Source organism: Mytilus californianus, unplaced genomic scaffold, assembly GCF_021869535.1.
Source record: "Mytilus californianus isolate M0D057914Y unplaced genomic scaffold, xbMytCali1.0.p SCAF_2, whole genome shotgun sequence".
Classification (NCBI taxonomy): Eukaryota; Metazoa; Mollusca; class Bivalvia; order Mytilida; family Mytilidae; genus Mytilus; species Mytilus californianus.
Genome location: NW_026262668.1, coordinates 130,459,050 through 130,531,138, shown reverse-complemented (window position 1 = coordinate 130,531,138; position 72,089 = coordinate 130,459,050). Strand labels below are relative to the sequence as shown.

The 72,089-nt window shown below is 36.6% G+C and overlaps 1 protein-coding gene and 1 long non-coding RNA gene across 2 annotated transcripts; both read right to left on the bottom strand.

Moving 5' to 3' along the window:
* Nucleotides 1–14,841: 14,841 nt before the first annotated feature.
* Nucleotides 14,842–71,254, bottom strand: LOC127727811 (uncharacterized; the record flags this gene model as incomplete). The annotated part of the gene is made up of 13 exons (XM_052234928.1): nucleotides 14,842–14,849; nucleotides 15,383–15,670; nucleotides 27,249–27,285; nucleotides 41,630–41,824; nucleotides 42,412–42,526; nucleotides 47,419–48,287; nucleotides 54,567–54,587; nucleotides 56,468–56,488; nucleotides 56,965–56,985; nucleotides 62,136–62,211; nucleotides 63,909–64,041; nucleotides 64,755–64,856; nucleotides 71,152–71,254. Coding segments are annotated over 13 exons (1,989 nt in total), but the record flags the coding sequence as incomplete, so codon positions are not given.
* On the bottom strand, nucleotides 62,714–64,524 carry LOC127731034 (uncharacterized). Its single transcript, XR_007995422.1, has 3 exons — nucleotides 64,228–64,524; nucleotides 63,909–64,041; nucleotides 62,714–62,921 (listed from the first exon to the last, which is right to left on the bottom strand). It is a non-coding gene; the product is annotated as an uncharacterized LOC127731034 (long non-coding RNA).
* Nucleotides 71,255–72,089: the final 835 nt, after the last annotated feature.

Sequence of the window (72,089 nt, the reverse complement as noted above, 5' to 3'; positions counted from 1 at the left end):
ATATAGTTAAACTAATATTTTATGAATTTTGATCACAAAGGAACTATATGCAAGTGTACATTTAAATGGGCATTAGCTACAAAAAAGACCAAAAATTCAATAATTCCGTACCGTATTCATGCAAACTTTAATTTAACATTTACTGGAGATTGGTTGCGCATGTGTTCAGCAAGTCAATATATTGAAAAGAAAAGAAATTCAAAATTGCACAGTGAAACAGTTGGACACCAGGAATATTCATTTCGATGACTGATACGACCCGCAAAATATCATTGTTATATAGGTAGAACGATAATATAAATATACTTTTCACCTATAACTTGAAATCAAACAGATATAGAAAAATCGTCGTTGGACGATTGCACGTGCTCGATCGTATATTCATATTTATGTTTATATGTGGGTATACGACTGTCGGCATTCTTCGGGGGTCATCTGACGAGATTATTAGATTGCTTCTAGTCGAAATACGCACGAAATACTGATTCGTGCATCGTTTTCACTTTTTATAATTTGAACATACAACTTAGCATCATAAAATTCCAACGTAAGAATTTGAATTAAATCAGTGAACATGGCTTTTACAGTTAATGTCTCTTTAAAGTCTAGTAGCTGTCCGACATATCTTTTCTTATTATTTTGAAAAGAACACAAGAGTATGATGTTTTTACATGTTGTTCCCATATTGTTTTCCCTTGTATTTATATTTTACTTCATTTGTACTTAATAAAGAAAGTGTATACTATATATGGTATGTTCTAACAACTACTAAGATTACTATCTTTTATAAATCATTTGGTCAATTGTGTTGAATGTCTGTGATGTGTTTTTACACAGTTTTAGCTGTTTGATCCTAGTTATTGTCACATTGACCTATTGTGTCTTTTTGGATTGCTCACCAAATATTGTCAATATAACGGAACTATAAACAACTGTCATACAATTGGGAGATTAAGCTAGCTATAAAACCAGGTTTAACCCACCATTTTTTCTTCCGACAATGAATGTCAGGTATATGACAGTTGTTTTCTACTCGTTCCGTTGGTTGCTAACGTTTAAATTTGTCAGTTTGGTTATGGACTTCCCCTTTTTGAATTTACTTTTGGAGTATGGTATTTTTGTTATATTTTTCAAAATTTAAACGTTGGCAGTAGTTGATAACATAGTTGTATATATTCTTTCTGCAGCTCATTTTAAATAACACATCGTTGGTTTCATTAGGTCTCCTGTATTAGGAACCTGTACAATTTTAACATCAGGAGTTATCACATGGCTGAATCAAACATAAAACGTAAATGTATAAGTTTTAATATTCGAACAATGAACGCAGGGTGCAAATACAGCCCTGTGTGTTTCACAGCCACCATACAAATGACTCCGATATAAACGGATACTACAACATACTGTATATCTAGACCATTAATTCCTCTTTTCGTAATTCTAGCCATTCCAATCATCACGGTCGTTCGATAACCGGGAAAGATTATGAGGGAGGTCAGCAAGTACTGGACGCTATGACCTACATCAGACATCAGAAAACATCCACAATTTGACCTGGTCTTATTCTTAAAATCTGCAAGTTTGTTTTCAATGACTGCAACCAGCAATATTTGATAATACAAAGAACATCGATTGAACGGGACTGGTATTATCCTAAGGCTTGACCAATAATATAAAGTACGGAATGTGGTATGATTGTCAGTGACCAAAGTCTAAATGACATGAATTATAGCAACTACAGGTCACCGTTCTGCTTAAAAGGCGTAGTCAGCTATAAAAGAGAGGCCAAAGATATCAGAGGGACATTCAAACTCATAAGTCGAAAAAAAAACTGACAATGCCATGGATAAGAAAGAAAAAGACCAACAGACAAACAATAGTACACAAAAAAACAACATAGAAAACTAGAGACTGAGCAACACGAAACTGGGAGTGTTCTCAGGTGCTCCGAAAGGGTAATCAAATCCTGCTCCAAATGTGGCACCCGTCGTGTTGCTCATGTTAGTACCAACCCGGTAAAAAGTCTAATTCGGTAGGTCACATTAAAAGGCCTAGACATGACAAAACGTGAAACATTTCAAACGAGAAAAAAACAACTGTCTGATGTATCGCAAAAAATAAACGAAAAGCATTTGGCCTCTGTCACGTTCTCCTTATGAACTCCGGGTTTCTGCTGCCATGAGGACTCTCCCTATGCATCCATGGAGATCATATTCCGGGTAGCTGGATCAGTTTTAAAATGACCAAAAATATTATTTCTTTAATACTTCCCCTTTCAACAAATATTTTATCTGTTGTTATAATCTTATCGATTCCATTTTGAAACAAAACTTTTCTGATCATTTTGTGTAATTGATTGTTAAAGGTGTACATATTTTCAATTAACTAAAATTCGCAGAATTTGCTTCTTCTACAGACTTACAATTTGCACAAAATTTCAAAAAGTGTAAAAGTGCGATTGACGAATTTTGTTAGATTTCTTATAGACAGTTTCGTCGACTTCGTAGAAATTTGTTTCCATCTGTTGTGCTTTTTACCATGATGATGTTTAAAGCATCAGGTCGTACTGACTTTAATATTTAATCAACCGGACACGCTGTCCTTTGGGATCTTTAAAACATAACAGCCAGGTTAAACTATAAGTGCTAACTATAAATGGTCGACCTGACAGGTAATGGCTTAATTGACGAGTAACTTCTACTACAACTAACACTTACTTGTGCGTAGAGCTATAATTATGATGGCAGAGAGTAAGAATAAAACTACCGTATGCTATGACTTTCTCCAGTCCGTCATGTACCTGGAGAAGCTGTTTTCCTGTTGAATAAGCACAAGTCTTTGTGACAAAAAGAAATTGGTCTTTCTGGTATAGTAAGAACGGATGCATTGCAAAATTTTGTTTCATCGTCTTTATTGCGTTTTTCTAATTCAACGGTTTCTCACCATTATTGCAAAGAGAGGCGCTAAAATTTGAACATAATTGTGTATGCAATTTATATGGACATTATCAAATCCCAAGTATTTTTGAACATCATGGGTGCAAGAAGTTCTTGACAACGTTGATACGGGTTCAAGGTGTTGTTCTCCAATCTGAATAGTGTTTTGCTATCAGCACTGATCATTTCTGTTTTGAATGGCGCACACTTTTGTTTTTCAATTAAACTGGCTAAACCTCTCAAAAGCATCTTATACATTTTGTAAATGGTTGACAAAATCAAGTTTTATTACTAGTTTATCATCATTAAATGCTAAAACTTATTTCAAGTTAAGACCTCTCATCACTGTTGACGGGAACATTGCAAAAATACTTCGTTATATGGCTGTTTTTATGAAATAAGCAGATGTGGTATGCTTGCCGGAGAGATAACTATCCACCAGAGACCAAATGATGTATACGTTAGCAACTATAGGTCACCGTACGACCTACAACGATGAACAATACCCATAATGTATAGCAAGATTTAAAGGTCTCGAAACAAAACGTTAAATTTTAAATGAGAAAACGAACGGCCAGATATCTGTACAAAACAACAAAAAAAACGAAAAACAAATATGATATGCAGAAACAAACGAAATATAAAACAATTCAGGCAATGGTTTAAATAGAAATAAAGCTAAAGGTCTATGTTTTTAATATTCAAAATATATGAAACGGTTTAGGTACTGAATGTCCAGCTTCTCACCCTACAACAAAAGGTTAGAAATGCCCCCTTTAATAAACATGTTTCAAACAACATTTAAACAAATGAACACTCTTTTACATCTACTTTTATAGACATTTGGCTTGCATCACACTTTGTATTAATATGAGCATTTCATTTTTGTGTGAATTTCCTATGCAGTGCATATTTATTTTTCACGGTGGCAATCTATTAGCTTGAAAATACAAAATCTTAAAGTTTATTTCACATTAATGTAGAATAATGCTTACATTGTATTTCTTATTCAAATTCATTATTTGTAACTTTTAGGCTGCTATCATATCATTCATTTCATTTTTATTTCTATAGTTTTAACAGCTTTGGTACAATTTTATTTAATTAAAAAAAATGTAATTTGTATTTAAATCTTTTAAATTTCAATTTGGTCTTGGGAGTCTAGGCATTACAAAATAAAATTTGCAACATATTTGCAGAACTACATCAGTCATGTTAACTTTAACCTTCTTTATTAATGTTTTATGACTTCCTGATGTGTCTGCGGTATAATTATTTCAAATAGTGAAACAGTGTCCACATTCACCAACCAGACAACACAACCGTATTTTATATTTTGGAGTGGCATATGCACCTGCTTGCACCCGCAAGAATCCATCCCTGCACAAATTATTTTCAAAGTTATTAGAATTCGTGATCGAACATCACAAGTCTGTGTCTTCACTTGTTTAGGATGACATGAAGTTTCTTTTCTTCTTCGTTTTCAAGCTTTTCCAAATAACTAATAATTCGAAATTTGCCAAAAATATCCAGTATGTGTCGACCAAGTTCCCCATAGATCATGAATTACTGTATTACTAGCCTCTCAACACTAATGCAATCTGGTTGATATTCAGGTCTAGTTAAATCGCATGCTCGTATAAATGAGGATAACGAAATCTGAAATCTGTATTGTAATTAGATTGACACTTTTATTTTGCATCCCGCACGTGATAGGTGCGGTCGACTCAAGTTGAATTGACTAGGTTTGTTAGTTTTCCTACCGGAGGTCGGTAATTCTCTCTTGGTACTGCACCTTCATCTACCAATAAAAAACTGACCGCACGAAATAGCACAAATAAAGGCAATAGTAGTATACCGCTGTTCGAAACGCATCAAATATAAGAGTAGAACAACGACACAACAAAAACACAACATTAAAATGTAACACACACAGAAACGAACTATAATATAACAATGGCCATTTTCCTGACTTGGTACAGGACATTTTAAGACAAAAATGGTGGGTTGAACCTGGTTTTGTGGCATGCCAAACCTCCCGCTTTTATGGCAACGTCAAACACAACACCAAAACGACAACATCACATGACAGGACAACAATACAAATAAATGCGAGAACATATAGGACAAAGAAACACAAGAATAATAGCTAACAAAAGGTACTAGGCTTAAAATTCAATACGCCAGACGTGCGTCTCGTCCACACAAGACCAACCAGTGACGCTCAGATGAAAAAAGTTTGAAAGCTAAAAAAAAAAGTACAATGCTGAAGAGCACCGAGGACCAAAACTTCCAAAATGTTGCGCCTAACACGGCCAGGGTTTTCTGCCTGGGACAAGAACATCCTTATTATATAGAATAATTTATAATTTTGCAAACAGTAAATTTTATAAAATGACTATATAAAAGCAACAGTAGTATACCGCTGTTCAAAACTCATAAATCGATAGAGATAAAAACAAATCCGGGTTACAAACTAAAACTGAGGGAAACGCATCAAATATAAGAGGAGAACAACGACACAACAAAAACACAACATTAAAATGTAACACACACAGAAACGAACTATAATATAACAATGGCCATTTTCCTGACTTGGTACAGGACATTTTAAGAAAAAAATGTTGGGTTGAACCTGGTTTTGTGCTGAGAGTGGCGTTATACACCAATCATGTACTTAGCAAATATATGTCCAGTTCGTCTTAAGATATTAAACGAAGATGAAAGCCATTTATCAAAACAATCGGATCAAAAACTTGCTTAAGGATTTGTTCCAACATACCCTCTACCCCCTTTTCCACACACACACACACACACACATACACGCGCACTCACAATAGTAAAAATTGAATTACACATATAGAGTCTACCGCTGTATCGAGTGTGATGTGTGATACGATATTTATCCACTCGAGACAGTTTAATTTTCAAATTTAAAACGCGAGGGTCTCCGAGCGTTATAAATATTTAAAATCTAACTGTCGAGAGTGGATAAATATCGTATTGCACAAGATTTGGGTGTGGAATCTGTTTCTCTAGTGATTTTTAAACGAAATGCAGACAAATTCAATCCTTCCTTTTGAATGATCTGCAAAAAGATTTCTTTTTTTCTTTTTGATGTCATCAGGCATGATCGCCTTTTTTCATGACTTCACAATAGGAAATTCAGAGGAAAGCAAGACAATAAGACGTCATAATCGAATTTTGACCAATAAAGAACTGAGACCAAACAAACCACACGTTGATTAAATAAAAATAATCAACAGGTCAGGAAAAGGATAAATCGTGTAAGAATTAGGTAGCATAATTTATCATATACTACGCAAAGAAATGTATAAAACAAATTAATTTATTGATTGGTGATTGCTTTACGCCGCATCAGCATGTTATAAAACAAAGATGACAGACATTTATCAAAACAATCGACCAAAAACACGTGTTTAAGGAATTGTTCGAAAAAAAAACCACACACACACACACAAACAGATACAACATGTAAAAATTAAAGTGACTGTATACAAAAAGAAAAAAGAAACCACAAAAATTAAATAAAATCAAACTAAAGCTCTCAAAAAGAAGTTTTATAAAATTGAAAGGGAATTACTTTTTCCACACAGAAAAGGTTGCAGTTCATAGTAATTTTCTGTTTCTGTAAAATAAGATATTTTTCTGATTTTCCTGCACATGCAGCTTTTCGTTGTTTTGACATTAAGTATTTTTTTACAACATCATGTTGTTCAGTTAAGTTGTCATGATGTTCATAACTATTAAAAAACTAGTATAAACTGTAACAAGTGGAGTTATATTCGTTTTCAATCAATAAAACGTAGTTTTAAGGTATCATTTTAGGAAACGTTCTTTTGTTGATGATACGATAATGTTATGTTATGGAAGTGTTGTGTTTAAGGGTGGCAAGGCATTAGCACGCCCAGTTGGAAGATCAATTCCGAACAGTTTGTTTTCCGTTTCTGGTATACTTTCACCAATTTTTGGAAGCTTGTGTTGATGTTGAATGTTTGTTGAGTGCATTCTAATCGAATCATTCAAAGCATTGTTTTTGACCGACGTCGTTTCATTCCTTGGTGCTTCCTGCACTGATCTTGAGACCGTTGACAGATTATCATGTGTTTCATTAGACTTGGCCAGCGAATTGCATTTAAGTTAACCTTGTTTAAAACATACAACGAGAGCTACGAATGAGACTATAATTATAGTGATAGTCAAAATAACTGACAGAATGACGATCAGCACAACATTCTTGTCTTTGTCTCCATTAACTGCAAGGAAAAAGAAAAAGAAAGGTAACATTAACGTGTAGGAGTTGTGTGTTGTTTGTTTATGAAATATGTTACCCTGTCCAAAGTTATCGGTAATTCTTGTTATCCTTTCTTTGGTTTTAAACTAATCTCATTTCTGTTTCACAAAAGCAATGCATAAAATAGGGGATAAATAAAGGCAACAGAAGTATACCGCTGTTCAAAAGTCATAAATCGATTGCGAGAAAACAAATCCGGGTTACAAACTTAAACCAAGGGAAAAACATCAACTATAAGAGGGAAAAAAAGGAACAATAGGAACACTGAAGTGCAACAAAAACAAACGCCAACATACATAGAAACGAACTGTTTGATAACAACTGCCATATTCCTGCCTTGGTACAGGACATTTTAAGATAAAATGGTTGGTTGAACCATGATATGATACGCTTTTATCATATCAAATGTATATTGTCATACATTTTGAATCCTTAATGCAATGATTATAGAGGTACGACCCATTCCCCCTGAACCTTTTTTGCATTGTAATTTGCAAAACTTTACACCTTTACAGAGGTTCTCATTATTACAGCTTCTGTTTGCATCTTTATTTAACTTTATACTTTTAATATTTGATCAACCATCAAACGATATATGGTAATACTTGGAATAAAACTGCAGTTTGATATATTAAACACACTTACATATTTATGTAAAAAAAGATAAAGAATTATCCGTCCTATATAACAATTCTTTTTATAGAGTTACATACATGTAGATGTTCACTACTTTTTTTTTCTTGATCTCTTGTAGATAGTTGTTCAATTGCTATGGTACCACTTATTTGTATTTTCATATACATATATATGTTTTGACTTAATTTTCATAACAGACAAAGTTATAGACTTCTACATCAATTAATAATTTTCGAATATAGTTAAAGAAAGGCAGAAAATGTATAACACCTTTAACAATTGCATGATACGAATGCTAAAAAGTAACTTCACCCAGACAGAAAACCAACAGACTTGTTCATGCCGATAATATAAAAAATATTGAACGAGGTCAACGGCAATCACATTGTTCATGTGCATCGTCGCAATACAATTATAGTCCAGCTGGTCATGTTATTACTGGCGACCTTGCCATCGTTACCAATGAACAACTAAGAGAGTTGTTAGCCAAGGGACCAAAATAAAGAATTTCCCAACCCATCAACTGGAAAAAGAACTTCAGGTTACTGATGGATGCAGTTGAGGACTATGCAAGAAAATGGGTAAAGCGCGAACCAGACGAACCAGAACTGGACACTTTGTCTGAATGGATCAAAGATATTCGATCATGCATTCAGAAGCGCATTCAGAAACTACGATATACTATGAGCACATGAGTTACTAACTAACCCTTTCAAGAATCCGGAGGTTGTGGATGCTTTATCCTCTTTGCATGACAAATATGTCATTGTTCCAGCAGATAAAGCCTCCAATAATATTGTCTTCATATATAAAAACCATTATTTGCAATGTCTCACAACAGAGCTTGGAATAAATAGAACAACTGGTAATCCTACATATTCTTTAACATCATTTACCAAGGATGAAATTTTACAAAATCACAAATCTGTCCTTCTTTCTTTTGGTATCAACATCAAAGAAAACGAAGAAAAAATTTAACGTTAGTATACTGGATACCAAAACTTCATAAAACTCTATACAAAGAACGATACATAGCTGGGTCATCAAAATGTTCGACTAAACATTTTTCTTAAGTACTGACTAGTATTCTTCCTACAGTTAAAGATGGGTTTCAAAAATATTGTGATGAGATATATTCTACCAGAGGTGTTAACCAGATGTGGATTCTCAAAAATTCGAAAGATCTACTGCTTAATCTTCGATCACAATCTTTGAAATTTTGCAGCAACATAAAGGCTTTTGATTTTTTTACGCTTTACACTACTATTCCCCAAGCTCAGTTGAAAGATCGACTTCACCATCTCATTAAACAGAGCTTTTTCTATAAAAATGGGAATCGTAGATACAAATTTCTTGTTTTGAGTTAAAATAATTATAATTTGTGAAGAACCACACTGAATCTACCAGAAAATATACTGAAGATAATATTATCAAAATGCTGGACTTTTTGATCGACAATATATTTGTTGAGTTTGGATGATTGATATTTCAACAGACAGTCGGTATTCCAATGGGTACTAATTGTGCACCCCTATTGGCCGATTTGTTTTTGTACTCGTATGAAGCAGAATTCATTCAGAATCTTCTAAAAGACAAAAAGAAAAAAATCTTGCGAAATTCTTTAATTTTACTTTCAGATGTATTGATGATGTCCTATCATTGAATAACCCATATTTCAGCCAATACTTACATCTCATATATCCCAGTGAACTTGAAATTAAGGATACTACTGATACTAGAAGGACTGCTTCATACCTTGATCTTTTCCTCAATATTGACACAGATGGACGACTTCACACGAAAATCTATGATAAACGGGACGATTTCAACTTCCCAATTATCAATTTCCTATTTCTCAGCAGTAACATACCCGCTGCCCCTTCGTATGGTGTTTACATATCTCAGTTGATACGTTATGCTCGTGCATGTTCACACTATACGGACTTCATATACAGAAGTGTGCCCTCAACGCAGAAACTGCTCCAACAAAGTTATGAGGAGGACAGATTGAAAATGACACTCCGTAAATTTTATGGACACCATCACGAATTGGTTGATTCATACGATGTGTCTTTGTCCAAACTAACTAAGGACATTTTTACCACGTGTTAGATTGTGGTTTGCCATTACGTCGTTTGGTCTTTTAAGTACCGAACGTGACTTATTCCCGTTTGTGACTGTTTTGCTGAGTGTGAATTCGCATAGCTTTAAGACGTGTCACGGTATTTTTCTATCCAAAATCCATGTTTTTAGTTTTGATGTTATATTTTTTATTCTCATCGGATTTTGTTAAATGTCTTATCGTTTGTAGTTGTAAATCTTATTTTTTTCTGTTCTATTCGTGTGTTACGGAAAGATAATTAATCACCCAGTTCATTTATAGGATTTTAGTTTGGGTCAACTAAATTTATACGATGTATTTGGTTTACAGTTTGATTTAGAAGAAATACCGACATATCTTGATAATACAATTAATTATCTAATTACTACCACAACTTTATTAATAAGTATTGTAATTTTCATTGTTATTGATACATGTCATGTCAGTATAACAACCTAATCTTGAACTCTATCCTAATTTTTGGAAATTTATAGAAATTTAAATGTGACGTCACATTGTGCGTTGATTTCTTCGGCTAACATATAATACGTTGTTCGGCTGTGCCTTTTTTATGTGCTGATTTAGTCTGTATTATGTATTCGTTTTTATTCTGTAGTTAGTCACCACATCGGTGTTAACATGTATATCTATTATATAGTCATTTTTATAAATTTACTGTTTGTAAAAGTATGAATTATTCTAAATACTATATCACAGGCATATAACCTTAGCCATATTTGGCACAACTTTTTTGGAACTTTTGGTCCTCAATGCTCTTCTACTTTGTATTTGTTTTGGCTTTCGAATTTTTTTTTATCTGAGCGTCACTGATGGGTCTTATGTAGACGAAACGCGCGTCTGGCGTATTAAATTATAAGCCTGGTACCTTTTGATAGCTATTATTTGTGTATTTTCTATGTCCTGTATGTTCTCCCATTTATTTGTATTGTAGTCCTGTCATGTAATCTTGTCATTTTAATATTATATTTAACATTGCCATAAAAGCGGGAGGTTTGGATAACCACAAAACCAGGTTCAATCCACCATTTTTTCTTAAAATGTCCTGTACCAAGTCAGAAAAATGGCCATTGTTATATCAAAGTTCGTTTCTGTGTGTGTTGCTTTTTTGTGTTGAGTTTCTGTTGTGTCGTTGTTCTCCTCTTATATTTGATGTGTTTCCCTCAGTTTTAGTTTGTAACTCGGATTTGTTTTTTTCTCAATCGATTTATGAATTTCGAATAGCGGTATACTACTGTTGCCTTTATTTACATAGCCATGAAACAGCAAATGAATTTTGCCTACAATTTCATTGAAGATCACTATATGAACCACAATCAATGTTCGTATTTCCATAAGATGATAATACTATCTTGACCATGTTTTATCTACATTACGGAAGGGGCCAATGTATGAAATAAATTTGTTCAAGAGCGCATGTGAAATTTAAATAGAAACGAAGAGTACGGCCGTCAACAATCGATAAAAAACTCTAGCACCACACATGATAAAATTACTACCAATACAAACAAACAAATTCAAAACAAGACAACTGATTAATGCTCATACTATAAACAAAAATCATATATTGCATGCAGCAATCAACGCCCATTACTGTTTTAAAGGCACCTGACCGGGGACAGCCATATAAATAACGTGCCTGTTCTAAAATTTCTAAACACACATACTTCTTTTTGACCTGGGACAGTGGTTTAACAACTATACACACTGTAAAAATCAGTTGGTAAAGGTTTGACTTGTCAGAATAACACGAAGCACAAAATAAAAAATAAAAAAGATAAAATGCACAATATCAGTTTCTATCAGACATAAATATCAATCTTACCAGACAAAAATATCAGTCAGGACACACACAAAGGAATAAGTGAAAAGACGTCATAAACAGTCTGCAAAATTTTGACATTGTGCAATGCCAAAATTTAAGTATCGACAGGATATATTATAGGTCAATAAGTGTTCATAACGGTGAAGCAATACACATTAATTAGATATAAGAAGATGTGGTATGAGTGCCAATGATACAACTCTCCATCCAATTCACAATTTGTAAAAGTAAACCATTATAGGTAAAAGTACGGCCTCCAACACGGAGCCTTGGCTCACACCGAACAGCAAACTATATAGGCACCAAAAATGACTAGTTTTAAACTATTCAAACAGGAAAGCCAACGGTCTAATCTATATAAAAAAGGAGAAACGAGAAACACTTAAGTTATGTTTTAATTTATGAAAAAAAAAATCTATGTTAATAAGTACAATTCTTGCTACTTCTATAACTGAAACTACTTAATATTTTTTACCAAAAATAAATTCCATCGCACCTCAATGAAACAAAGTTCACTTTTTCTCACATTTTTTTATACAGCTGGAGTGTCCTGACTTTTGTTTTGTTTTGCATATAATAACATAGAGAGTATGTGCATGACAAATTTGAGCAAACAAATGATAATCAAAATAGAGGACGAACTTCTGTTTTTATAATTCTGATTAATCTACACAATATTTTCTATATCCATATATATTGGGAAAGGAATAAGTTGCCGAAGTATATATAATATTTTCTCGGTTTAGATATCACAGTTCTCGAAAAGCTCATTTGCTATCTGAAGACTAGCATTTCACATATTCTACGTCGCAGTCTTGTGCTGGTTAGTCATGACGGCATAATTTTGTAGAAAGGACAAATATAGTTTGTGAACAGATAAAAAGGGAGGCGAAAAAAAACAAGGTGATACTCAAAGTTCTTATGTCGACAAAAAACTGACAACGCCATGGCAATAATCGAAAGACGACGAAAAGACAAACAATTTCTCAAAACACTACATACAATTCTCAAGACTAATAACAAGAATCCCACCAACAACTGATGGTGATATCAGGTGCTCTGGAAGAGTAAGCAGTCCCTGTTCGGTATCAAGTCTCATTCGGTGATGTAACAATCTAACAATAGTGGACGTGATTGTGGTTACGAGAATTGGACATATTCATGGCCATTTGTGACACAAATTTGTCATAACGGTCCCCTTAGTTCTATAGATTTCATGTAAGCAGCAACACTTTACAGAAATCATTATAGAAAATAGATCCCTGAAATATCTTTCAAATGGAAGATATATACTACAATCCCTTTTGTCGTAAAGTTTTCTTCTCAACCGACCCTCATTGTCAAATTCAAGATGTAAGTCAAAATATGAGGCAATCTTTACTGTATCTGTTGTATACTTCATTTTAAGTTTAATATGATAGATTCATTCAATATAGTCAACAAACTATGAATTATCTATTGAGAGAACATCATATATACATAGCGGAACGTGTAGTTAAAGGATACAGTTAGCTTCTCTACATTTTTCCTGAGATGCTCCTGTATAAAGACTGCCTCATAAGAATAAATGAACAAGTCGGGAAGAAAAGTACAAGTGGTTCAGGAAATTTGTACTGAATAAGATAATCTAGACTCAAAAGTACCCTTACCTTCTCTTTGACTATAGTTTGAAAAATGCCAGCACTTACTAAGATATTGATTACTGAGTTAAAGGATTGAATGTATATATCTAACAGTACATATATATAGTTTTGCTTCATGGGTTTTTATATCTTTCTAGTTGTTTGATTTATGATATACTGCTTCATTAATAAGCAAAAGCAATTTTTCGAGTGGAACAAAAATACCGAACTCAAAGGAAAATGCAAAACGGAAATTACCTTATCAAATGGCAAAATCAAAAGCTCAAACACATCAAGCAAATGGAAAACAACTGTCATATTCCTGACATGGCACATGCATTTCACTATATAGAAAAGGTGGATTAAATGGTTTAATAGCTAGCTAAACCTCTCATTTGTATGACAGTCGCAGATAATTCCATTATATTGACAGCAATGTGTGACCAAAACAAATACACATAATAGGTAAAAATGTCACAGATTGGGTTTGTGTTATAATCTTATCATCTTAATCACAATAAATACAAACAACTATGTCAACAAAGAAATGGCATATAGACACTCTAAAGAATGTATAAATACCGAGCCACACCAAAAGGATATTACCAAAAATGGACTAAACAATCAAAATATAAATTCTCTGACTAACAATTTAATTTATATATCCTTGTGGCCAAAATGAAAATTATATAATTTAAAGATTTTGAATGCTATCATAGCGAGGAACCATTTTTATTTTAAACACATTTAAATGACGTCATTTGATTGCTTGAGACAATCGGGCAATTATGATGTCTTTTAAAACCATAGTAATTGATTGATAAGATCTTATTTGCCTAACATTCAATGGCAAATATTTCTTGCATATCCAGGGAAAAAAAACCTCGTTCAAAATATGGATAAAGGGTAAAGATAACTGCTGCCACTTTAAAATTTCTAGATGTGTTGTCAGTTGAAAGGATCAGAGCACAAATGTTGAAAAAGAACACTGCTCAATCATTAGTTTTCTATTTAGTTTTTTTGTGAACTGTTGCCTTTTTATCTTTTTTGTCTGCTGTATCAGTCTCAATATTTAGAACTCTTCATAAACAGGAGGAACATGAGAGAGTTGAAAAAACATTCTTAGTAGCAGTCCAAGTCCTTTCAGGTTGTTTTTATCAATCGCGAATGGTCTTTCATTCGATGTTATTTGTTGTTTATTTCGTGTTTTTTGTTTGTTTTTGTAATCCGTTATTTAAGATTAATAGTCAGTAGTTCTCGTATGCCATGTTTCACTGTTTTTCTTTTTCGCAAAATGGGGTGATAATGGTAGATCTGGCGTCTTTTTGTTCGAATTATTCATTAGTTTCATAGACTCTGTGCGATTTACAGCTTGACATCTTGTACAATCACCTGTCTATAATTGAAGAATGTTAAAAACTGTGTTACCATGTAGAAGTGTTTTATTATTTGGGTCACATAAAAAAAAATGGAAACTTCACGAGCATAAACTTTATCAACTTGCAATCAACCTTTTTTACAACACAAATGCAGATGTTTAGATAGCATGAAGCGATATTCGTATACTATAAGTACATAGTCTCATGTTATCTTGCTTCTGTTTCGAGCTTATGTTTTTATTCAAATTACTGTTCACATCACAGCTGCATTCCGGGTCCTCATCGCGGTCTGCGTTTAAATCATGTTGATTTTATTGCAAAAACAAATTCAACGTTAATGCTAAATTGCAGGATAAAAAAGGGACTCGAACATTCTAGGAATATATAAAATTTGTTTGTTCTGGCTACGAAACAAGCCTCGGTTTTCTATCTGTTTCTAAAGCTCTTTTAATTTCATTTCATATTCCCCTACGCTGTACGAATATTGTACAAATAACATTTAACTCCATGAAATACAAGATGCGTAGATAAATATAAATAGTATACTTGCCTGAAAGTACCAGATTTATAGTTGCGTTTACTGGTTCACTCATTACAAAATACTCGTCTGTACCATACTTTGTAAACATATTTATTATGTAAGTAGAAGGTGCTTTTAAATTTCGAACGGTGTATGATGTTGCATTCTTGTACACGTCATGTTCTTTGGAAAGACCATCCTCATTCGTTACCATTAGTTTCATTCCAAGTCTCTCATAGCAAGACTTTGACTGTTCCCATGTCACTTCAAAACTGGTATCTGATAAGACTTCAATTTGTAAATTTGAAACTCCATAATCTGAGAGATAAAGGAGTATTATGCAGATTAATTTGTTAGGCAAACTTTGATTTATCATAACTGACATTATCAAAATGGTCTTTTAAATTGACTTATTGGTAATGTTTTGTGTTTTTTTAATGGACAGTCAGCATTCATATTGGAGCAAGCTATATTTTGTTTTGTTGTCGATTTTTTCTTCTTTGTTTTAGGCAGACTTCATAGAAGGGCCTGTCAGAGATATATACACGATCTATTTCAAAGATCACGTGTTTCTATTTAGATACTGTCGTATCACTGACTAGTTCTAAGCGCAAAGCATATATCTATTCGATTGATCTTGTAATAGAAGAAACCATTGATAAATCAACATCTTTTGAAATATCTTCAAATATTTGAACCTGAAAATTCACAGTAATAGTTGGTTTAGAACTTATTGAAATGTTTCATGTATTTGTTGCATTATTCCAGTAGAACATCAATAGCTGATTTTCCCACACATTATTCAAAGGTTTGGCGTAATGAATTCGTTCACGCTGAGGGGATAACTACAGATGTGTACTAATGGTGGTAATAGCAATCTTGTTAACTCTTCATTTTGCATATTTTGATTTTCATAAAAAATTGCTACGATAGGAACTGGAACTTTTTACTTTCCATGTGCATCTAAGTTCGTCAAAAGTTTAGCCGAATATAGTTTAAAATCTTGATTTCTGCAGCATACTTTCGGTCTATTAACATTTTAGATAGTTTTGTGTGTTCTTCTTTGACAATTGATTGTGATACTCTGAACGGTAAATTTAAAAATTTCATGTAGTAATACAAATCAATGACATACATAATAAACAAGCATTATTTAAAAGTAAGGAATGTAATCTCCTTCATGCAAATATCTGATTCATTGTCCGGATTCGGCTATACCGTAGGTCCTTTTTGATTTGATCAACTCTTCAACATTTCTATTAGATTTCGGATATTCAAATATTCAAATATTTTGGCATCGAGCACAGCTGAAGAGACATTAATTGTCGAATTGTGCATCTGGTGCCTTAAAATTGGTACCGTTTATGTTATAATCAATAATTTGGTATTCTAACAAAATACCTCTTTTGACTTATTTACTAAAGCGACGAACCAGCAAATTCATTCACATTTACAGAGACAACGCGATTTCAGAAATTCGGACAAATGTTTTATTATGAGATGAGTTACATTTTCGTAATTTTATTCGCCCTAGTCGTTTGATGTTTCATTTAATTTTTTATAGAAGAACCTTTCATTGTGGGAAAGTAGTGAGGGTAGTATTTATATAATGTGTTTTTCTTATAAAACAAAGTAAAATAACAAAAATACTGATCTCCAAGGAAAATTCAAAACGGTAAGTCCCTTCTCAAATGGCAAAATCAATAAATCAAACACATCAAAAGGAATAGAAAACAACTGTCATATTCCTGACTTGGTACAGGTATTTTCTCATGAAGAAAATGGTGGATAAATAATTGTTTTATAGCTAGTTAAACCTCTTACTCGTATGACACAACTAGACACTTAATACCTTTTGTCACTTTTATTAGTCCTTACGTGGTGAGTGTTAAATAAAACAGAAAGAAGAAAAAATTACAAGTACTGGTGACTGTAACAGAGGACGTATTCGTTAAGTAGACATGATAAGTAACACCACTGTCCATTTGGAAAATTTAATTTTACTTTTAGATCATGAGTGTTCCAGTTAAGAATAAAAATTGTTTTCAGTTATTCCCAATACAGCTGCTTATTTGTTTAGTTCACACTTGACTTACGAAGACTATAATGTATGTTATGCTGATATTTACAACAAAGTTCAGGAAACGGCACAAATGCTCATATTGGAATTTTTTCTTCTTTCTTCTCGGCATTAAGATAAAAACAGAGTAGGCAAAAAATAAAAGAACGTTTCAATGGATATAAAATCTTGATGAGTGAAAATTCCAAATATAATCACAACAAGAATGTTTCTTTATAAGACACCATGCTCCGTTCACACTGTCATATTTCCCGAATTTGGTATATGTTTTTAAAATGTTAACATCTTGCTATATGAGATGTACTAAAATTAAAGTTGATGTAACCAGAATGTCAGGGAAAACTACCTTAATCCTAGACTATAACATAAATAGAAAGGATCTAAACGAACAGATAAATGCATATACAGAAAAAAAAACTTATCGTAGGCATACAAATGAGCCAAAATCAAAAATGGAACACTTGTGATTCTAGAGGATAAAGGTATTTTATTCTTCTGATCATTTGTACAAGTAAAAAATAAAGTCTCTTATTATCTACTTTTATGTTGGGCACATGATCATGGTACAATTACTGGTACGTCACAGTATATTTTGTTTAAGCCATGGTGATTTCTATAAAATTTCGAAGACAAACATGTTGTCTTCGACTTTAAAAAAAATCAACATGGCTTAAACGAGGGGTAAAGCGTCAAGGTTAAATCGCTGGACAAAAGCAATATATACATGTCGTATAAATGATATAGAAAAAAAATATTTGTACTCGTTACGAAACAGGAAAAAACCTTGGCGAGTCTCGCTTTCCTTCTTGTTTCTAATGATCGTACAAATATATTTTACATATTCTGACAAAGTACATATGTAAATCCATTTGCACTCTTATTATTAATATTTACTTATTCATTTTGTTACTATATCATTGCAGAAAATTAATTGAATGATTCAGTTCTGGGGCTCTTTTCACAAATGTTTTTTTTTAATTCTTACTGAGACTAGTACGAAATGCACGTCCCTTCTTAGTGAACAGTTAAAATCAATTTTTGGTCGTAGGTCTAAGGCATGTAAAGTAAAAAATAATATCATCTTAGTCTAATTTTAAATCTTTTGCAAAATTATCAAGTTGGAACAGCCGGAAAGGTATACAAGCACGATCATAAAAGGAAGGTGCTTGACTCCAGCTTATAACCAAACTTGTGTCTGATGTCTTCGATATAGTAATGTTTGAGGGACTGTAATCCGGAAATGGATTTTGTTTACACTCAAAGAAGTCAAATAAATTTCAATACAAACGGCTTTTTCAATGTCTGATATAACACAAGTATTTTCAAATTTCAAAACAATCTTCAGGAAGATACAAATAAAAGTACAGCACTAAAAGATATTTGACAAATAATCTGGTAATAACAATTACTATATACAGATGGGTGCAGTCCTAACCTGTACAAAAGTTAACTACGAGCAGTGCTAATGACTGCTCTCTTAGTTGACTTTAAGCAGTCCTGCAAGTTATCTTTATCCTTGTCAGACCAGACCTATGTCTGCTTTTTTAGGACTGCTGCAAACCAAACCCCAGGACAGGCCTAATAAAGCAGTCCAGTCCCCAGGACAGCTCAGTGTGTCCAAACTATACATCAGGACAGGTCAGCTTGACCAGACCAGACCAGTGACAGGTCAGCTTGACCAGACCAGACCTGATGACAGGTCAGCCTTACTACACCATATCTGTGCGCAAGCCAGCTTGACTGCTGTTAACCTGTCAAAACGTCTGATACTTAACAGACCAGTAATGTCAATCATGGGAATAGGCCTGCTTTTAAATCGGTCCTATGTTTTCACTGATAGGAAGTCGATACTCAAATGGTAGTCATCAATCAAAACGATCCTGTTTACTAGTTAACTTTTGATAATGTTTACTTCATCTTGGAGCAGACAAGATCACAGATAACTTTTATTAGGACAGGTCAGATTCGAATAGAGCAGTCCAGATCTTTAACTGCTTTTAACAGCAGACCTAGTCACAAATAAACTTGTGTGAAGAACCGGTGTTGACAAAGTTAACTTCGTGTTCAGATATAACATCAATATTGGACCTGTCATACAGTTAACTTTTCTGACAGTCATAAAAAGTCCTAGGACCAAGTCTGTTTTTAAAGTTATCGTGAATTCTGTCCTAGGACCGGTCGTAGCAGTCATAAATCTTGTCCCAAGCTAATGTTCACCAGTCTGGTTATCAAGTGAACTAGCTGTACAGGTTAGGACTGCACCCATTTGTAGATATATTTATATAAACTAATACAGATATACGGCAAAAAAATATCACCGATGAAAACAATCAAACACAGTAAGTTCTATCTGTGTATATCATCTGGGTAACGGACATTGAAATCCTAAATCTAGAAACTTTTCTAATCCTCCTGCATGCTAATGTTCCAGAGAATACAAATAAACGAAAGTTGATCTGACTGGCAAAAAAATGGCTATCCACTGGCGTCAAAATGACATAGATTTTAGCAACTATAGGTCACCGTACGGGCTTCAACAAATAGTCAGCTACAAAGGACCCGACGTGAAAAATTATGAAACAGTTCAAACAGAAAAACCAACGGCCTGATTTGTGACAAAACAATAAACAAGAAACAAATATGATGTAAAGCAACCACTGAAATACAGACTCCTGACATGGTATAGGCATATACAAAATGTGGCGGGGTTAAACATGCTGAAGCTTCCCCTAACCTTGGCAGTGATGTAACAGCTCAAGATAAAATAATTGTTGGAAAGGGCTGAATTCATTTGACCGACACGAACCACAAACAAAAACAACTAGAATCAGACAAAAGACGTATATATATTTCCGATCTAAGAATACTTGCAGTAACTTAATGCTAGTTCGAAGCCAATTGCAACTAACAATTAAATCATGATTTCCAGGACTTAAATATTGATCAGTAACAAATGAAAGAATTTAGACATTAGCGTACAAAAATCAAAATCAGTATGAGTAAAGCATGACATTGTGCAATTCTAAATTATAAGTTTTGAAGGGATGTTCAACGATAAGTGTTCATAACTGCATAGCAACACATTTTAGCTATTTTTTAATTTACTAAAAACTAAATCAATACTAGAACAAAATAAAGACAATATTCAAAGATCTAACTACAGTGTTAACATTGATAGCTTTTAAGAAATTATTCAAATGATTTATTGGTTAACATAGATCACATCTTATTTTACGGGTTCTTTAATTCGCTGTCAAAATTATGACGTGATGTCCCATATCAAATAAAGTTTCTTCAGAAAAGCTTCTAAACCAAGATTTTGAATCTATGAAAGAATTTAACGCCCCATTCAGCACTTTTTGCTATATCGTGACGGTCAGTTTTGTATTGGCGGCGGAAGTCTGAGTGGCCGTAGAGAACTACCGATCTGCATCAGGAAAACTCACACGCCTAGTTTATACCGTTTGAGTCGAACGCAACTCCTACGTGCATACTGTAATACTGATAAAGTAGATAAGATACTTAGACAACTCGGCCACGAAAAATAAAGTATGTAAATAATTTTCAATGTTTTCTCCATGAATAAACGCATGATCAAGTTTGAAGTGTGGTTAAATACAACACATTTAAAAGATCATTTCTTAAACTTTCGTTGCCAACACAGGTCTTGATACCCTCAACTTCGGCAATACCATTCATCATGAATCAGTTAAATAAAAAATACCTCCCTATTCTAAAGATCAGTCTGTACCTATCATTTCCTATACCTATATCAAACCAATTGCAACTAAAATTTTAAATTACAAACAAGTTACAGGATCTCAATATTGACGACTTTAAGTCTAAACCTCCTGATTGTACCTTTGCTAGTTCCCCATTCATATATAATTCGACTGACCACGTCATTGCTGTGACCTAAACATTGTCAATAACACTTCTCTGTAAAATAGGTAATCAAAAGGCCCTAAACATCGTGAGCCTAAATCCATCAATTTGTAAAACTTCAAAATACTTATGGCTTCAGTCGAGGACTATGCAAGGCAATAAGTTAAACGCCAGAAAGAAGATGTTTATACTCTTTCCGAATTGATTAAGGCTGTGAAGTCGTTGATACAAATCAGAATTCAAAAACGGACTGGGTCTATGAATACTCATGTTACATCAATTTTTAAAGACCCAAATGTTGCAAAATACCTTTCCTACCTCCATGACAAATATGTAACTGTCCCCGGAAATATACCACAAACAACATTGTTTTTGAGTGAACATCACATTCCCGAAGCTGCTTAATAAATGGTATTGACAATTCACTTGGAAACTCAACATATACCCCAACAACACTTACCAAGGAGGAAATCCTGGATAATCATAGGTTTGTTCTATATTCCTTTGGAATAACTGGATATTCTTTCATCGAATGGTATACCTAAACTACATAAGTGTCCTTTCAAACGACGTTAGATTGCTGAGTCTTCAAGGTTCTCCACGAAACCAAGGCTATCCACGAAACCTCTTTCTAAATTAATAAAATCAACTTTATCAGCAATCGAAGCCGGGTTTCAGTTATTGTAAAACTACCTATCCTAGAGGTGGCGTGAACCAGATGTGGATACTAAAAAATTCCAAAGATATTTAAGAGTCCAAACAATCTAAGACTCTTAAAAATCGTGCAATAGTGTTAAAACATTTGACTTTTCTACACTTTGCTTAGAGACTTTCCGTTTAGAATTTTCCTCGGAGTTCGGTATTTTTGTTATTTTATTTTTTACACAAGTACTCGAATTCGAAACTAAACAAGTTGTGTCCATAGTACACGGATGCTCCACTCGCACTATCATTTTCTATGTTCAGTGGACCATGAATCTGCGGTCAAAACTCTAATTTGGCATTAAAATTAAAAAGATCATATCATAGGGAACATGTGTACTAAGTTTTAAATTGATTGGACTTCAACTTCATCAAAAACTACCTTGACCAAAAACTTTACCATGAAGCGGGACAGACGGACGGACGGACGAACAAACGGACGCACAGACCGAAAAACATAATACCCCTCTACTATCGTAGGTGGGGCATTAAAACAAATTGAAAGAGTTGGTCCTGTTTGTTTCATAAAAAAGAACGGCCTAGTATCCTGTCTTAAGGAGGGGTAAATCGTAACTTTTAAAAATCACTCTGATTCAAACAAAAAGTTCTCTGAAACTGACATTATTAAGATGCTTGATTTATTGATTTACAACATATGTGTTACGTTTGGAGGACGTGTTTTTCAACAAACAATCGTCATTCCCAGGGGAACCAAGTATGCACCTCTTGCCGACTTGTTCCTTTATTCATATGAGGCTGAATTCATACAAGAAATTCTTAGGACGAGATAATAGAAGGTATCAGCATCCTTCAACTTAACATTCCGCTGTATAGATGATGTTCTCTCACTAAATAATTCAAATTTGGTGACTATGTTGAACGCATCTATCCCATTGAACTTGAGATGAAGGAAACAGCAGATACAGTTAAGTCTGCCTCATATCTTGATTGCATCTATAAATTGACAATGAGGGTCGGTTGAAAACAAAACTTCACGTTAAAAGAGATGATTTCAACTTCCCGATTGTGAACTTCCCATTTCTATGTAGAAACATTCCAGCAGCGCCTGCATACGAAGTATATATTTCCCAGTTGAAACGATATTCCAGGGCTGGTTTTTCTATCATGATTTCCTTGATAGAGGTTGCTGTTTACAAGTAAGCTATTCAACCAAGAGTTCCAACTGGTGAAGTTGAAATCATCCGTTCGTTAATTTTATGGACGCCATCACGAGTTGGTTGAACGTTATGGAATATCTGTTTCACAGATGACAACGGATATGTTCCAATTGTCGTTACTACAATCTCGTTTTTCCCCGAATGTGACCTACTGAATAAGACTTATCACCTGGTTTGTACTTACACGACCAATAAGACAGGTGTAACATGTTGAACAGGATCTGGTTACCCTTCTGGAGCACCTAAGATCACCCCAAGTTTTTGGTTGGGTTCGTGTTGCTCAGTGTTTAGTTTTCTATATTGTGTTTTGTGTACTGTTGTTTGTCTTTGTCTTCTTCTCTTTTAGCCATGGCGTTGTCAGACTGTTTTCAACTTATGAGCTTGAATGACCTTTTGGCATCTTTCGCCTGTCTTTTAATATTTAATTGCTTTCTTATTTCTGTAAAAAAAGTCACTAGTCAAAGGACTCGAAAATTATTTTGTGGTACATGCAGTTCAAATCTCATTATTTATCTATTTATGGGGGGAACTTCTCAGGATGTAAGAATCTTTTTTCATTGGTTAATGTAAAATTCAGCAGCAGTTTCAGTCTGAATTATAAATTTATCTTAATCTGAAAGAGTAACTTGAAAAATCAATAGTTTTGTGCATACATCTATTTAGTTTTGAATTCAAAGCACTTGCATTTGTCACCTTTTCCTAATATAACATAGTTGATTCTTTATTTCGTTGACATTTGACATTATCATATCGTCAGCTCCAACAGCAGACATACAACCAGCATAATAACTACATTAATTTGGGGATCTCAATTTTGAAGCATCCAAAATGCTTTAATGCTGCATTTTCAAAAAGTACAAAAGCAGTTTATAAAAATGTGGAAAACAGTGGAGTGAAAAATCAAGAAAAAGCCGCTTTTGTTGTCTTGCATTAGCATTTGCTGGTGTAAGGGAGTGATGATTGTAGACACCAGCTTACTCAGCAGACTGTTTTAAAAGATAGCTACGATGAGGATGCTTATTGTAAAATTACTCTCAATGCCCAATATTTAATGTTATTGCTGCTAGAGGCCTCCGAATTGACGTGGTTAAAAAGTTTTCTCTCTCTCTCTCTCTCTCTCTCTCTCTCTCTCTCTCTCTCTCAGAAAAAGCGAAAACATGCCAGTGATCTTCAATATTGACGTGGTTGATAGACTTTCAAACCAACTGTAGACTCTATGCAACTACCTTTTCAAATGGATGTGCACATTTATGTCAAGTGTAACTTTAACTATACATAGTCAGCTTCATTTGTATCGTAGTCTCTGTGAATCGAGTTTGTTGGTACTTAAAATATATATATTGTGATTTCAAATCGGTTCAAGTCAAAAACTATATATTCCATGCATTGTTTGTGTTGTTTGGGAAACAAATTTTCATGATACCACTGCGCTTATACTGACTGGTCTGTTTACATAAAAACTTCATATTATATCGAATTCAAGATGAAATTTAGGCATCAAGATTTATTTTTTTTCATATTTCCAACATCCGTTTAGGTTTAAATAGCCAATAATGAATTTCAACATTTTTTGATTGAATCATGGACTATATGTTAACTTTACAGTACCTATTTCTCCTATGTCCTTTATGGCATGTAAACTAAGCTTAATCGAAAATATCTGTATATGTTATAAAATTTTGCAATCGCAAATATTAGATGTAGATATTTTTTGTTGAAAATTCCCGTAAATAAAGATAAATTTTTCTTACATGTTTGAAGCGGGGGTATATATCACTCACCTCTTAGGCGTAAATATGACAGCTTAATTTGTACAACATTGACAGAGAATGATGCCGTGTGATTTTTGATCCCCCCTTTCTGACCTTAATCACACCTTTTACAAATATGCACCACTCTGGCACTCTACGACAAACCTTAATCAAAGGGTCTTATATTTATCTTTAAAATAAGACCAAAATTAGCCGTGAGTCTTTCGATCCATTTTTTTTTAAATATCCTACTTATCACCGTACTATATGAATGAGATCAGATGAATATAGAGTTTACTTTTGACCGGAAATTGACATAATGATAGATTTTGATATGAAGTTTATGTATGTCACGATTTCTTCTTGAAAATATATATACAAAAGAGGTTTCGCTGCATTGGTTTTTTTATCAATTATTTACTTCAGGCGCAGCAACACATGCAATTTTAGTTAGGAAAAATGAAAAGACTAAAATAAGACATGGGTCTACATAAAGTGAAAGTCTATTGATTTTGTATGTGGATTCATTGATACGTGAGTTATTTCGTAACATATTTGTTGCATTAGTTGGTACGAAATGGTTGAATGATTAATGATGGAGAATATTTCATTTCAATTTGTCATTACACTGTATATTAATTTATGTTGAAAAGTTAATGTACACTAAGAGTTGAAAAATTGGATTGGTTGTTGACTTAATGAGTATTTTGTGGTGATGTTAACCACCAAATTTTGTTAACTTTGGCGGCATCAATGTACTTTGGATACTCAAAGCCCAATTGCAATCTCTTATCAGTGGTGATTGCTGTTCACTGAATCAATATTGTTGTAAGTCATGTTGCCACTGAAAAAATTATTCTTTGGCCTGTTGAAATAAAGCCATGATTAATTCGCAAATTCATTTCATTTCAAAATTTATTAGACAATTACAGAACGTTCATGAGATATGTCAACAAAGGCACATGTGGAGCAAGATCTGCTTACCCTTCCGGAGCACCTGCGAGCACCCCATATTTTTGGTGATGTTCGTGTTGCTCAATCTTTAGTGTTACTAGAACACACCCCCGTCATCGCGGGACCATAACTGAAATGAAGAACTGCCTATAGTTTTAGCCTGGATCTTTTAATTAGTATTTGTATTATCATCTGATAAAGTCGAGCTGATTATAAGGTGCTCATTTTTCTATGCTTTCAAAATCTGTCTTTTTGAACCCGTCCTGGTTATCTTACTACAACCTTATTCCTAATTTTGTATATAATTGTTTTTATATTTTACATTGTTTATATTTTAAGGATGAACGAATCAGGTTAGTGTAGGTTTGTATGTTTTATTGCATTGTAGTTATTGTTTTTGGGGAAGACTAACTTTCTGGTAGTAAGACCCGTCACTACCAGGCTGGGAAACTGGGTAGGCAAATGCTCACATTTAATATGTACCGATACAGTGTGTTAAATGTCATCATTTACAACATACCCCATGGTGGTTTTCCTATTAAAGAAGGAAGATACATAACATACATACAAACGGAAACTACATGTGACATATACTATTGGTATCGGCATCGGATTCGACCAGGAACTCGTTAATTATTGGCAATATTAATTATATGGAAAACAAAAGGGCCTTGAATGGTGTAATTTTTAATCAACAACATTGTCCTATATTAGTTATATATAAAGTTTAATTCTTTGATTCGTGGTTTTTACGTCATGCCGGCTAACAAATTGGACCTCGTTATTTTAGTATTGTAGATATGTTGTGTTTTATCTACTGTTGTTTTTCTTATCGCCGTTTTATGTATTTTGCTATCTTATTGTCAGTTTGTTTTCGATTTAGTGAGTTTGAATATCCCTTTTGTATCTTTCGCCTTTATTTTATAACTATTTCAATGAATTAAATATGAACATCTACTTCCCATTAGGTAAGTGCAGTCTTTACTAGGTCACACATTCACATTCACCAATTATATAAAATCGAATGTTTAATATCAACATACTAGTAGTTGAGAAGTTTGATCGATATGTCTAACAACAGTCATCCATGAGGGTAAATTGAAATTTTTGAAAAATATATCAGTTATCTAGCTTATTCAAATTTATAAAAACAGAGTAAACACAAAAACTTCCTTGAATATGTGTGTTGTTTTTTTGTTAAGAAGAGATTTATATAAATAGGTTTATAAAGTTTCTCAAAGTTACAAAAACAGAAATTGGCAGTTATTTGTTTCTTTTCAGATCCATTAATCGATCACTTTTAATTTGTGTATGTATTTTAAATTTACCAAAATAAGATTACTTACAAACTTTTATACCACTAAAGCTAGTAGCGTTTCCAAGCTGTAATGAGAACAGTATTCAGTCTTGTAAAAGATTTAATGCGAAACAAAAGTTATAGCTATGAATACCACATTTCTTTATTTTTTTATAGGTTTTTTTTAATGCATTTGATATTACCGAATTAAATTGTTTTGACTTGACAAATTTGTAAACCTCCATGAATTGTTATAAAACTTGTATAGGAGTTATTCTTCAAGATCAAGATAAAAGCATCTACAGAAAAACATGTTTTCCTCCGTTAAGTGTACCGGTTAATGTACAGTCTATCAACATTAAATTTACGCTTTTACACTGACAGCAGAATTATCCGGCGAGACACAGGGTTAATAAGCATGTATTATTGTCATTTTGTTTATTTTCTTTTGTTTCCTATTCTGACATCGGACTCGGACTTTTCTTATGCTGAGTTTTACTGTACGTACTGTTATGCGTTTGTTTTTTCTACATTGGCTAGAGGTAAAGGGGGAGGGTTGAGATCTGAAAAAACATGTTTAACCCCGCCGCATTTTTGCGCCTGTCCCAAGTCAGGAGCCTCTGGCCTTTGTTAGTCTTGTATCATTTTTAATTTTAGTTTCCTGTGTATAATTTGGAGTTTAGTATGACGTCCATTATCACTGAACTAGTATACATATTTGTTTACGGGCCAGCTGAAGGACGCCTTCGGGTGCGGGAGTTTCTCGCTGCATTGAAGACCCATTGGTGGCCTTCGGCTGTTGTCTGCTCTGTGGTCGGGTTGTTGTCTCTTTGACACATTCCCCATTTCCATTCTCAATTTTATCTTTACTTTATTTATTAATTTACAGCTTCCATTTGAGACTAAGATAAAACGGCAGGACCAAATGGTTTGGGATATGTCCGAATTACTGTTAATTTTTTAGTACTTTTTTCTTATTTTTGTCTGGTGTTCCTTTTTTTCAAACCAAATAACTCTGAACAACAACTTGAACTTTAATTTGAACTTTAACTTAATGGATAGCGGTACTCATCCAAAGCGCATTACACAAACGATATATGGAAATCGGTCAGTAGTATGAAAAGGCCGATTCTGCCGCAATCGCATTTTCAAGGGGAAATCCTGCATAGGACCCCCAGCCCCGACGGCCAAATGCAAACGGACGGCATCCATATTGAGCATAGGGTAAATACAAGAATGGCATATGTATTCGATGGTAGAAAAGTTGCTCCAGAGGATAGTGGGGATAAGGATACCTTAAAGGGAAGGATGTCACAGATTAAAATAAATAAAGATATGACATCCGAAAGAAATATGATGGATTTCTTTCTGGAGAATGAAGAAGATTTGGAGGATAGCACCCCAACCCCCCAAAGGCAGCAGCAGTGCTGCAATGCTCCAAACATAGTGCAGATGGATGAGCATACCGAGCAGTGTCAAAAATGCGGTTCACAACCCACCAAGCCGCGATTTGAGCATCATCAACCATGGGAGCAGAAGACCACTTGCAATGTTCCGCTCAAGAGGAAGAAGGGTCAGTTCTGCAAGAGCAAGCCAGGGAAGGATGGTCTCTGCTGGAGACATAGCAAGCAACCACGCCAGCAGGAGGAGGAGGAGACCATCCAAGTCGAGGGTAAGATGGTGGTAAAAGAGACCATGAAGACCCTCCGTCAAATAGCTAAGGATGAGGGTCTGAGGGGGGTCAGTAGGAAGAACAAGGAGGCCTTGGTGAAGCTCATCGAGGAGAAAACCACCCATAAATTTGCCCGCCAGGAAGTCTTCAGCAAGAAGCAGCTCAAAGCGCTAGCAAAGAATCGTGGCCTCACCAAGTACTCTCAGCTCAAGAGAGACGATCTGATCCAGCTGGTGGAAGAGGACATCAAAAACGCTCCAGTCGAGGATGAGATCAAGGTCATCGATAGGCGGGAAGCTCTGAATGGCGTATTTGGCACGGTCGTCATCGAACCCGCGAAGCAGAGCTGAAGAAGACCAACCTCACGACCGGAGAAAATACCTACATCACCCCTACCTTCAGATTACGCACGACAATGATCACGGAATCTGACGACCTCGAATTGGAGATTGCCTTCATGATGGAGAAGGTCAAGGAAAATATGGCAAAGTACATGCGGGAAGGGAGCGGGTCGACTTTCAGCAGCGTCGAGAAGCTAGAAATCCACCTCAACCAATTCAAGCCACTCAAGGGGGGCTCCTTCATATCAACCCCATCGGCTCTCGTGAAAAAGAAGGCGATCATCAATGTTAAAAATGAGGATGATCGCTGCCTCCAGTGGGCAGTGCTGGCAGCCCTTCACCATGAGGAAGTCGACCAGAAATCCACCAACCGCGTATCGCAGTACAAGAAATGGGAAGAAGAGCTAAAATTCGAAGGCATCGACTTCCCAGTCTCGCTCAGGGCGATCGATAAATTTGAGAGGCAGAATCCCGCAATCAACGTCAACGTCTATGGCTTCAACGGCCAAGCCCAACTTCGATCGCCGCGTCGTCTTCACCGAGAATCTAGCAGCCGTCCACATGAAGAAGACCAAGCTGAAGTTTGATAAGCCGATCTACCTTGGAGCCTGCATCTTAGATATCTCGAAGCTCCTGATGTACGACTTCCACTACGGATTCGTGAGGAAGACCTACGGCAGTAAGGCCCGGCTGCTCTTCACCGACACCGACAGCTTGGCCTATGAGATCCAGACCGACGATTTCTACCAGGATATCACCCCGCACGTTGAGGCTAAATTCGACACTTCCAACTATCCTCCTGAGCATCCCTCTGGCATCCCCACCGGCAAGAATAAGAAAGTCCTCGGGATGTTCAAGGACGAGTGCGGCGGTAAGACCATGACCGATTTCGTGGGGCTCCGGGCGAAGCTATACGCCTTCAGGATGGATGACGGTAAGGCCAACAAGAAGGCGAATGGAGTCACGAAGAGCGTCATCAAGCGCAGCATCGCCTTCGAGGACTACAAGCGATGCCTGGACACCCAGCTAGAGATCCATCGACCGATGAATATCCTCCGGAGCCATCTTCATCAGATCTACGCGCAGGAGATCAACAAAATCGCTCTCTCCGCCAAAGATGATAAGCGTCACATCCTCCCCGACGGCATCAGCACCCTCTCGCACGGTCACTATCGAATCACTCACGGGTGAGGACACTTAGCAGGCTTTGACGGGTGCGGATGCCCATCCCGCACTTAGCAGACTCTGACGGGTGCGGATGCCCATTCCGCACTTGGCCCATACCTAGATAAATGAGCATCATTCGCGTGCACGACATCCTCCTCCCTCACAAGCCTCTCTCGAATCTAGAGCTGGAGGAAGCTACCACAACCCTAAGAATCGCTCGATTCAGAGGCGTATTCATGCGCGATGCCCTACCACCCACCCCACACCCCATCGAATGCGGCATCCTGAATCACGACGATCGCGATGGCCCCGGCACCCACTGGACGTGCTGGCATAAGCGCGGAGGACTCAAAGTCTACTTCGATCCTTACGGCCTGCCTCCACCCGACGAGATGGTCGACTATCTGCAGCCGGAGATTCGATATAATACCGATGAGCTCCAGCGTCGTGGCGACGTGGTCTGCGGACACTTTTGCTTGCACGTATTGAAGCTCCTTTCGGAAGGTCGGACGCTCGAGGAGGTGATCTTCGGACTATAGATAAATGGATAAGTTTGGATCTCACTCGAGGAAGCGCATGCCCACCTGGCGGATGCTTCAGGATCTCGATATGAACGATCATCGCATCACCCGTCTTGGATTGCCGTAGGATAGCTCGGACGCAGTCACGAAGAGATGGGTCAATCTCCAGCTGAAGGATAACGTGAAAGACATCGATGACCTAGAGGCAGAGCTTGGTGCGATCCAGAAAGCACTCGAGGCAGAGAAGAAACGCTTCGACCGCATCGAGAAATATATGGCAAAGTGCTTACCCATGGTAGGTGGTAAGATGGAAGGGGATATCGATATGCAAGGGCATGCGATCCACAATCTTCCAGAAGGGACCCGAGCGGACGAGCCAGTCACCAAGGGATGGTATGCGAAGAACTGGCAGGATCTGGTAGTTTCCATGCAAGGGAAGATTAATGCCCTCGAGGGGAAGGTAAAGTCTTATCACACAGCAAATAGATCCAAGCGCGACCTGGGACTCGAAGATGAAGTAGAATCGGGCCGGGTGAAGCCGCCACCCTCAACTGAAGATGAGATAGTAGTCACAGGCTTCTCACTTCTCCCTTGATCTCTCCCAGTCTTTCTGGTCTCTCTCTCAAGGGACCGGAAAGATTACTGATAGGGGCTTATTGCAGGTCGGATTGCTTGATCCAGGAATTAAAGCTCGCGGGGTATCCTTTCCACTTCACGTGGGCCTCCTTCACGGCTCCCCTAGTCCGCCGTCGCAAGACCTTCTCGATGCGATAGACGTCCTGGTTAGTGCGCTGCAGCTCGGGCTCGTAGAAGGATCCCTGGATCTCCTCGTCGTTGAAGTCCTTGAGGCGATAGGTGGGTGGCTGCGTCGCTAGGGCCTGGAAGATGATGAAGACTTCCTCCGTCCAGCGCGGAGTATATCCCTTCTCGAATGTGCCCTTCTTCTTGGTGATCCGGACTTTATCGCCTACGTCGAATCGATGAGGCTGCATGGGTGGGAGATCCCCGTAAAGATTCCAGAAGACCTTGGCCTCGTGCTCTTTCCGGCTGGCGGCGGTGGGAGTCATCTTGATGGATCGATGCTTGGTGGTATTATACTTGCGGACGAGATCGTCCAAGACGGGGAGGTAGGTGTGCGTAGAATTGGCCGAAAAGTATTTGAACATCTTCTCCTTCATGGTACGATTCCAGCGCTCCACCACGCTCGATTTCTCTTCGTTCTCGGTGGAGTAGAGATCGACGTCGTGCTTCCGTAGCAGATCCTTCATCTCACGATTATAAAATTCAGTGCCCTTATCCGTCCATAGCTTCTGGGGCGTGCGATGCTTGAAGACGGCCCAAAAGGCATCTCGCACCGTCGCACCTTTCTTATCCTTGAGCGGCACCAGCCAGCCGTACTTGGAGAAGACGTCGATGATGCTCAAGAGATACTTGAAGCCTCGATTATCGCGGGAGAAGGCGCTCATATCGACGAGATCAGCAGCCCAGGTCTCGTCCACCCCACCCACCACCACGCGACGCTTCTGGAATTTGCGTCGGACTGGCTTATGCAGCTCTTCGGCTAGCTCATCCGAACATCGTACTTTTTTTTTTCCCCACGCCCAGTCCAAATCGTGCCTTGGTGCCGATGATGGGTTTGACGATGCCACGCTCGAAGCTTTCGCGCGCAGTGGGATTGGGAATGGCATCGAGGGAGGCTAGCATCGTCTTATCGCAGATCGTATTGCGTGCGGCCGTATCCTTATGCTCGGCATAGCATAGATCGTGGCGGTAGGCGGCCTGATCCACTCGATTGATGGGCATCGACCAGGGTTTGGGGGTACCATCAGCCTTCAAGCGCTTTTTGAGGTTGGTCCCGGGGCCGGTGAAATTATGCCCAGGCAGATGCATCTCGACGGGCATCCGATTGATCAGCTTATTCATGAGTCCGGCGCCGCTAGCAGCCACGAACTGTGACTTTTTAGCTCCGCAGACGGCACAGGTCCCAGTCCTCCGCCGCCGTCCATTTCTGGTCACTTCCTCGCCCAATCCTTTCGTCGCCGTCTTACTTCGGCATTTCAAGCAGTACATTGTCATTTTATATATAGATAAATGGACGTTGAAGACCTTACCTACGATGAGTCTACCGCGAGTAGGCATAATCACTTTCTCCTCCCGCAGCGATCCATCCGAGGTCTGATCATCGGGAAATCGGACTGCGGCAAGACGACTCTGCTGAATAACCTCCTCCTGCGCGATGGATGGCTCGACTACGATCGACTCTACGTCTTCGGAAAATCGCTCCACCAGCCCATCTACCAGCTGCTGCGGCGGGCGCTGGGGAAAGGGTTTTCGAAAGACGATATCCGCGACCTTCTCTCCATCAAGGATCGCTATCCCCACTCCTTGATCGACGTGGTGGATGCGATGAAGCCATCTTCCAAGCCAAGCGGTATCGAACCTTTCTTCTTCGAGCAGGTAAGCGACGTGCCCGATCCTCGCGACCTCGATCCCTCTCGAAAGAATCTCATGGTCTTCGACGACTTGATGCTGAGCAAGCAGAGCAAGTGCGAAGACTACTACGTGCGCGGCCGCCATAATAACGTGGACTGCTTCTACCTCTGCCAAAATTACTTCAAGCTCCCGCGGCAATCGATCCGGGAGAATGCCAACTTCATCTTACTCTTCGAGCAGGATGCCAAGAATCGCGATCATATCCGGCGGGACCATTGCAGCGATCTCACCCCGGCCCAGTTCGATACCCTATGCGACCGCTCCTGGGCCAAGCCTCACGGATTCATGACCATCCATCTCACGAGTCCCAAGACGGTAGGAAAGTATCGATGCAATCTAGATGAATTCTATCGAGTCTAAGATAAAGAATGGATCACTTGCAGGAATTTTTCCTCGAGAATCAACGGGACTTGGATCGGGAATCTCAGAAATCTCCCCAGTCCCCACCCCCTGAATGTGAGCACCAGTGGGAGCGAGTGCTTATTTACGGCACGGACCCAGCGTATATATGCGGAAGATGTGGTGCTGAAAGGTACGCTCGCTGCATCGATGACCAGGATTTGAAGGAAGGAACTTTACTTTCCCCTCCCGCAGGAAACCTAGGCGGCCGTCTGGACCACCGTGCTGCATCAAGACCGTCCGCGGCCATCAATGCACGTATCCATCCATATTGGGCAGTGATAAATGCAGGAGGCACTTGAGGTTATTCCCTAAGACATACCACCGGTGCGGAGCTCCGATCGCCCGCGGCAAGGCTTTGCATCGTATCCGCGACGAGACTATAGCCATACCCAAATTTGTCATACTATGGTCGGGCGTAAAAGTCCGGATGGTGGGGGAGTACGATAATAAATCCGTGGAGAGGATGGAACCTTTCTGCTCTTCCAAATGCATGGAGAGCGCGTAGAATCCTGTGGGAAGTAGGGTAAATCGACGGTTTTTACATCCCGCTAAGGCAGGAGGCAAAAATCATGGGAGAACGCTATGGGACGATCGGTCCATCGCTTAGGGGCGTTCGATCCATCGCTTAGGGGCGTTGGCGATGCTATAAATAAAATGACGTTCATCAAAATCACCGATCCCAAGCAGCGTGAGGCGCTTGCTAGAGACATGCAGGAGACCAAGCGCAGCATCCAGGCTAACGATATGCAGCGTCGTCTAGATAAGATCGGACTCAGCCGCGACCTCTCCAAAATATTCAAGCCCGTGGTCGAGACGCAAAAGGAGATCGCTAAAAAGATCGAAGATATCCCGCTTGCTCTTCCCACCCCGTTGCTAACCCTTCCTCCTCCTGCCGCCGACGACGACCCACTACCCATCGAGCAAGCACTGACTACCAACCTCAGTCCTCGGGCAGCCCACTATCTTCAGCTCAGTATGACTCCCAAAGCCGATCATACCTTTGGATTGCGAGTGGAAGACGATGCCATCATGATCGGGAATCTACCCGTCACTTTCGACGGAGACGATATCTTCATCGACGGCGAGCGCTATAAGGGCACCCCCGGATTGTGGGAGCTCATGGTCATGAAGCAGCCCGAAGATTTCGAGGTGGATGACCTGCATACCTATGGTGATATCCTACAAGCATCGGGCGCCATGTACCAAGGCAATTCTGCAGTCTCGCAGACCCCCAAGGCTAGCAAAAGCAAGAAATGGAAGGAAATCGTCTCGTACCTCTATAAGCAAGATAAGTATGGGAGTGGGGTGCAGACCGTCTTCCTCCCCAAATGCTTCGACCAGTTGCTGAATCGCCTCGATCTTTGCGCCGCCGCCTATCAGGCTGGGAATAATGGGGTGCGCAATGAAATCGTGGCCATCCTCGACGCCATGAGGAAATCCAACCATATCAGCAGGGGGGAGTACGAGAAGCTGCATCGAAAGCTCCTATAAATAAATTTACGATGCCTTTAGTAGTGAATCACGGTTATCGCCGGAGATATGCAGTCGGTGGACGAGGACTATTCGATACCATCGCCAGTCTGGCCGGACGAGTATTTACCTCTTCCGCCGCGAAGACGTTGGGTAGCAAGGCAATGAGAGCCGCTTCCAATGCAGCCCTGAAAGGCTTGGAGAAAGGAGCGACGAAGGCCGTGGACCACGTCGTTCATCGAGCGACCCGCAAGAGGAAGCCCCCAGCCCCACCCGCCAAGACCAAGAGGACCTCACAGCAGCAAGTCCGCCTCAATAATCTCATCTCGGGTGGGGGTATCGCCACCATCCACGACTTCGTTCAGCGCTATAAATAAATATATGATGTCCGATATGCTTACTATCACCGAAGGATTGACTTTCGACGAAAGTCTCCAGGAGTATCAGGTTCACGAGTACGAACCTCAAGCCGGGGCTCAGCTGAATAATGCCGGTGTGGAGATACGCATCAATATCGAGACCCAGGATCTCTTCCTCCACCCTGCCGAGAGCTATCTCTTGATCGAGGGCCGACTCTTGAAGAACGATGATACTGCCTACGCTGATGCAGACCTGGTATCGCTCACCCATAACGGAGTCATGCATCTCTTTCGTAGCATCAGCTACCGACTCTCCGGCCAGCAGATTGAGCAGCTCAACGACCCCGGCATCGCCACCACCATGCTGGGAATGCTGACGTACCCCGACGACTTTTCCAAATCGCAAGGCCTCAACCAGCTATGGTTCAAGGATTCCACGGCCGAGGCTGCAGCAGATAATATTGGATTCGCAGCACGCCACGGGTATATCATCGCTAAGCCACTCAGTAAGGGATCATTCTCCTTCTCCATTCCGCTCAAGCACGTCTTCGGCTTTGCTGAGGATTACGATAAGATCGTCTACGGATTCAAGCACGAGCTCTCCCTGGTGCGCGATTCGGATGCCAATGCAGTGCTGAGAGCCGCCGCCGTCAACGACGTGGCCAAAGTAGTCTTAAGCAAGGTCTCCTGGTTCGTTCCCCACGTCACCCCTTCCGACGAAAAGAAGCTGCGGCTCTATAAGACCATCCAGAGTAAGACCAAGATCGATTGCGGATTTCGCATGAGGCAGTGGGATTCCATTGCCGTGCCCCAGACCTCACAATTTCACTGGCGTCTATCCGCTAAAAGCGGGCGTGAGAAACCTCGATGGATCATCGTCGCCTTCCAGACGGATAGGAGTAATGATCAGACGCATAATGCCGCCGTCTTCGACCACTGCCGATTGCAAAATATCCACGTGACCCTCAATGCTGATCGCTACCCCGCCGTGGACTTCAATGCCGACTTCCTCCAATGCAAGGTTGCTAGGGTCTATAAGGAGGTTGCTGAATTCCGCAAGAAATTCTACCGCATGGAAAGTCTGCTGAGCAATGGCGGCGTCAACCCCTCCGACTTCATCGATCTCTACCCCCTATTCGTCATCGACGTGAGTCATCAGTCCGAGCGTCTGAAAGAGTCGACCGTGGATATCCAGATCCGAGCCGACTTCAAGCGCAACGTCCCTGCCAATACCCAAGCCTTCGCCCTAGTCATCTCCGATCGAATCCTCCAGTTCGAATCTGATGGCCAGAAGATGAACGTCGTCTTCTGAGGAGGATTAAATAAATGGACGCTTCACTTTTGCGGAAAATCGCCACCAATACCGAACCCAAGCAGGGGTTCTCCTTCATCGCCTCTGGGGATGATAGCCAGATTTTGACCCGCTTCAACCCACCCCTTCAACTGCGTGAGGAGAAATCTTACGAGATGGCCCTCGTGAATCTGGAGACGTACTACTCCATCCCCAATATAAATGCCGGAAATAATTCCTTCCGCTACTCCCCAGACGATGGCGCCAACTGGTTTCCCGTCACACTAAGCACTGGCTCCTACGGCATCGAAAATATTAATGATGAGATCCATCAGCAGCTGCGACTCAATAATCATAAGCCCAAGATCATCCTCGATGCCAATCGTGCGACCCTGAGAGCGACGCTTACCCTCGCCACGCACTATCAGGTGGATTTCAACGTCCCAAATAGCATCAGTAGCGTGCTGGGCTTCGAGCGTCAGATCTATACTTTCGACCAGACCACGAACGGCTACTCAGAAGGGGAGAATATCGTCAATATCATCAGCATCAATAGCATCTTGGTGAATAGTGATATCATCAGTGGAAGCTAAGTGGATGGAACCCAGCAGTCCACCATCTATAGCTTCTTCCCCGCCGTGGACCCAGGCATGAAGATCCTTCAGACCCCCAGAAATCTAGTATATTTGCCCGTGACCCTGCGAACCATCAATCGTATGGAGACTTATCTGACCGATCAGCACGGTACCCCCATCGATCTCAGAGGCGAGCATCTCACCATCCGCTTTCATCTTCGCGAAGTATAAATAAAGAATGTATCACGAGTACGGTTTGAGCTTGACGAAAAATCAAGCAGATAAGCTCCAACGGGCGGCAAAGAAAAGCTGTCCAGTCACCATTCGCTTGTCCCACGCGAATTTGAGGGGTGATCATAAGATGTTGCTCACTGCCCGGCAGGTGCAAAAGATCACCAAGCTCCTGCAGCAAGGCACCGGTGGTATGAATCTGGAGATGAGCGCCACCCAATTGAAGGAGAATATGCAGAAGGTAGGGGGCTTCCTACCCATGCTGGCCGGGCTGGCTATGAGAGCTCTTCCCATGTTGGCAAAGACCGTTCTGCCGGCCCTGGGAGTGGGTGCTTTGAGTGGTCTGGGTAGCACTGCCATTTCCAAAGCCATCGGCTCTGGGTTATACTTGAAGCGTGGTGGGTGCGTCTGCTCCGTGAAACCTAGCGGAAGCAGTCTCTCCCTCAAACCTTCCACCGCCCACATTGTCCAGGGCGATGGGCTCTACTTGAAGAGCGGTCAGAAATTTTACGATTGATCCGGTCTGATCTTGGGAGCCAACAGTCCATTCAAGAATATCCCTCTCCTAGGTATGTTCCTATAAATAAATGACCGATCAAGTGGATGCTAGTTGTGTGGAATCCTTGGAAGAAGAGCTCACAGCAGAAATCCTGAAATATGAGCATACCTTGAAGATCTACAACCGTGTTGATAAGGTCATCTCCATTGCCCTGAGTGGGTGCTCCGTCGGCAGTCTCCTGCTGACTAGTGATACCATAGGGTCTGCCCTGACTGGTGTGGGTGCTGTGGCATCCATCTCCATCGGATCCCTAGCCTGCCTCTGTACCACAGGTACCTTGGTCCTGTCCTTGATCTCGCGCCGAGTCGTCAAAAAGAAAAAGAAGCATCGAGATACTGTGCGATTAGCCAAAACCTACAAATCCCTGCTGGCGGGTGAAGACGGTGCTCCTGCGATCTGCCTGAAGAACTACTACGACGAGAAGGATCATCTACGTCAGACTTCTACCCCATTTAGTGAAGAACTGAATGCGCATGCGCCGTAGGGAGGATTCTTCCAATCGCGCATCGCTCGGCTACGCCTCGCTCCCCGCTCATTCCCGAACCCTCCAGATCAAAGTGCTAAGTGACCAAAAAAAAAATTTCCCAATCCTCTTTGGATTGAGAAATTTTACGTCCCCAAGATTTTTTTTTTTTTTTTTTTTTCACTTCCTCACCAGATCGTATGAGAGGTACTGCTGATTAGATTTCTTGCTCAGCTTGAATCCGGTGCTCCGAACGAAAGCTCCTTGCAAAGGACCCTTCTCTTTGTTAAGCGTGGGGCAAGCCCATACTCTGGCGGTTTCTCCTTGTCTGTCTTTCAGAGTGAGAATCCTGCTTTTGCCATACTTACCTTCCACTTCAATCGCCTCCAAGATCTTATAGATCATCCCAATAGGTAAATCCTTCCATTTGATGGCTTCCTGATTCTGGTCCTGCACCTTTTCCTGGAAGGCATCTTCGCCGATGAAGTCGTCATCTCCATCTTTGGGAATGTCGACGAATCCATTGTGTACGAAAGTCATATTCTTGTATTTACCCTATGCTCAATAGGGATGCCGTCCGTTTGCATTTGGCCGTCGGGGCTGGGGGTCCTATGCAGGATTTCCCCTTGAAAATGCGATTGCGGCAGAATCGGCCTTTTCATACTACTTCGGTCTAAAAATAGAATATATTTTTTCCAAAATGGTCACGTTGTTTTACCTCGTAGTAGTAATGGGATAACCACATCAAAGAATGACATGACCACATCAAATACTGAAACAAACACATCATTTAATGTAAAATCGTCAAATTTTGAAACATCATTACGTAATGTTAAAGCCTTATAAAGAATTGGCAAATCATCATTACGAAATAACAAAACCACATCATGTAATGAAACAACTACATTACGTCAAGTCACATACACATCAAATAATGTTAAAACCACATTGCCTAATGACACAACCACATTAAATAATAGTGAAACCACATAGAGTAATGACAAAACCATATTAAGTAATGACAAAATTATATCAAGTCAATACGAAACCATATCATGTAATATCGGAATATTATTAAGTAATGACTTTTCCATATTGAGTTATATCAAAACATCATTACGTAATGTCAAAATCATATTATGTAAAGACAAACTATCATCAAGTAATAACAGAACAACATAACGTAATATCAGAGTTCAACATAAGACAGCTGTGGCGTTCCATAAAAATATGGTGTTAGCCCTGATTAACCACAGGTTATCTGATGGTGAACATTTATCGTAAAGTTGTCACATATTTAGACGTATGTTTATATATATATATACAAGTCTAAATTGAAAACAACGTCCAAACCTATGATTGCGTTGGATAAAAACCGCAATTTTTATACGTGTGCATGCAAAACAAATTTCTTGGTAGAGGGGTCTAAACACAGCACAAACAACATTTTCCAAAAGACAAAAAAAGTGAAAAAGTATATTTTAACAAACCGCATTTGACTAGCAGGTTGAACAACGAATGTTCTTAAACCCTGCTGACTGCCATTGGCGATTGCCAAATAAACGGATCACCAAATGTAACAAAATAGATATTAACTATTAATTTAATACCAAACGGAAAACAATAAACTTGCGAAAAAGATGGTATACCGCAAACAAAAGGTGCAAAAATTAGTACACCATATCCGGATTTCGACAATTAATGTCTCTTCAGAGATGTTAGGATTCGAAACGGTATTTGGAAGGCCATATAATTTTCCTCAATTTAGGATAGACTCTTAAATTTTGAAGAGTCGTAATAGAATGAACGGATTCTATTACCCCGACGGCAAATATAAGTCAAGCCCAAACGAAAAAATATAAACAAGTCTAAATTGAAAACAACGTCCAAACCTATGATTGCGTTGGATAAAAACCACAATTTTTATACGTGTGCATGCAAAACTAATTTCTTGGTAGAGGGGTCTAAATACAGCACAAACAACATTTTCCAAAAGACCAAAAAGTGAAAAAGTATATTTTAACAAACCGCATTTGACTAGCAGGTCGAACAACGGATGTTCTTAAACCCTGATGACTTCGATTTGCGATTGCCAAATAAACGGATCACCAGATGTAACAAAATAGATCTTAACTATTAATATATATATATATATATATATATATATATATATATATATATATATATTACATATAGTGTAGCATTCTCCGGTTTTCATTGGATATTACGATATCGTGTTTCAAATAATATTTCATATATCTGAAGCCTTGTTTCTATTTTTAAGTATATTGACGCTATGTTTCTAATTATACGTATATTGACGGTCAATATTAAAAATCTGTGACGTCACACAAAACAATCATGGCAGAGGCGCCGCAGAGTACGAAAAGAAAATTTGCAAGTAGACTGAAATGAGTTCCATTTGAATTCTTATTTGTTCTAAATAGAAACAAAATGTTGTGTTTTTGTTTACAATTAAAAAGGTTAATCTTATTTATTAATATTTTCAATAGTATGTTAAATTTAAAAAATACCCAGAATAACACTGATTAAATTCCAATATTCTAATACATTATTTACATATGTAATATATAAATTAAGGACTTTCACTCAGTCAGTACGTTATATATGGACCTGTTAAGATTATATTGACACTCGGACTTCGTCCTCGGTCAATATAATCTGAACAAGTTCATATGTAACGTATCGACCTCGTCAAAAGTCCATAATTGATAAATACTGGCTGCTGAGAATGTAGTTTTTCGTTTTCTTTGCAAGGTAATGAACGGTATACATACACATCTTCCGTGTAGACAATATTATATTTTGATCAATGATTAAAAATTGTCATGTTCATAACTTTTTATCACAAGAGGTTAAACTTACATTGTATGTAGTCATACTAGATAACATAGCTAGGTTGTACACAGCAATCTGAAGTGTATAAACTTCATCTTCAATTTCATCAATTGGAAATCTAAGCCAACAGTTATTAATATCCTGGACTATATCAATCAAAAAACATTCACCCGTTGGAATACAGTAACATTCTTTAAGGAGTTGATCACAGAGCTGCTGTGGCTAAAACGTATAGGAAATATGTTTCGAAAATTTAACACAATTTCGTTTCCAATTTATTTAAAACAAATATTTAAAAGGAATTTGCGAGTTTATTATGAATATTTTTAAAACACGTATTTAAAATGAATTTGAGAGTGAACTCAGACAGGTAAACTTCAAATTGTTTTGATATAAATTAGGCCGTTATTTTTCTCGATTAAATTATTTCATATTTCGGCATTGTATAGCCGACTAGTCGGTATGGGTTTTTCTCATTGTTGAAGGACGTGCGGTTGCCTATAATTGCTTATATCCGCTTCATTTGAACTTCGGTGGATAGTTGTCTCATTGGCAATATCCTTATTTATATATGGTATTCTACATGTCCTAGTTTTAAATGTAAGTTGACTACAAATCGTTAGCAATGTAAATTTAATTTGAGAGAATGCTTTAGTGTTTGCATTAATATTTAGAAACATGTTACTGATTTAACTAAAGGTATTTCCTTTTTCTTCAAAAATACCTTAATTTTTTAAGGTTGTTTATTTGTTATATCATAACAATAGTATTCACTCAAATAAAACAAATGCTACTTATGTTAAATTCACCTGTGACACGATCTGGAAGTCTTTTTGGTTCTTTACCTCCCCTGTTCTATTAACCACAAACTTGATGGACACTTTACTGATTCCACTGTGTTCATCTTTGGTAGCGACAGTTACTCTTGTGTGCAAAATAAAATATTTAGTAATTCATTTATTTGCTCAGCTTGGTGATATCTTATTAAGCCTTATGTAAATTGTGATTCTATTCAGTGATTGGTGCAATCAGATCATTGAGTTTGAACTGTATTTGTTTTAAATCAATAAATGTCTTTAAAATGACGAGGCGTTTATTAATCTAATTCATTTATGTAGTCTATGTTTTGTTTGATCGGTTAAGGGAGAGATTATTTAATGGAAAGTTCAAATTCCGGGATACAATGCTTATTTTTTTTTTAAGGTAGATTCATACAGTAAAGGGAAAACAATAAAATTGGCCCTTATAATTTCTAAGCATCAACTTTTCTGTGCTTTCTGACAAATTGGACTCACAGTCACATACGAGCATATGTATGTCATCATTTTCTCCCTTTAAATTGATTTCGAAAGTCGTAGAATAAAATTTAATGTTTTATGTATCCATGGCAACAATCTGTATTTATTCGCTATATAATATTCAATGGGTCCAGAATTTAAAATTCATCTGTGCATTACTGCTTACGCAATTTTACTAAACAATGAGAAGAAAAACACCTGATTTTTAGTTAATTGCTTTAAAGATAAATGTCAATTGTTTCAGAAAAAAGTATTTTTTAGTAGCTGCTTACGTGTATTCGGATGTATGGGACACGAACATTATGTTTATGCTAGAATGAAAGAGAAAGAGTGTCAATTTTATTTGGTTTCCAATAGCCGTATATTGCTACCTTATGGCATTTGAGAAAGCACATTTTACCTAAATCAAGACAAATCATGCCACAATTCTTTCAATTTTAAGATTCTCAATCAATTTCTGAGGGGCAAAATCCTTTATGATGGTAATACCAAAATTAATTTTATTGTTTATTAATTGTCCTTATTACCATGTGTACACATTAAGACAAAAAGACTCGGTTCGATCTTAAATTTATACTCTATTGGCTAACACTTGTTACCGAAGGATTGCGGTTAATTGGAAAGCCTCAGTATATGCAATGCTTTGTATTTTTTAGTGCAAATAAATCAAAATAATAATTTAAGTAGGGCATAAAGTTACAATTTGGTATAAAATAAATCTAAAATAGTCACCACTGTTAGAAATTGACTCCCTATTTAACAAATTCTTAACCAATACTTTGGTATGCTTCACACATAAAATTGACATTTTGGTGCTAAAAATAGCTTTATATTGTACAATTTTCCAACTGCAGATGTAACCTTTTTACCACTTCGACTTGGAATGCTCGATCACTTTTTGTAGCATTTCAATGTCAACTGCTAACCTTCATAAAGAGGGACGAAAGATACCAGAGGGACAGTCAAACTGAGAGATCGAAAACAAACTGACAACGCCATGGCCAAAAATAAAAAGACAAACAACAAATAATAGTACAGATGACACAACATAGGAAACTAAAGACTAAGCAACACGAACCCCACCAAAAACTGGGGGTATTACCAATATTTTTTACTTAACACCGAATGTAAACTTACCTGAGCTACTCGACAGATGCCACGTATGGAGCAGGATCTGCTTATCCTTCCTGGGATCACCCCGGTTTTAGGCGTGGTTCGTGTTGCTTAATCTATAGTTTTCTATGTTGTGTTTTGTAGAGGTTTTTTTTTTCTTGTCATGTCATTTTTCTTTCTTGTTTTCCTGCCATGGCTTTGCCACTTTTTCTTCGACTTATTAGTTTGAATAAACCTTTTGATATCTTTCTCCTTTCGTTTATAAATGGATAAATTTTCAAAATATGAAACCAGATTAATCGTAAAAGCAAGGATAACATTGAAATTTTATTGAAATTGGAAATCTGTAATTATAATTGTGTAATAAATTTCTTTTAGCCAAAGAATAATTCAGCATTCCAAATAGTTCATATGAACATTAAGATAGTTTTATGTATGTTTTATGGGCTATTTTGATTGTTAAACAGTCTGTATTTTCAACTCGAGACCGGATATACGTCCGATAGTTATTTTAATGTTCTCAACCATTTGTTTTCCCCACGAACTTTTCGATGCAATGTTGCAAAACAAATGTTCAATCACATGATCAATTAAGAAGATACGAATCAAGGTAAAAAACGAAAACTGAGAGAATCGCATGAACTCCAAAAAATAAAAAAGAGACACAGCGTTTCCTGCTATGTATTTTTCACACTCAGTCAATCTGTCTCATTGGAAATATGACAAAATTGTAAAAAAAATGGATCGTCTTTGTTACAAGTCATGGTATTAAAAACAATTTGTGGGCTTTATTCCTTGTCTTTGTATGTGTCTATTGTATAATAATTGCTACCTGTCATAATTTGACAATGATATGTTATGATCCTTTACTCCGAGGCATTCAAAGCTTTACATTTCTAGGTCAGAAGGGAAGCGTTAGTAATAAAAAGAGAAGTCACCGTGGTGTTTCTGGTGATGCTTGCTGTTGTTGTTGCAAAATTGGTATGGTTTAGCTGGTGAAATCCTCTTCATTGCTTTGTTTCTCTTTTTTTCTTATTTCGTATTCTCAAGACAGACATTCATATAGATAGGAAGATTTGGTATGAGTTGTGCAATGAAACAACTCTCCATCCAAGTCACAATGTGTAAAAAGTAAACAATTATAGGTCTTAGTACGGCCTTCAACACGGAGCCTTGGCTCACACCGGACAACAAGCTATAAAGGGCCCCAAAATGACTAGTGTAAAACAATTCAAACAGGAAAACTAACAGTCAAATCTATATAAAAAACGAGAAACGAGAAACACTTATGAACCACATCAACAAACGACAACCACTGAACAACAGGCTCCTGACATAGGACAGGTGCGTACAAATAAAGTGGGTTTAAAAGTTTTAACAGGCGCCAACCTTCCGCCTAACCTGACACAGTAGTGTAACATAACAACAACAAAAGATACACTATAAAATATCAATTGAAACGGCTTAACTCAATCAAAAAGACATATGAACAAAAACAGGTAAATATACACTAAACGAATTCGAATAAGTTTGATCTATGACACAATATAAATACAATATTTATAAAAAAAAAGTTATAGAACAATGACAAAAAGATAACTCTAACCTGGGACAAAATGGCGTTAAATAAAATAACGTACACAGGTAAATTTAGAATAATAATTTTGTTGTTTCTCGTCATACTAAATACTTATCAAAGGTGGTACATATCTAAAATAGTGAGACGAGATATAACACCAAATAAGTAAATATTGAATAACAAAAATGCATTACAAATTGTGTCAACAGGTCAAATTAACACGAAAGTAAATTTGAGAGTACTCGCAGTTACTGAAAGCTAGTTAAAAGCCAAAAACAATTAATAATACAAAAAATAATGCATCAGAGACTAAAATCATTTAAAACACATCCCAGGGATTTAGTGTTTTAGCGCCATGGACAGTCAACGACGAAATGACTTGTACAATGCAAAAATAAAAGTATCGACAGGCAGTAGGGTAGTTAGGATTTAATAGGAGTTAATACAATATATATCATGTTATATATAGATAAAGCAATCTATAAATTGAAAACAAACGTGGATGTGTATTTATGCATCCCAAAAACCATTCGAAAAGAATACAAATATAGTTTTTAATTTGTTGATGACAAAATCGATCTTAGTACCAATGTAAACAATATTCAAGAGAAAACCTTTACTAATAAGTTTATTTTAAGGTTCGATGAGTTGACACGGATCACATAGGAATACGTTTTTTACAGGTACAGCCGAATTTACTAATCAAATCTTTGTATCTATGAAAGAATTTAGTAAATATTTTAAGTAATTTATGGTAACGAAATCCCCGACTTATTAATTTACCAGTGATGCATTGATTACGTTCGTTAAAATCCATGACATCACTACACACACGGACATAACGAACGAGTTTGGATATATAAACACCGTATGATGGAGGCAAAGGAACATCGCCGTCTAAAAAAGGAAAATTAACAATAGGGAATGAAAAATTGTCTCTTTTGTCGTAAATTTTAGTATGGAGTTTCCCTTTAGAAATTGAAATGTCTAAATCTATAAAAGGACAACTACTGCCATTTATGTTACATTTATTTAAAATAAGTTCTTTTGGGTACATTTTGGTAGTATATTTAGAGAATTCTAGATTATTTAACGAAAACATATCATCAAGATAACAGTAGGTATTGTTGAATGTGTCAACCTACTGTAACAATGATGTGTCTTTACTGAGTTTGCCCATAAACTGCGATTCATAGTAATACAGGAATAAATCTGCTATTAAAGGGGCGCAATCAGTGCCCATAGAAATACCTACTACCTGTCGATACACTTTATCGCCGAAACGTACGTATATGTTGTCTAGGAGAAAATTTAAAGCTTCAATCATATCTTCACATTTCCAGTAAGTGTATCTAGCAGACTTTTCTTTTTCGTTACAGCAAATGGCTTTAAATGAGTTACAGCAAATAAATGTTTTCAATTCTGACCGACTTTCTATTTTGGCATCGTAGATCAAAAGCCTCGATAAAAAAGAGCAACATTTTCAAACTCAAAAGTAGGAGATGACATACATTGACCATGTACTATCACTAGATGCACATACTTAACACTTCATTAATTCATATTTGAAATTCTTAATGTTCACATCAGTTCTACATGTAGGGAAAATATTATATTTTTTTTAGATGTTTGATCACAATATCGCATTTGTTAAAGACCAATAACATAACAATAAACATGCATACAATGTGAATGAACTTTATAAAAAAATCAGCATTACTGAAAAAGCATGTTTTGCCCTTAAAGTATATTCAAAAGGCATGAATATTTAAATGCATAAGAAGCATAGCGTTAGTAATAACGTGCTTTTATATATAAAAAAGTACCTGCTTGAAAATGGAAATTGTTCATCGTCGACATTTTTTTTAATCATAGGGTCGTACAAAATAGGTTGACTGTGATCAAAATGTACAACTGTTGAATCGACCTTTTCATTCCCCATTACATCATATGCACGAATCCAAACTTGGTGGGAATCCCCATCTCGAATATTCACGCCACTCAGAACAATACTTTGGTTTTCTTTCAGTGGAACGATGTCTTCCCAACCATTTATTGGTGCAACCGTACTGGGTGTACCGTGACTTATTTCAAATTGAACAATAGAATTGATATTTGGTATTTCGTCTTTAGTTCTACTACCTTCATTGTCATCAAATTGAGATTCTATTTCTTTATAGTTAACTCTTTTGACGTTATCACTAAGTCTTGGAGTATAGTCTTGGACTCTTGCTAAGAAATGACCATTTTCATGTACTTCATTGATAAAATGGTTTTCCCATTGTACAATCAAAGTTGTCGTCTGAAGATTGTTCGGGGTCGTCTGCCAGCTGTAGTTAGACTGATTTGACGCCGATGAAACGAACAACCGATGATTTGATTTGGTGGATATTTCTGATGTTTTGTCGAATATTGCTATTCTTCGGACATATCTAGAATTATTTGCTCTGTCAGCAACTTCAAGTATTGTTGAATAGACCCCTGGTCCCTTGGGTTCATATTCTGGGAATGTATTGTTGCTTGCTAGTACCTCGGTTATAAACTCTGGTACTGGATTATAATTTGGCAGAATATCTGGTTCTCTTAAAACTGAATAATCAAAACTATATTCCATCTTCCATACTTCAAATGCGTACTGTTTCACTCCAGACAAATCTCTATCGGACCATCCAGACCATTTCGGCCTAATTGATCCCTACCAAAAAAAAATGGAGTAAAATATTCAAAAAGAGTTGATCTTGTGGAAATATAGCACCACATTAAGGGGTTCTGCCATCAGTCGTTTTTGTAATATCTGCAATTTATACTTTAAATTATAAAGTGGGGACGTAATTCCCCCCCAAAACAGTATGAATACTGTCGAGCAGATCAAAGCGAACATTTATTTGGACAATTCATGCTAACAATTGATATATTTTCCAATATTTTCCAATCAAAGGGGAATTGAAAAGAATACGCTAATGATTTCGAAGTTTGGGTATGGCGATCCAATCCCCAATGCACCCCCCCCCCCCCCCGCCTACAGCCCCTCGTGATAAAGGGCAGTGCACTACACAAAGGACACCATTGATTCATTTGGATTGTTATTTGATTAAAAACCAATTATGGAAAAAATTAAAGTTAATTTTAATTTCTTTTTAATCATTTTGATATCTAGAATATTAAGCAGTAGATACAATTAGCTGTATTTCATCATATTTGGTTTGTGATATAAGGTACATGTAGTGAGAAGTTAAACATCATACCTAGGTCAGTTTTATAACAGAGACAGTATAGTAGTTAATCGTCATTAGAGAAATCTGGAATCTGATAGCAACACGACGGATGCCCTTCCGGAGCAACTGGAATCACCCCCAGTTTTGGGGTTCGTGTTGCTCAGTCTTTAGTTTTTCTATATTTTGTTTTGTATACAATTGTTTGTCTGTTTGTCTTTTTCCTATTTAGCCATGGCGTTGTTAGGTTATTTTCGACTTATGAGTTTGAATGTCCCTCTGGTATTTTTCTCCTCTCTTTTAGAGATCACAAAATAAAAAAAAACATTTTATCGATTCACATCACTGAATAAAGAAAACTGCACAGACAAGTACCTGTGGCAATTTGTATATTTGTGCTGAAAATAAAAAATCGATCACCTGAACTAAATTGTGTCCTTGATAGCCCAATTGTTCAAAAATCCAAAATCCAAACATTGCCTATCAACCAATTATTTGGGAAAAGGTTAGAATTTATTCAACATTTATCGGAAGTGAAAAAAATGTTATGGGCAATATGGGCTCTCGAGGCACGGATTTGGTCAAAATTATAATATTTAAGGAGATTCTGAAATATGTAGGGACCTCCATGAGTCAAATTCAGAATATCCATAAATAAATGAGAACCTCCTGAAATATTTCAAGACCACCTTAATTCGATTTCAGTATATCCTGAAATATCTCAGTACCTCCTTGATTCGACTTCAGGTATCCTGAAAGATTTCAGGATTTCCACAATTCGATTTCAGAATATCCTTTCCCAATATTTAAAGCCATTTCCAATAAATTACATTGTAATTTCATCTCCAACAAATATGACCCAAAAATATTGCAAATGGTCATGTTAATCGGTCTTTTAATGCCACAGTGGAGGGGCTGAATGACCTTTATCGGGACGTCGGGATATGGCTTTTTTTTTGCGGAATTCGGGATTGAGCTTTTTTTTTCGCGGGAATTCTGGATTAGCACTTATCGGGACTTGGGAATTAAGTATTAATTTTTCGTGTTCCAGGAAAGATTGCTTTAAATTTTCGGGAATTCGAAGAGACACCCCGACTATCGCCCCTCACAGTAAGTAAGGACTTTGCGATTTTAGTCTATTGCAGCTCAGACGAAGGAATCATGCCGGTGTCCTAAAGCCATTTTTTTCACCGTGCCAATCTTTCTAGGAAGAAACAATGGATCAATTATTTTGGCGTTACCATAGCATCATATTATCATTACACATTCAATATCAGATGATTTATTGATATATGTACATGTATATATAAAGCACAGTCTGACGTGGTGATGACATCCTTTCTCCTCCGTGAACCCTTGGTATGTGTTACGGGACTTTCTATTGTAGGCCTAGTGGTTAACCCATGTTCTAGTTGAAGCCCACGTGAAGAATTAAGGAATTTTGTCGAGTGGTAATAGTTGTTGTTTGAAACATATGATGTGCCCGTAATTTCGAGACCGCCCGGAAATGATTGCTCATTATATGAGGGGTTCCATGATCGCTTTGGATGACATAGAATCAATTGATGTCTTGTTTGCGTGTTGCATTTGTAATTTTGTGATGTCTTCGTACCACGGCCGCAAGAGAAAGTGATTGCAAATCAGCGTAACATGACTGAATGACGCACTCCTGCAACAAAATATACATTTTGTAGGTGCTCAACATCCACATCCTAACCCTAGACCTTTTCAGTGAAAAGTAAAATAACAAAAATACAGAACTCCGAGGAAAATTCTAAACGGAAAGTCCCTAAGCAAATGGCAAATTCAAAAGCTCAAACACATCAAACGAATAGATAACAACTGTCATATTCCTGACTTGGTACAGGCATTTTCTTATGTAGAAAATGGTGGATTAAACCTGGTTTTATAGCTAGCTATAAACGATTGTCGACAAAACGAACACAATTTGTTCCAAACATTTCTTCTATGCAATTCAAGCCAAAAAAAACCAAATTATTTTAGCATTCCAGAGACCAATCATTTCTACAAGAAATACTGGAATATATGCAATATATGTGCAATTTTAATGATTATGTATTGTGGGGTAAATGCGGGCTTTTGGGGGGAGTGGCTATATATATATAGTACGCATTGCCAGCTTTCACCGGCGAAAGAGCCACATTTTCTCTGCATTTCTCTTATATTACACTGCTTTTTGTTGTCAATGGTTATCCTGGTCCGAACTCTGTCACAAACTGTTTTATCTGTATATTAATGTGTAATCATTGTCGACAGAATACAAGAGAAAGGATGCAATGGCACTAGCGGAAGACATGATTATTCGAGATTTTATTAACTGTCAGATTTTAACTCCCAAGCAGCGGTTGCGACGTTGCCACTGTTTCGGAGTTTGTGTAAGATCGTGTTTTCTGATTAAAATACCGATGCTTACAAATGTACAGAATTGACATGGCTAAGGTCAATGAAACAATTCCGATTTCGATACTTTCGACATTTTATACCAAATGATATAGTAGTCAATTATTAATGATCAATAATACATTTGATGTGCAGAAACACACATTTTCGTTATTCTGTTAATCATGTATTTTTGTAATCAGTATTTTTTTACCTTATTCTTTATTTTTACAGAATTATTTATTAATTTTAGCACTCAATTATTCTTTATTCTTTATTGTTTTTTGCCCATTTTTCTCTTTTCTTTAATCTGCTTGGCCATTATTCTCTATTCTGTAAACCCCATCCAGACCCTCATATTAGAAACCAGTTGGTATACGAAAACCGAATTAGATATATCCATACTTTCTCCAACTTAAAACATGTATGCTTGAACTGTGATACTCATACAACGAATTAACTAGTAATAAACATTTGATAATTATTATATAACATGATTTTTAGGAGCAATTATTGACAGTTTGGAAAGAAGGTGATCGTATTTGATAGTCCAATATAAACTTTTAGTGTTAATATCAACAAATATAACATACGGAAATGTGGTATTATTATCAATGACACAACCAGGGACCAAAACGACGTAGATGTGAGCAACTATAGGTCACAATACGACTTTCAACAATTGGCAAATCCGCACATAAAAAGCCTCGACATGACAAATTAAAAGGTAAGTCTATACAACGAGAAAACTAACACCATGATTTATGTAGAAAACAACAAATGAAGACAAATATGATATATAGCAACATCAAAAACGACAGAATTACATTACGGACAGGTAAATACAGAATGTGGCAGGATTAACATGTGTAATTGAGCACAACCCTTCCCCTAACATGTGACAATGGTATAACAGAACAACATAAGAACAAACTATAAATATGGATTGAATAGGGCTTGACTCATCAGATCGATACAAAACACAAAAGCAACTAACAAAAACACTCACACACAAAAGTACCGATCTGAGTGTAATCGCAGTTACTGAAAGCTAGTTTAAAGCCAAAAATCAGACAGTTAATGTCCGATGGAATTAACGAAAGACGTCAGTTTAGGAAAACTTGACGTTGAACCTGATGTAGTAGAATGTTATAGACACAGTACTCTATAGATATATCCACTGCTAGTTGTAGCTGATTTTATAGTTTTGTAACACTGTTACCATACCTCAATTATATCCTTTCATAGCTAAATCGGAACTTTATTTATTGCTTACAATCCTAGTTATATCCTCTCCAAGTTGTAGTTGATTGATTGGTTGTTGGTTGCTTGACGTCCAAATATTGTGTCAAATATTTTATGCATGTTCAGGACGAGAACAAATTAACAATAAATACAATAGATAGAGGCCGTCCGGGATGACGCTCGGGGATATTTGAACTGCCACTGGAAAATGAGGGTACATTGGATTGGGACAGAAAGTTTGCTATGCAACAGGCCACCTACGGACCACTCAAAAAGTTGTTCCAAGGGTTCTTATCGTGCACAGAGCGTGGCACTCTCTCTAAATGATACATCTGATTTAACGTCCCCATTCGGACGGGACGTGGCTGCGTTCTTGCACATCCTGCACAGCAAAACGGACGCCCCGCTTGGCAAGGGTTTTACTGCCAGTCGGGAAAAGACCTGTATTTATATGCCCTAGTCACCCTTGGGGGCAGTTGTTAACATACATTAGTTCCCGAGGATCCAGCCAATTTTAAAGGGGGGGAGGGGGTTAACACATGCACGTCATATTAATAAGGGGGTTCCAACCGTATGTCCCCATACAAAAGCATAAGTTGTCAAACAAAAGTGTAGGGTTTCTACTTCCCGGAACACCCCCATCCGCCACTGTCCTCTCTCATGTATAGTTGACCTTTATTGATAATGTTAACATACCATAGTTATATATTCTCCCAGGTGAAGTGGATTTTATTCATCTTAAAAAGGTATCAGTGCCGAGGTACTCCAAGGCTCAGTACTGGGTCCCATTATTTTTTTAACTTATATAATGAAGTTGTGGAAAATATGGTTAATCATAGTTTAGATTATTTGCAGATGTGTATTTATGATATCATTATGATTGTGTATGTGTTGTTTTGTTTGAATGGAATATATTGTAGCTTATTGTGTGGAGAGGGCTTGCACCTGTTGACCTGTTGCCTATTACAATTCAATTTATATGAAAAAAAAATATTGCTTAAACTAAACTTTATAGAAGTTATATCCTCTCCCATGACAAGTGAAAATCTTTTTTCAAGTTGTAGCTGAACTTTATAACCGCTGTAAACACACCTTTGTTTTATCCTCTTCAAGCTGAAGTTGAACTTTATAGACACTGTTAGCATACTTTTGTTATATCCTCTTCCAGCTGTAGTGGAGTTTATAGACACTGTTAACATACCTTAGTTATATCCTCTTTCAGCTGAAGTGGAACTTTAAAGACACTGTTAACATACCTTAGTTATATCCTCTCCCAGTTGAAGTGGAGCTTTATAGACACTGTTAACATACCTTAGTTATATCCTCTCCTAGCTGACGTGGAACTTTATAAACATTGTTAAAATACCTTAGTTATATCCTTTTCCAGCTGAAGTGGAACTTTCAAGACACCGTTAACATATCTTAGTTATATCCTCTACTAGCTGAAGTGGAACTTTATAAACATTGTTAACATACCTTAGTTATATCCTCTTCCAGCTGAAGTGGAACTTTATAGACACTGTTAACATACCTTTGTTATATCATCTGCCAGCTGAAGTTGAACTTTATAGACACTGTTAACATACCTAACTTATATCCTCTTCCAGGTTAAGTAGAACTTTAAAGTCACTGTTAACATACCCTAGTTATATCCTTTTCCAGTTGAGGTGGAACTTTCAAGACACTGTTAACAAACCTTAGTTATATCCTGTTCCAACTGAAGTGGAACTTTACAGACACTGTTAACATACCTTTGTTATATCCTGTTCCAGTTTAAGTAGAACTTTATAGCCTTATAAAAATACCTGTGTTATATCCTCTTCCAGCTGAAGTGGAGCTTTATAGACACTGTTAGCATACCATTGTTATATCCTATTCCAGCTGAAGTGGAACTTTATAGGCACTGTTAACAAACCTTAGTTATATCCTCTTTGGCTGAAGTGGAACTTTATAGACACTGTTAGCCTTCTATTGCTAAAGTGGAACCTTATAGACACTGTTAAAATACCTTTGTTATATCCTCACCAAGCTGAAGTGAACTTTAAAGGCACTGTTAACATACCATTGTTATATCCTTTTCCAGCTGAACTGGAACTTTATAGACACTGTTAACATACCTTTGTTATATACTCTTCCAGCTGAATTAGAACCATAAAGACACTGTGTACATACCTTTGTTATATCCTCTACTAGCTGAAGTGGAGCTTTATAGACACTGTTAACATACCTTAGTTATACCCTCTTCCACCTGAGGTGGAACTTTATAGACACTGTAAACACACCTTTGTTATATCCTCAGCAAGGTGAATTTGAACTTTATAGACACTGTTTACATACCTTTGCTATATCCTCTTCCAGTTGAAGTGGAACTTTATAGACACTGTTAGTATACATTTGTTATATCTTATTCCAGCTAAAGTGGTACTTTATAGGCACTGTTAACAAACCTGAGTTATATCCCCTTTAGCTAAAGGGAACTTTATAGACACTGTTAGCATACCATTGATGAAGTGGAACTATATAGACACTGTTAAAATACCTTTGTTATATCCTCTCCAAGCTGAAGTGAACTTTATAGGCACTGTTAACATATCATTGTTATATCCTCTCCCAGCTGAAGTGAACTTTATAGGCACTGTTAAGATATCATTGTTATATCTTCTTCGAGTTGAAGTGGAGCTTTATATATACTGTTAACATACCTTAGTTATATCCTCTTCCAGCTGAAGTGGAACTTTATAGACACTGCTAACATACCTTAGTTATATCCTCTTCCAGCTGAAGTGAACTTTATAGACGCTGTTAACATACTTTTGTTATGTCCTCTGCCAGCTGATGTGGAGCTTTATAGACACTGTTAACATCCCTTTGTTATATCCTCTTCCAGCTGAAGTGGAACTTTATAGACACTGTTAACATACCTTAGTTATATCCTCTTCCAGCTGAAGTGGAACCTTACAGACACTGTTAACATCCCTTTGTTATATCTTATTCCGGATAAAGTGGAACTTTATAAACACTGGTAACATACCTTTGTAATATCCTCTGCCAGCTGAAGTGGAACTTTATAGACACTGTTAACATCCCTTTGTTATATCTTATTCCAGCTGAAGTGGATCTTTATAAACATTGTTAACATATCTTAGTTATATTCTCTTCCAGCTGAAGTGGAACTTTATAGACACTGTTAACATACCTTTGTTATATCCTCTGCCAGCTGAAGTAGAACTTTATAGACACTGTTAACATATTTTAGTTATATCCTCTTGCAGTTGAAGTGGAACTTTATAGACATTGTTAACATATCTTAGTTATATCCTCTTCCAGTTGAAGGGAAACTTTAAAGTCACTGTTAATATACCCTAGTTATATTCTTTTCCAGCTGAAGTTGAACTTTAAAGACACTGTTAACATAATTTAGTTATATCCTCTTTCAGTTGAAGTGGAACTTTAAAGACACTGATAACAAACCTTAGTAATATCCTATTTAAACTGAAGATGAACTTTACAGACATTGTTAACATACCTTTGTTATATCCTCTACCAGCTGAAGTGGAACCTAATAGCCTTGTAAAAATACCTGTGTTATATCCTCTTCCAGCTGAAGTGGAGCTTTATAGACACTGTTCACATACCTTTGTTATATCCTATTCTAGCTGAAGTGGAACTTTATAGGCACTGTTAACAACAATTAGTTATATCCTCTTTAGCTCAAGTGGAACTTTATAGACACTGTTAAAATACCTTTGGTATATCCTCTCCAAGCTAAAGTGAACTTTAAAGGCAATGTTAACATACCATTGTTATATCCTCTCCCAGCTGAAGTGGAACTTTATAGGCACTGTTAACATACCATTGTTATATCCTCTTCGAGTTGAAGTGGAGCTTTATAGATACTGATAACATACCTTAGTTATATCCTCTTCAAACTGAAGTGGATCTTTATAGATACTGTTAACATACCTTAGTTATACCCTCTTCCAGCTGAAGTGGAACCTTAATGACACTGTGTACATACCTTTGTTATATCCTCTTCCAGCTGAAGTGGAATTTATAGACACTCTTAACATACCTTTGTTATATCCTCTTCCAGCTGATGTGGAGCTTTATAGACACTGTTAGCATACCTTTGTAATATCCTATTCCAGCTGTAGTGGAACTTTAAAGGCACTGTTAACAAACCTTAGTTATATCCTCTTTAGCTGAAGTGGAACTTTAAAGACACTGTTAGAAAACCATTGCTGAAGTGGAACTTATAGACACTGTTAAAATACCTTTGTTATATCCTCTCCAAGCTAAAGTGAACTTTATAGGCACTGTTAACATACCATTGTCATATCCTCTCCCAGCTGAAGTGAACTTTAAAGACACTGTTAACATAACTTTATAGACACTGTTAACATACCTTTGTTATATCCTCTACTAGCTGAAGTGGAACTTTATAGACACTGTTAACATACCTCTGTTATATCATCTTCCAGCTGAAGTGGAACCTTAAAGACACTGTTTACATACCTTTGTTATATCTTCTTCCAGCTGAAGTGGATTTTTATAGACACTGTAAACATACCTTTGTTATATCCTCTGCAAGCTGAAGTGGAACTTTATAGACACTCTTAACATACCTTTGTTATATCCTCTTCCAGCTGAAGTGGAGCTTTATAGACACTGTTAGCCTACCTTTGTAATATCCTATTCCAGCTGAAGTGGAACTTTAAAGGCACTGTTAACAAATCTTAGTTATATCTTTTTTAGCTGAAGTGGAACTTTATAGACACTGTTAGAATACCATTGCTGAAGTGGAACTTTATAAACTGTTAAAATACCTTTTTTATATCCTCTCCAAGCTAAAGTGAACTTGATAGGCACTGTTAACATACCATTGTTATATCCTTTTCGAGTTGAAGTGGAGCTTTATAGATACTGTTAACATACCTTAGTTATATCCTCTTCCAGCTGAGGTGGAACTTTATAGACACTGTTAGCATACCTTTGTTTAATCCTATTCCAGCTGAATTCGAACTTTACAGACACTATTAACATACCTTAGTTATATCCTATTTCAACTGAAGTGGAACTTTATAGACACTGTTAACATACCTTAGTTAAATCCTTTGCAAGCTGAATTGGAACTTTATAGACACTGTTAACCTACCTTTGTTACATTCTCTTCCAGCTGAAGTGGAACTTTATAGACACTGTTAGCATACCTTGGTTATATCCTATTCCAGCTGAAGTGGAACTTTATAGGCACTGTAAACAAACCTTAGTTATATCGTCTTTAGCTGAAGTGGAACTTTATAGACACTGTTAACCTACCTTTGTTACATTCTCTTCCAGCTGAAGTGGAGCTTTATAGACACTCTTAACATACCTTTGTTATATCCTATTCCAACTGAAGTGGAATTTAATAGACACTGTTAGCTTACCATTGCTGAAGTGTAACTTTAGAGACACTGTTAAAATACCTTTGTTTTATCCTCTCCAAGCTGAAGTGAACTTTATAGGCACTGTTAGCCTACCTTTGTAATATCCTATTCCAGCTGAAGTGGAACTTTAAAGGCACTGTTAACAAATCTTAGTTATATCTTTTTTAGCTGAAGTGGAACTTTATAGACACTGTTAGAATACCATTGCTGAAGTGGAACTTTATAAACTGTTAAAATACCTTTTTTATATCCTCTCCAAGCTAAAGTGAACTTGATAGGCACTGTTAACATACCATTGTTATATCCTTTTCGAGTTGAGTGGAGCTTTATAGATACTGTTAACATACCTTAGTTATATCCTCTTCCAGCTGAGGTGGAACTTTATAGACACTGTTAGCATACCTTTGTTTAATCCTATTCCAGCTGAATTGGAACTTTACAGACACTATTAACATACCTTAGTTATATCCTATTTCAACTGAAGTGGAACTTTATAGACACTGTTAACATACCTTAGTTAAATCCTTTGCAAGCTGAATTGGAACTTTATAGACACTTTTAACCTACCTTTGTTACATTCTCTTCCAGCTGAAGTGGAACTTTATAGACACTGTTAGCATACCTTGGTTATATCCTATTCCAGCTGAAGTGGAACTTTATAGGCACTGTAAACAAACCTTAGTTATATCGTCTTTAGCTGAAGTGGAACTTTATAGACACTGTTAACCTACCTTTGTTACATTCTCTTCCAGCTGAAGTGGAGCTTTATAGACACTGTTAACATACCTTTGTTATATCCTATTCCAACTGAAGTGGAATTTAATAGACACTGTTAGCTTACCATTGCTGAAGTGTAACTTTAGAGACACTGTTAAAATACCTTTGTTTTATCCTCTCCAAGCTGAAGTGAACTTTATAGGCACTGTTAACATACCTTTGTCATATCCTCTGCAAGGTGAAGTGGAACTTTATAGACACTGTTAACATACCTTTGTTATATCCTCTGCAAACTGAAGTGGAACTTTATAGACACTGTTTACATACCTTTGTTATATCATAATTCAGCTGAAGTGGAACTTTATAGACACTGTTAACATACCTTTGTTATATCCTCTCCAAGCTAAAGTGAACTTGATAGGCACTGTTAACATACCATTGTTATATCCTTTTCGAGTTGAGTGGAGCTTTATAGATACTGTTAACATACCTTAGTTATATCCTCTTCCAGCTGAGGTGGAACTTTATAGACACTGTTAGCATACCTTTGTTTAATCCTATTCCAGCTGAATTGGAACTTTACAGACACTATTAACATACCTTAGTTATATCCTATTTCAACTGAAGTGGAACTTTATAGACACTGTTAACATACCTTAGTTAAATCCTTTGCAAGCTGAATTGGAACTTTATAGACACTTTTAACCTACCTTTGTTACATTCTCTTCCAGCTGAAGTGGAACTTTATAGACACTGTTAGCATACCTTGGTTATATCCTATTCCAGCTGAAGTGGAACTTTATAGGCACTGTAAACAAACCTTAGTTATATCGTCTTTAGCTGAAGTGGAACTTTATAGACACTGTTAACCTACCTTTGTTACATTCTCTTCCAGCTGAAGTGGAGCTTTATAGACACTGTTAACATACCTTTGTTATATCCTATTCCAACTGAAGTGGAATTTAATAGACACTGTTAGCTTACCATTGCTGAAGTGTAACTTTAGAGACACTGTTAAAATACCTTTGTTTTATCCTCTCCAAGCTGAAGTGAACTTTATAGGCACTGTTAACATACCTTTGTCATATCCTCTGCAAGGTGAAGTGGAACTTTATAGACACTGTTAACATACCTTTGTTATATCCTCTGCAAACTGAAGTGGAACTTTATAGACACTGTTTACATACCTTTGTTATATCATAATTCAGCTGAAGTGGAACTTTATAGACACTGTTAACATACCTTTGTTATATCCTCTGCAAGGTGAAGTGGAACTTTATAGACACTGTTAACATACCTTTGTTATATCCTCTGCAAACTGAAGTGGAACTTTATAGACACTGTTTACATACCTTTGTTATATCTTCTCCAAGCTGAAGTGGAGCTTTATAGACACTGTTAGCATACATTTGTTGTATCCTATTCCAGCTGAAGTGGAACTTTATAGGCAATGTTTACAAACCTTTGTTATATCCTCTCCAAGCTGAAGTGAACTTTATAGGCACTGTTAACATACCATTGTGATAACCTCTCCCAGCTAAGGTGAACTTTATAGGCACTGTTAACATAACTTTACAGACACTGTTAACATACCTTTGTTATATCCTCTGCGAGCTGATGTGGAGCTTTATAGAATTTGTTAGCATACCTTTGTTATATCCTATTCCAGCTGAAGTGGAACTTTAAAGGCACTGTTAACAACCCTTAGGTTTGTCCCTTTTAGCTGAATTGGAATTTTATAGACACTGTTAGCATACCATTGCTTAAGTGTAACTTTAGAGACACTGTTAAAATACCTTTGTTTTATCCTCTCCAAGCTGAAGTGAACTTTATAGGCACTGTTAACATACCATTGTTATATCCTCTAGGAGTTAGAGTGGAGCTTTATAGATACTGGTAACATACCTTAGTTATACCCTCTTTCAGCTGAAGTGGAACTTTATAGACACTGTTAGCATACCTTTGTTATATTATATTTCAGCTGAAGTGGAACTTTATAGACACTGTTAACATACCTTTGTTATATCCTCTGCAAGGTGAAGTGGATCTTTATAGACACTGTTAACATACCTTTGTTATATCCTCTGCAAACTGAAGTGGAACTTTATAGACACTGTTTACATACCTTTGTTATATCTTCTCCAAGCTGAAGTGGAGCTTTATAGACACTGTTAGCATACCTTTGTTATATCCTCTCCAAGCTGAAGTTAACTTTATAGGCACTGTTAACATACCATTGTGATAACCTCTCCCAGCTAAGGTGAACTTTATAGGCACTGTTAACATAACTTTACAGACACTGTTAACATACCTTTGTTATATCATCTGCAAGCTGATGTGGAGCTTTATAGAATTTGTTAGCATACCTTTGTTATATCCTATTCCAGCTGAAGTGGAACTTTAAAGGCACTGTTAACAACCCTTAGGTTTGTCCCTTTTAGCTGAATTGGAATTTTATAGACACTGTTAGCATACCATTGCTTAAGTGTAACTTTAGAGACACTGTTAAAATACCTTTGTTATATCCTCTCCAAGCTGAAGTGAACTTTTTAGGCACTGTTAACATACCATTGTTATATCTCCCAGCTGAAGTGAACTTTATAGGCACTGTTAACATACCATTGTTATATCCTCTTTGAGTTGAAGTAGAGCTTAACAGATACTGTTAACATACCTAAGTTATATCCTCTTCCAGCTGAAGTTGAACTTTATAGACACTGTTAACATACCTTAGTTATATCCTCTTCCAGCTGAAGTGAAACCTTATAGACACTGTTAACATACCTAAGTTATACCCTCTTCCAGCTGAGGTGGAACTTTATAGACACTGTTAGCATACCTTTGTTATATCCTCTGCAATTGAAAGTGGAACTTTAAGACACTGTTAAGATACCTTTGTTATATCCGCTGCAAGCTGAAGTGGAACTTTATAGACACTGTTAACATACCTTTGTTATATCCTCTTCCAGATGAAGTGGAGATTTATAGACACTGTTAGCATACCTTTGTTACTAGTATATCCTATTCCAGCTGAAGTGGAACTTTATAGGCAGTGTTAACAAACCTTAGTTATAGCCTCTTTAGCTGAAGTGGAACTTTATAGACACTGTTAGCATACCATTGCTGAAGTGGAACTTTATAGACACTGTTAAAATACCTTTGTTATTTCCTCTCCAAGCTGAAGTGAACTTTATAGGCACTGTTAACATACGATTGTTATATCCTCTCCCAGCTGCAGTGAGTTTTATAGGCACTGTTAACATACCATTGTTATATCCTCTTTGAGTTGAAGTGGAGCTCTATAGATACTGTTAACATACCTTAGTTAAATCCTATTCCAGCTGAAGTAGAACTTTATAGACACTGTTAACATACCTTTGTTATATCCTCTGCAAGGTGAAGTGGAACTTTATAGACACAGTTAACATACCTTTGTTATATCCTCTGCAAGCTGAGGTGGAACTTTATAGACACTGTTAGCATACCTTTGTTATATTATATTTCAGCTGAAGTGGAACTTAATAGACACTGTTAACATACCTTTGTTATATCCTCTTCCATCTGAAATGGAACTTTATAGACACTGTTAACATACCTTTGGTATATCCTCTTCCAGCTGAAGTGGAACTTTATAGACACTGTTAACATACCTTTGTTATATCCTCTGCAAGCTGAGGTGGAACTTTATAGACACTGTTAGCATACCTTTGTTATATTATATTTCAGCTGAAGTGGAACTTTATAGACACTGTTAACATACCTTTGTTATACCCTCTTCCACCTGAAGTGGAACTTTATAGACACTGTTAGCCTACCTTTGTAATATTCTCTGCCAGCTGAGGTGAACTTTATAGGCACTGTTAACATAACTTTACAGACACTGTTAACATACCTTTGTTATATCCTCTGCAATGTGAAGTGGAACTTTATAGACACTGTTAACATACCTTTGTTATATCCTCTGCAAGGTGAAGTGGAACTTTATATACACTGTTAACATACTTTTGTTGTATCCTCTGCAAGGTGAAGTGGAACTTTATAGAGACTGTTAACATGCCTTTGTTATATCCTCTGCAAGCTGAAGTGGAATTTTATAGACACTGTTAACATACCTTTGTTATGTCCTCTTCAAGCTGAAGTGTAACATCACCAGAAGAACAATTATTTAGTTCTTGGCAATGAACTGGTTTATCGTAGTCAAACCGATACTCCATAAGCTGATAAGAACTTACTCCATCATATATCTCAGTACGATAAAGTTGGTCATTGTCTGTATTGACAAGTTCTCTGTACCCGCCTGTAGTAACCGTGTAGTTCAGAACGTATCTGCAACAAATTCAATCTCTGACACAATAGAAAAATAATTATGTTAATATATAGACAGCTTATTGATCAGCTTAAATTTATCACTGCATAGCTTTGACTCGTTGATTATCCCATTTCGACATTTGAGTTACGACATGGAAACAAACTTTTGTCACAGGATCTGAGGGATCATAACGATAACAAGCAACAGTTACCATTATGAACTTTAAGTGAACAAGGAACCTCATACCATAAGATGTAGGGTTTCTATAACTTATTGCAAAGAATCAACGCTTGTATATCACTTATATCATATTAGAAAGAAAAAAAAAAGAATCTATGTTGTCCCCTGATCATTTCGATCTAATTTGACTGCCAAAATCTGAAAATGAAACCAACATTTGAAAATAAAGTCGATATTTGTAACGGTGTCGAATGAGCATTGATAACCAATATACCAAATATCCTATCGACTACTTACGAAACAAAAAAAAAGCACAAGAAGAAATGGCGCATACGGTAATTTATACCCCAGGAATAGATAACCTGTATTTGGCAAAACCTTTCGAAATTTTGGGTCCTCAATTCTCTTCAACTTCGTACTTTATTTGGCCTTCTAATTTTTTGATTTGAGCGTCACTGTTGAGTCTTTTGTAGACGAGACGCGCGTTTGGCATACGCCATTTTAATCTTGGTATCTATTATGAGATTACTGGAAAGACAAAATAACTTAAAACTTTCTAAGAGATCTCGCTGTTATTGGAGATTAATTTTCTACTAGCTATATGGAGTTATCCATAAAATATATTATCAACCTAAGATTGTATTTACGAACAGCTTCGATCTTCTTGTTTTCAATACTTTCCAATAGTTTAATAGAAGCATAAAGCACTTAACAAAACCGAAAGAGCTCTAACAATTGTATTGCAGACTTAGTATAGTGTTGCAAAGTGAGGACGCAATATATACCTTAAGTCTGTGTCGATAATTGAATATATTGTCATTTACCTGTCGCCCGAATCGACCTGAAATACATTGGTACCATTGTTCATCCTACATTCCAGAACTTTATTAGCTATTGGGTTGTGATCAGAAGGCTGTGAGCAAGTAAACCTTTCCTTGTTAACTTCGTACTCGCCACCTGTATAAATGTAATAAGCTTCATAATTACTTCAAATAAAGAAAAATGGCCAATTTATTCATTTGTTTATTTGTTTGATCTTTCAAAATTTGATTTTTCTACATATAAAATTTCGTTCACATACAAAGTCATTAGCTCTAATTAAATATATTCAATTTGATGAAATAGGATAAATGTTCCACTCACTTTGTCCAAGTCTATAATGAATGACCAACACGTTCGCGTCAACAATTCCAAATTTCATATTCCTTATGTATCTTGGCACAGGTGGAATATGATCAAAATTATATAGGACATCTATGGAGGCATCAATGTCGAAGTTCATTACGTTAAACTCGTCAGAATTTGTCCAGACCAAGTCAACCTCAGATCTGTTTGTTGCGTCTGTCATAAATTGGTATTCAAAAGTATTTCTTGTATAACTGTACTTTGCAAAAGTCGCATTGCCTTTTTCTATTAAAGGTTTGAACTCTCTTGTCTGTGTCTGTACTGAAAAATAAGATTCACACATGTTTAAGCAGTTTCAAAAACACATAAACTTTAAATTTAATTCTGTAAAATCAGAAACATGTAGTGCTAGATATTTTTGATGTACTGTTTTCACATTTTGTATTATGTTGAATAAAAGTCAAATTGATTATATAAGATCTGCAGCTCGATTAATCGAACGATTGGTCGATCGACAGAGAGTGATCATAAAATATAATTCTTACAAGTTTTGCAAGTACTTCCTTCGAACCCTTCTGAGCACAAACATTGGTTGCTTCCATAACAACGTCCAGGGTAACAAGGGGACAAGTGTGAACAAGCGGCAACTGAAAACAAAGATTTATATATATGTCAACAAACAATACTTAAGTAAGTTAACATGGATCAGATTAGTTACAAAACTAAAAAAAAAAACGTTTGAATTGATAAATTCCTAATTTGACAAGATCCTGTTTTCCTGTACTGTTTATGACGTTACTGTATGCAATCTTCTTTGAAGTACAGCCGCCGATGCTAGTGTGCAAATTTCTAATCAATGAATTAAGCCCTTTAAATTGTGAAGTGTATGCAGTGTATATGGTTACTTTTTCTTATAAGGGTCCGGAATTCAATCTCCAAAATCTCCAGTTAAGCATTGTTTCATAAACTGGGGTATATAAACGTATATAATGCGAAAGAAAAGGATTTATCAAAAAAACAATTAAATGTCAATGATGAGTTCTGCAATAATAGAAATACGATGGAATGTCTAACAAAAATATTGTGTATTTGATACTATGTATTCATTTGATAGGTAGAGGTCAAATGTTTTTGTTATTGTCCAATAGCTGGATTAAATTACTTCTTTTTGTATGACATTCTGACAGCTAGTACATATGGCGGATTTGAATCACGATAGTGACGATATCTTGTTGATAGCTACGCACTTCAGCGTCCTCATCGCACCTCCTAGTCCTACATATATATCTTTGTAAACGTTTTATACTTATTATTTAATACCTATAACATTCCATAAATAGTCCTTGTATTTATAAATTTAATTTAAATAAAAATGTTAAAGATCAAACTAAATCAAATCATCAATATATTTGACTTGGGACAGACATTTTTCGAAGAAACTGATAGGTTTAGCCTGGTCTTATAGCTAGCTTAACATCCTACTTGTATGACAAATTCCGTTATATTAACAAAAAGCATTGTCAAAAGATATGTTTTTATACTAATGTGAGTAATTCGGACCTTTAACTTCCAAATACATATTTCTGACTAAGAATAAAGCAATAGTAGTTTATCGATGGTCAAATAAAAAAATTGATTAAGAAGACAAATCAAAGTAACAAACATAAACTCAGGAAATTGCATAGACTCCAAAAGACGGGAGACCAGGTGCGTCGACAAGATGCTATGCATATACCACCCGCCATATGAGTCCACACCGAGTCAAAAATTACAATCAGGAATAGAACACGATCGGTAAAAGTACATACTTAGTATAGGAAAACTATTCTGGTATCAGTATTTCACATCTGATGATAATTTGCTAACACATAGTTGGACAAAATTTCGTAGATGTAGCGTATACAGAACATTGGTTAATCAACTGTGACTGTGACGAGGTAGCTTATTATTTTAGTTTGCATAAAAATGGGAATGGGTCAACATTTAATTTAGTCTTTGGTAGAGAGTGGTCTCATTGACAATGATAAAAATCTTCTTATTTTTATATTACAATAGATTTTTGACACAACTTTTTATAAAAACGTGCAAACGGTTCAAAAGATAAATATTTATCCTGATTTAACCCCTAAATCATTCAGAGTCTATTATATTCATCATCACGCACAGTAAACCAAAGCTATCAATCAACCAAAATAATATGTATACAGACTTACATTGAGATGAAATATTAACTTATGTTTCACAACGGTTTAAATCATAGACCATTTGTTTTGTTTTCGTTTAAAATTGATCAATATATTGCAATACATAAAGAAAATTCGACATGTAGGAAGTCTATATATTGCAATATATAGTTAAGGTACCTATTCTTTTCCATTTTTTGCGTGACAAGTGTTTTTAAAATCAAAGCATTACGTTTAGATATGAATTAAAAAAGTAAATTTCATTTCAAACGTTACAAGAAAGAAAAAAAACCTCGAATGAATGTAATAATTTCTTAAGTCATGTTTTTATCTTTGGCTAAAGTAAAAAAATCGAAATGAACGAACAAATGCTGCAAAATGAATTTAAAACAATTGCTTGTTGCTTGAGTTAGTCTTTTACGATAAGGCCCATTCATTTCAGCCTAAAATTTGTGTTTTCATGATTTTCAAGATTGCGTTTCCATTTTGAAAAAGAAACAGGAAATGAATTGAAATTCAGTATTTAAAAGCTTCAAACACAATTAGTTATCTGGAAAAAAAATGTGAAGATTATTTGTCATCGTAACTGTGAGGAATTATAATTTTCATAGTAAAGTGGCAAATTACTGTTATATAGTTTAGAACGGAAATGTGGAGTTTATCAAAGAGACAACAACCCAATCTAAGAGCAGAATACAGCCCAAGGCCACCAATAGGTCTTCAAAGCAGTGAGAGAATCCTGCACCCGAAGGCGGGCTTCAGCTGTCCCCTAAACAGTAATGTATACTAGTTCAGCGAAATGGACGCCACACTTTAAAAATAAACACAAGATTAACAAAGGCTAGAGGTTCAAGACTTGGGACAGGCGCATAAATGCGGCGGGTTTCAACATGTTTTATGAGATCTCAACCCTTCCTTATACCCCTAGTCTATGTGAAATAAACAAAAACACAACAATGCGCACAGTAAAATTCAGTTTTAAAAGAGTTTCTATTAGAATAAGTTCGAGTCCATTGTTAGAATAGGTAACATAAGAAACGAAGCAAAATGACAATGATCAACATAAATTAACAAAGGACTACTATCAGGTACTAACATGCCAGCTCCAGACCTTAATTAAACTGATCGAAAGATTATGTCTTCATCATATGAAAATCAAAGGGTTTAGTATCATGCCATCATAAATTATACGAGAAGAACATAATCCATATCATACCTGGTATCAACTGGTTTTAGAATAAATGCGTCAATTTCCGATGCAAAGACCCTAAGATAATAATTCCAAAACAAATGCAATCTTTAATGACAGAATTGTAACTATATCTCTTTTGAATAAGTCTGTTTAAGGGTTTGGTAAGCTTTTGAAGTTAATGACGACATTGTTGTGCTTTGTACAGAATATTGCCATAAAAGATAGGGCGTGAAATACCTGAACGTATAAGATGTCTGCAAGTTGACTAATATTTTTACAAATGATGTCATTGTATCGATGATAAGATTTAGTAAAAGTTTGTGATATCGAAAACCCTGGTGTCATATTATTTTAGTAATACAGTTTAAAGTTGAGATATATAAACACCATAAGATGGTGCCAATGGAACGTCACCATCCAAAAAGGATAATTAGCAATGTGAAATAATCTCTCTAATAACACTTCTAGTTAATATTATTAATACGGGTACTTCATACATGTATATGTATATAATAGGACATGATATTTAGATAAAGTAGAATATTTTCCAATGTTGGTCACTTCTAGCCAAAAGTCACACTAGACGCCAGTGAACTATGCAGACGATTAATTGTACAATCCGTTAAACAGGCCATAGTCCTAGAAGTACAGAAAATCGTATGTGCTTTGCAGTAGTATACTTTTTAAAAAAATCGCCGCTTTAATGGATAATAGACTATTAACATTTTTGGGAAATTTTCATCAGTTTTAACGCCTAATAAATCAAACCCCAGATGTCGCAAATTGAAGGAATATTATCAGGCAACTATACGTTCCAGCGAAAAGAGAATGAAAACCAATTCAGACAGGAAGTCGAAGTGACCAATAATGACCGATCAGGCTGAAGTAAAGTTAGACGGACCAGATTTATCGGTAGAACAATCCATCAAGCCAGAGAAAAGATAGTTAAAGGTATAAATGTTGCAGACAAACAAAATCTAACAAAACTTGCCGATCCATCTGAGCAAGGGTAAACAGTAGTTAAAGAGTAGATTTTTAGTCCTATTGCTGACGATTCAGAAGACGAAAAGAGGATAATGAGAGCGCAAAACAGAATTGAACTCAAGATCAAATCCAAGAAATTGAAAAAGTCAAAGATAAACAGAAAGGTGCCATATTCCATTAAAGATAAAGTTCAGCCTACATGGAGAATAGGGAGATGTTTTAATTATGGTGAAAAAGGTTACTGACCGGAGGAAAGGAAAGTAAAGAAAATCACATTATAGAATGTACTGAATTAAAATTAGATGTCATTGTTGGTCAATTTTAACTAGAAGGTGAAGAACCTGTTTCGTCAGAAGGTAAACTAAGATCAAATCTGCCTCTATTTAGAGCTTTTACAACTTCTAAAAACGTTATTGATGTTATTGAAAATAATTGGTATTATTATATTCAAATTAAACAATTTTATTGCACCTTTACTGTTAAAAAATTACTAATCTTCAGCTTCAATTAAGTATCCCTATATATTAGTTATTGAATATCTAGGGCAACTATTCAATAGTATCTATAAAGTTAGATACATTTACACATTAGAGCAGTTTTACATTATAATAACCGGAATATTGTACTTTCTTCCCCTATATTGTATATAATGTTATCAAAGCTTCGCTGAACCGCAAAATTGATGATGATCTTTTGGTAGTATGACTCTTTAGGAGTTTATTTTTGCCGACGGTAGCTAGTTTTGAACTTTTTTTGAACTTTTTTTCAAAATATTTCGTATTCAATGTTTTTCCCTCTTGGTATTTCAACTGTAGGTTAACTATTTACAAAAGTACTGAAATACTTTGAGTAGTTAATCATTTGAGATCAGAAGGCAAGAGAGTCATTATATTTCTTGATGACGGTTTTGCTGGGATAGTAATTATGAAAAATACACTGAGAGCAGCCTAGTTTTCAAAAGAATAGTAAGGAATTTTTTTATCACATATACAAACGTTGTGTTGGTCAGCTATGCAGAAATATGGGATAAAAAACATTGGTAAAATATTAGATTAATATTGTATTATGAAAACTGAGAAAAATGTTGAATTTTTAACAGAAAAGAGTAGGTCAATTGAAATCTATGCAGATAGTCATTGGTGACTTAGCCAGATTAAATACCAGATTTGTATAGTTGTATCATGCATATGAGTAGGGAAAGTTGGGATGCACCAGTAAAGATTTGTAAAAAAGCCCTTAATGAGATAAACGTTAAGTCTATTTTGGTGTTCAGTGTTTATGTTGTTCCGTTGTTTTCCTCTTAAAGTTGATGTGTTTTCCTCGGTTTTGGTTTGTGACCCGGATTTGTTTTTGTTAAATCGATTTATGACTATTGAACAGCGGTATACTTCTATTGCCTTTATTTACTGCAAAACGTCAATAATATAGGTGTCAACTTTTAAAAGGTCGATTATCATGACATTTATTTTACTCAAGACATGATTTGTGACGCCTCAGATGTAAGTTTTTTTATTGTTGTTTAACCGCACATTTTGCAAATGTCCAGTATATGGACAGAACGGGAAAGGTACGAAATTTTCACATTGCGCGAATTAGAATGCATCAACTGGTTTGTACAATTTTTTATAATACATATAGCGACAGAACTATTAAAATTAATACTGATAATCACACATACTCAAAGTAGGTAGTAGAAAACAAAAATTACAAAATATAGCCATTTAGATTCAATAGCAATATATACATAATTACACAAGGGGTTCGGAGAAACGACATATCACACACAAACATTCTCAGTAGAAACAATGATCATAATGATTGCGCTATTCATGCCAATATATTTGATGAAATTAGTAGCCCACTGTAACAGATTCTGGTTTGTTTTGCCTTTTATATCTCCTATGGCAAAAACGCGAAACGAGTATTGATTTTCGTTCGCGTTTTCCAGTATTTGTTCTCATCTTTCTGCGATTTAAATCAACAAGAATGTTATTATTAATTGAATCGTTTAGCTCATGTGCTCATTTCATAGAATACACTGTGGAATCTATAACATATCGATTGAAAGCCGGAAATTAAAAGGTACTTAGTATTCCCGGCCATAGGAAATATAAAAGGCAAAACAAACCAGAATTGCACTTTTCGGAATTCTTAATAAATATGTCGAAATAAAGTTGTTTAGACATCGACAAAGGTAACACCATCTGGGATAGGACAAGCGCCTTGGAACGATCGACAAACTGGGCTTTTAAAAAATTTAGATTCTCTACGAGTCTTTCAAAGTCACATTGATATCGATATAAACAAATAAAACCAAAACATACTGTATCAATGATATCGCAAATACTGAAAGTTAAAAGAAGCACTAAGTAGCTAATATGTTGATATAAAATCATACGGTTCTACATATTAATGTTGTCGACTGTTCCTAGGAGAAGAGTTCATACATCAACCTCACAAACACTTTTGGAATAATCTTGTCTATTGCCAAGTGGAAATTTGTAAAATAGTTTGTATGCACACAAAACCCAATTTAAAACTCGTTGAAATGTATAAGATAAAGTTGTGTGTGTTTAAACTTACTTCCAGCACATATGTCTCCTGCATACCCAGCAGTACATTCACATTCGTTAGGATTGACACATTGCCCAGAGTTTTGACACTGTGGAGAACATTTGGCTGTAAATAGACAAAATACAGAAACAAATATGCTTTGTTTTTATTTCGTTCCGACCTGTAAACCTTAAACGAAAAACGGAAAAAGTGGACAGCGAGAAGCAAAGTTCTCAAAAATTAAAACAGCAGATCGGGAATGCACATTTTCAAATTTCAGCCAAAAATGATTTGATTGATAATGGTTTAATTACATTCGCAACAAGTTTTCGTTTACTATACATAGTGCATCAATACACGACTATACACTTGACAGACTTGCCAAATCGTGTTACCTTATCATACTTATCTAAGATTAGGCCATAAATGTAACAAAAAACCAGTTGATGGTTCGAAAGTGTAATCATAATATGCTCTTCAAATAATCGCCATTATAAATTGCAGAAAAAACCACCCATAATTTTTGAACAGGTATTTATGAGATATGGAATATTTTGTGAGCATAATATATGCTCTTTCATATCTCGTACAAAGTTATATCTTTAACACGAGGACCATCAAATATTGTCGTATTATATGAATAGCAGTCATATAGCCATCGAATTAACCAATTTGTTTTTAAATCAAACATTCAGCGCACCCTCAAACCATTAAAATGTATTTTGACGCTGAACTTCATGGTCAGAGATTGCGGGACCTTAAAAAACACCATCCTTTAATAACAAAACATAGTTACGTATAATGCAGTTTTGGTCTCCATTATGTCTCCATCCTGGACAGCAGTAGTTCTCTGTGTAATAGTATGTTCGTCCAACGCTTCCCCAGTGAGTGCACCTGTCATATAGGATATGATATCTTGCAATCAACTATTATACCATACTATTAACAATGTACATATAAATTTATAC